The 72089-nt window shown below is 41.9% G+C and overlaps 1 protein-coding gene across 2 annotated transcripts; it reads left to right on the top strand.

Moving 5' to 3' along the window:
* Positions 1-52169: 52169 nt before the first annotated feature.
* On the top strand, positions 52170-57554 carry Penk (proenkephalin). 2 transcript variants are annotated; one of them, XM_021659231.2, is made up of 3 exons: positions 52170-52624; positions 52955-53095; positions 56568-57554. In XM_021659231.2, the coding sequence occupies exons 2-3, from the start codon at positions 52958-52960 to the stop codon at positions 57237-57239; spliced, it is 810 nt and encodes a 269-aa protein (XP_021514906.1). In that variant the 5' UTR covers positions 52170-52624; positions 52955-52957; the 3' UTR covers positions 57240-57554. The 2 variants fall into 2 exon arrangements, with proteins under 2 accessions (XP_021514906.1, XP_021514904.1); XM_021659229.2 differs by having other exon boundaries at positions 52174-52503.
* Positions 57555-72089: the final 14535 nt, after the last annotated feature.

Genomic DNA, 72089 nt, shown 5'->3' with positions numbered 1-72089 from the left:
CTTCGTCATTAGGAAGTGGCAGTATTATAAGGTGTGTCCTTACTGCATAGGTGTGCCCCTGTTAGAAGAAGTATGTCACTGGGGTTGGGCTGCTCAAGCCAGAGCCAGTATCTCTCTTTTCCTGCTGCCTGCAGATCCAGAGGTAAACCTCTCAGCTATCTCTCCTGAACCATGTCTGCCTGCATGTTGCCATGCTTCCGTCCATAACAATAGGCTAAACTTTTGAAGCTGTAAAACAGCCCAAACTTTTCTTTGTAAGAAATGCTTTTCTTTGTAAGAGTTGCCATGGTCATGGTAGCTCTTCAAAGCAATAGAAAACTGACTGAAACATCCGGCCTTGTCTTTGCTGGGTGAGTGTTTCCTTGGTTTTTGTGGTCCCCTATTGTTCTTAGGAGAATGTGGTAGATGTGTATTACCTCATGGAGAATTTTCTTGGGATCCTGCTGGATGTGTCCCATAAGGGTTCCAGGTAAGTTGTTTGTTTTTTTTTTCAGGTATTGGAAGCTGGCAGTTAGGAATGGTGATAGGCAAGGAGCTGCGGTCTGTGGGGGACAGGGGGAAGCAGGGTGTGCTGCTTAGTCCTCCAAGAACGGGGGCAGACAGTGCCGAGAAACCACAACTGTAGTCTGCTGCAAAGCTAGGAATGAGAGTGGGGGTTGGATTTAGAGAAGAAGTGGGGGAGTGAAAATCTGAAGTTTGCCTACGTGCTTTGTTGGCAGGAGTAGCCTATGGGTTCTCAGGGGATGCCTTCTGGGGTTGGGGGTTAGGATAAAGCTAGAAATTGGGGGAAAGAAGATTGAAGGAGAATATCCATGTGTTTCATGGAAGATCTGAGTCACAAGGGAGGAAAGACTGCAGCAGATGGTCTGTTACAGGGCTAGAGGTGAGACTAAGAGATGTGATTTGGAGGAAAAGAGGGAGAGGTGAAGATTTACAGTTAGCCTTCCTGCTTACCTGGCTGGAGTGCCATCCAAAAGTCTTACTGAATTGTCTTCAGAATTTTATTAGGAACATACTAACCAGAGAGTGCTGAGAGCCCAAGAAACAGATACGTAGCAACTCAAAGGTATGCCTTTTAAACAGGGTACATTGCTCATGTGAACAGGGTACATTAGACATACATCCATGGTTAACTTAGCATATCTAGGATATTGCCAGGCTCTCAGTTCCTCCCGCTGTTCTACATAAACACATTTATTATGTGCCTTTTATCTTCATAACTGTAAGCTGACAAATAGCCCCTACATCTTAGCCACAGGACCTGAAGAAGGTAAAGGGACCAGATACATTCTCAACTCAGAGCTTTGACACTTTAGTTGGAGAATAGAATCCTTCCTAAGAATTACTACCCATGAATTAGTGACAAGGACAAGGCCAGTCACTGTTAGCTATGAAAAAAATCAAAGATGGCAAGAGGTAGAATGTTTTGGCTTTCCAGCCTTCACACTAAAGGAAGTACAGCATTCAGGAAGTTGTGTGAATTAACTAAACCAGCCTATAACTTTTGCCACATCCTTACAGTGAGTTTGTAACACATACACTTATCAAAGAATTAGCCTAAATCCACCCTTGGAAAAAATATAGCAATTGAAGATCAAAAGCCTGTAAATGGACACTGGAGGCAATTCTCTCAGAGGAAATGCAAACATAAATCCGGATAATAACAGTGATACTAGACTAATCACATTCCACAAGTAACTCATTAGGCATACAGAACTCAGGTAGATAAATAACTTGGCTTATGTTTGGGATTTAAACTAAGTCGGCAGAATATAGAGAGTGGTGAGCTCCTTCCCCTTCCATAAAGGCACTGAAGGTGAACAGAGCAGAGTGCAGCTTCATAACACACTTCTAAGGATGAGAAATCCATCGCGGAGTGTCTGCATGGCACACCGGAACATTCCGTTATAGTCACACTTAATGCAATATTTATATGTGGCAGCTACTGAATAAATCTTTACTTAATTGTAGTCCATCACAGCTGACTCTGGTCTATAGATGTGAGAAAGCGCTGGGTTAATGTGTGTTAGATGTTTTGGACATCCCACATTTCCTAGCGACTTGGTTCCCAGCTTCTCCACCAAGCAATATATGATAAAAAATTATATATATACATATATACATGAATATGTGTATATATGTGTATGAAGGTATATATACACATATATATGTCTGCACACACACACACACACACACATATATATATGTCAAAATTGAAATGATGTTCCAATGGATTGCTTCCTTAACATTGTGGAGTGTCTCACACCCAGCCACTAGCAAAGTTTACCTAAGGAGCTGGATTTACTGCAAACCAGGTTAAGCCTCTAAAGTATATTTACTCTGCAGAGAAAAGATTACTGAAAGTAATGACTACGGTACACGTAGTGGCTTTCCTATCCACACACACCAGAATTAACAAGGGTACTAACCAATTTTGTAAAAAAAAAAAAAAAAAAAAATCAATGGAAAGGATTATTTGCTCTTGTAAACCAAGCATTACTAAATCTGACATATAAGAAGCCACAAATTAATACCATCAAAGAGACACATTAATTTCAGGCTCATAATCACTCACTAAAGTGCTGTTTAGTAATAATGAATATTTAGAAAAATACAAATGGAAAAATTAAGTAACAAGTCATTGTCACCGTGGTATAGTCTATCACATATCTATTAAGGATTATGTCTTGTACTTCCTGAACAGAACACCAACAGCACAGGCTCTAAGAGCAACAATCAATAAATGGGACCTCATGAAACTGAAAAGCTTCTGTAAAGCAAAGGACACCATCATCAAAACAAAACGACTGCCTACAGATTGGGAAAGAATCTTCACCAACCCTTTATCTGACAGAGGACTCATATCCAGTATATACAAAGAACTAAAGAAGCTGAAAAGCAGCAAACCAAGTAATCCACTTAAAAAATGGGGAACAGAGCTAAACAGAGAATTCTTGACAAAGGAATATCGAATGGCAGAGAAACACTTAAAGAAATGCTCAACCTCATTAGCCATCAGGGAAATGCAAATCAAAACGACCCTGAGATATCACCTTACACCCATTAGAATGGCCAAGATGAAAAACTCAAGTGACAACACATGCTGGAGAGGTTGTGGAGAAAGGGGAACCCTCCTCCACTGCTGGTGGGAATGTAAACTGGTACAACCACTCTGGAAATCTATCTGGCGCTTTCTAAGACAATTAGGAATAGTGCTTCCTCAAGACCCAGCTATACCACTGCTAGGTATATACCCAAAGTTTGCTCAAGTACACAAAAGGGATACTTGCTCAACCATGTTTATAGCAGCTTTATTTGTAATAGCCAGAATCTGGAAACAACCCAGATGTCCATCAACAGAGGAATGGGTACAGAAATTGTGGTATTTTTACACAATGGAATACTACTCAGCAATCAAAAAGGAGGAAATCATGAAATTTGCAGGCAAATTGTGGAATCTAGAAAAGATCATTCTGAGTGAAATATCCCAGAAGGAGAAAGACAAACACGGTATATACTCACTTATATAGACCTATAAGATATGACAAACATAATGAAATCTATACACCTAAAAAAGATAATCAAGAGAGTGGACATGGGGTAAGATGATCAATCCTCGTTTAGAAAGACAGATGGGATGTGCATTGAATGTATGACAGGAGTCTACTGAGCGCATCTGAAAGACTCTAACTAGCAGTGTTGTCAAAGCAAAGATTCATGACCAAACCTTTGGCAGAGTACAGGGAATCATAAGAAAGAAGGGGAGTTAGTCTGATGGGGGAAAGATAGGAGCTCCACAAGGACCAAATATATCTGGGCACAGGGTCTTTTCTGAGACTGACATTCAACCAAGGACCATGTATGGATATAACCTAGAACCTCCGCTCAGATGTAGCCTGTGGTAGCTCAGTAACCAATTGGTTTCCCAAAGTGAGGGGAACAAGGACCAGTTCTAACAGGAAATCAATGGCTGGCTCTTTGGCCTCCCCACCCCCAAGGGAGGAGCAGTCCTGTTAGGCCACAGAGGAGGACTTTGCAGCCAGTCCTGAAGATACCTGATAAAACAGGATCAGATGAATGGGGAGGAGGTTCCCCCCATCATTGGACTTGGAAAGGGGCACAGTGATGTTGAGGGAGGGAGGGGCTGGGAGGGAATGAGGGAGTGGGACACGGCTGGGATACAGAGTTAATAAAATGTAACTGATAAGAAAAAATAAAATTCAAAAAAAAAAGAAAAAAGAAGAAACAAAGTATTTAAAATCACAAGAAAGTACCTGTAAGTTAAACTATATTGTCTGGCATTGAAATATTAACATCCATTAGGAGGGGATGAGGTAGGGGGCTATAGCTAGGATACAAAGTGAATAAATTGTAATTAATAAAAAAGAAATATTAACATCCAAAAAAAAAAAAGAATTATGTCTTCTAAGGGTATCAAACGCTATGGCAAGATATTAAATCCTATGGAATGTGCAACATTATTTTACATTAAAATAATCAAAATAGAAACTTATATTTCCCAATTTTATATGTAACTTATAGGTGTTTATATATGTATGTGAATATATATTACACATAAAGAACTAGTGATTTCTTTCTTATTATATGAATTCTAATTAAATACATGATATCTAATATTAAATGAGATATGCATTTAATATTGCTGTATATTAATAATTTTACAAATTATTACTAATATGTTTCACTTTACCAACTCCCAAAATATTTGATGAGAAACAAGCAAGTTAAAGGAGGAAATATTTACTTGGCTCACAGTTTGAGGACACAATCCATCATGATTGGCAACACACAGAGGTGGTACACATCTGACCAGATCTAACAGCAAGGAAATAGAATGCTGGAACTCAGCTGCTTTTCTCATTCTGCCCTTCAGGTTAGCTCAGGAGGCCAGCCCACAGCATTATAGCATCGACATTTAAGCTGAGTCTTTCTACCTCAGTTAAATCCTTCTGGAAACACTGCCACAGAAACACCCAAATCTGCGGCTCCTTAATGCCTAGGTGTTTCTCAATTGAATAAAGTTGATGTTGATGATCAAAAAATTAAGATCATAGTTGCTGAAGCTATTCAATTAGTTGATTTATAATAAACTTTCATATTGTTTATTATAGTAGTTTAAAATCTCCAATGACTTGATGATATTCAGAGACATTGCACTTAGTCATTTTTCATAATGTCATCTGGTTGTTTCCCCTAGAAACTTACATTCCTCTTAAGACACTTTGGGCATGAAGGTTATGAACTAGCCAGTTCTGCCCACTCAGTCCATCCTAAGAGGTGTAACAGTGGATTTTTCTATGGGATTCTTTATTCTCCTACAAAAGAAAATTATGCTCCTAATAATGCCATCAGAAGTTTTTGATACATAAGTAATTTGTACGCTTAGAATAACCTTTAGATTATGACTCAAAGCTGCCATTTTCTTGCTCAGCATTCCTTGGATGGATGTCTATACAAGATGCTGTTTGCCAAGGTTTTAGCTATGAGTTTTCTCCACATACGTGTCCATACTAAAGGAGGGCTCAAAGGAAAAATTCTGTGGCTGCGGGTATTGCTGTCTATAAGTTCTAGTATCAGAATCATCTGTTGCCCTTTAAAGTCAAGTTTCTGGTCTCCATGTTGGTACTACTGAATCTCAGCCCTGAAACCTGCCTTCCTTTTGCTGCCTATGTGATGTACCCAAGCTTGATTTTTAGGGACTGCCTTACCGCCATAGAGGCTGGCAATGCTCTCTTTTTGAGAATCTCTTTCTCAAGCTATTAGCTTTCCTTTCATTTTCTATTTATTTTTTCTACCCTGTTTATTTTTTATTTTCTCATACAGCAAACTAATCTTAAGGTTGTGGTATAGCTTAGCAATAGAGCACTTATGTAGCAAGTTACAAAGTACTGGGATCAATTCCCACCACCAAAAATGTAGCTCAAGACTTCAGTAACAAATTTCATTTGTCCTGGGAAGTTTTGTGTTACTGACAGTCAAGATAGAACTCTCGGCTCATCGACTCTAAAAACAATAAGCACGACCAGTGTGAATTCATTCTGAGTCAGTCTCTGGGGGGAGGAGTCAAAATGAGGAAGAGGACTGTACACCAAAGAGCAAATGGCCTTCAACTGGGGAAGGGCATGAGTGCACCGTCAGGCAGTCGTCTGTATTTTACAAACCAAATAGGTCCAGGGTTTCTGCTCATCCTCATGACCTTTCTTTCAGACCCAGAAGAATGAGAGGAGCTAGAGGTAGACAAGAGTGAGGCTGCTGAAGATGGCTGTGGCCTCAGAGGTGCCTATAAGCAACCATCAGCTGGGCTAATGAAGGCCAAGCCAGGTCCAACTCCAGCTTCACACTGGCCACAGATGTGAACAGTTTCAGCCCACGAAACATCCACAGAGAATTCCCGTTCATCACTTGTCTTGCTCCCTCTTCTAGAACGCTAATTCTCCTGCTCTAGTGACTCAGTTCAAATTCTTGAGAGAACTCTAGACACCTTTGTCTATTTAATTAGCTAAATTCCTAAAATTAGATTCACAAAATTAAATATTAGATATGAAACATCTAATAAAAGATAGGGCTGTTTCCTAGAAGACTTATGTTCTGTAGCCCTAGATTAATGAGAGAAAATAAGCATGTAGAATGTTTTCTAAATTGTCTTATATCTCTTTTGTTATATATGTTTATTATTATATCTCACTTATTTCATTATTTATTTTAAAACTGTTTACTAAGGATGAGAATTGTGATAACAAGGGTAATATGAATTCTCTGCTGAAGGACCTATGTTCTGAAGGACAAACAGGCAATTATCAGTCATGTGAGAGGTGTGAAACTGTAGCGCTGACGTGTTGAGAAAGGAAGGTTCAAGTCTGGGAGTCAGGACAAGAAGCTGACCAGACAAAGTAGTGGTAATAGCACATAAGAGAGAGAGGTCAGTACGGCTGGAAAAGACACATGAGGTGAAGCAGGGTCTGAGGTGAGTCAGCAAAAGAGGATATACCAGGCCACAGTTGGAGCCAGATGGAAAGACTCATCTTTGTTTAAGGCAGCAGAAGAACACTAAGAGATTGCTGGTGTGATGTGGCAGTGAATGTCTCAGGCCTGGTGAATATGCGCAGAGAGGATTTAACAAACAATGACAACTGGCTGAGGAGGTTGGCTGACATCCCTAAACTCTCACACGTGAATGAGGGTGCTAGAGCCGGAGCCCAATCACCTGAACAAGCTCTGGAAGCTTTGGAGATGAGATGGCCAGGTTAGCAGACAAAATTAGATAGAACACTCATGTATGAGCAATGGCTTTTTCCAAAATAACTCCCCCAGGCACACACCCACACGATGCTTCTGGGCTGTAATCTTAGCCATAGCACCCAAACTGCCACATTCGTATGCAGAACTTAGTGTTTTAGAAATAACTTACTATACATGGTTTCACTTGGTTCCTATGCTTCCCTTGTCTTCCTTAAACAAGAGATTCAAGGAAGAACAAGAGGGGATGCCTTTATAAGTGGGAAACTCAGGCCTGTTCCTGTTCACAGAACCAATCAGAGGAAGAATCTAGATTGTTGTTTTTGGAGTCAATCTTTTCCTGCTAAAACATGCCATTCCTTCCCCACTGCTGAAAGCTTACTGTTCTAAAATGATGCCTCAAATGTTAATAGGATAAAGGGGTTTGCAAAGGAATATGCTGATGGCATCCACACCTTAGCAGCAGGTTTATTTGATTTTCGTTGTAGCCTTTTGAGATAAGTGCTAACATGATTCCAGTTTTACTGATAGAGAAATGAAAAATCAGAAAGATTCACTAGACATAAATTGGACTGAAATCCACCTCCACTCCCAGACTTTAATCCCATGTTCATTTTTCTCCAGTCTTGGGAGTCTGTAGCTCTCAAGTGTCTCTCAGTTGATCTGCTCCATTGGTCTGACATAAGACAAATTTATTGGGCATGAGCAGTTTTTGACTTACCATTTTTTATTTCTTCATTGTTCACACATCTAGAAGCTTAGACTGGGATCATATTTATACACTTTGGTTTTTCAAGACACCCAGAATATAAAGATAATGTACATTCACATCCAAATAAAACACAACAGCAAGATTTTTTTTTTCAAACAGCATCGCCCTCTACACTCAGTTGGGAGTGTCTACTTGAAAGTCTTTATGTAAAACTACATAGGATGGAATACAAGAAAGGCCATCTTAGGACTCAGAGGAAGGTTTTTTTGTTCTCACATGAGATGTGGCAAATATTTTAAGGTTTTGTTAATTTATTAAAAATGTTTAATTAAAACATAATTACATCACTTCCCTATTCCCACTCCTCTCTTCAATCCTTGCCATGTCCTCTGCTAACAACCCCTACCATACTCCTTTCATTCACTCAAACTGACAGCCTCTTTTTCTTCGATTAGTTTTGTTTCATATATATTGTATATATATGTATAATACATATATATCATACATATATAGGTACGCAAATATGTAAAAACAACCAGCTGAGTCCATTTAGTGTGGCTTGGGTATATTTGATTTCAGGGCTGACCACCTTGCATTAAATAACAGTTAGGGGCCTGTCTCTGAGAGAGGCTAATCCTTCCTCTCTCAGCAGTCAGAAGTTTCCTGTCATTCTTTTTCCATTTTCCACTTCGTTAATTAGCATGTCTATTACACATCAGCGTAATGGAACTTCTAGGAAACATGGTCTCACAGCAGACTTCATGGTCATCTGGCTCTTACAATCTTTCTGGCCTCTCTGTGTAATGTTTCTTGAGCCTTAGGTACAGAAGTTGTGCTGCAGAAATATCTGTTGACAGCTTCAGAAAAAAAAAATTCATTGCTCATTTGCTATGAGGACCAACAGACAATAGACTGGCCAGGCTCCAAGCCTTAACTGCCTCTAAATCAGATTAACTGTATTTGAAGCAAGGTGGATAGACAATATGAGGTTAGGAGGGAGAAAACTGTGTCCAGAGATGAGAACATTTCTTATAAGAAAATCAACATAAAAATGGAGCCTTTACAAAATATTAAGTGGATGACAAACCACATTACCTAAATAAGGAAATTTCAGAGTGAATGGCACACTATGAATAGCTATATTAAACAGTATAAACAGACAACACAAATGATGTATAAGGCCACCCGTGCTTGAAGGAAAGAGTGGAACATGGGAAAAGCCACATCAAAATAAGCATGAATGATTAAAGGAAGCATGGGAGGGGAGAGGGATAGCAAGAAGATGAGAGCGTGACCCTCGGGGTCGGAAGGATAGCAACACAGCAAGATGCACAATGGCGAAGAGCTGTCTGCATAGAACAGTAGATTTACCTAGCAGCCAGTGATGTTTAAGCTTAGGGCCTTCCAGGGTCGTAATATATGTCCTATATTTTGTATAATTACAAAAATAAGGATTTTCTATATTTTTACCGACAAAAGTTCTGTCACTGTGCATGAGTGCTGGCCCAAGTCACCTGGATGCCCTCCCGCCTGCACAAACGAGCCAAATGTATGCCTGCCACTTGAATCCTAATGTATCCTGAACCTTAAAGGGAAGGTGGCAAGAGTGGGACAGGAGTGTGAATCACAGCTCAACACACACTCAATACTGTTGGTCTGCCCAGAGGGCAGAACTAGACACCAGCTGTCAGGTTTTTGATCTGTTTTGTGTAGTGCAGATGAATAAACTCAAGACCTTATACATGGGCAAATGTTCTACCACTGAGGTACACCCAGACTTAGCTCAGTTTTGAAAGTGCTCACTTAGTTCAATGCACTAGAACAGGTTTTCACAGCTGTGTGGGTCAACCCACAGGCTTTCTCCTGATTTATCAAAGCAAACCCTTCCTGTGCCTATATCTACAGTCAGGCCCTGACTGCAGAACAAAAGAAGTTGAAGAAGGCAAAGAGTTGGAACTTTCTGGAACAAGTGCTGAGATTCTCCAGAACCAAATGCCAGCCAGCGCTGAGGTGCCTGCAAAGTCCTACCTACCATCTGCCTCTCTTCCTTAAACTGAACTCATGGAGGGGAGATGACAACGCCGTCCTCAGAACAATGCAGCTCTGAGAGCAGAGTGGGAGGAATTAGTGACAATCACATAATGTCTGTCACCTTTTGAAGAATTGGAATGAGGAAATCCAAAAGTCAAGTTGAAAGAAGACAAATTAGGTAAATTAAGATTTGACACATTGCTGAATACCGGCTGATGAAAAAAGACTTTCTTTTAACTTTCTAATTGTCTTTTTGTATAACACATTAAAAAGTCACAAAACATTTTTATAAAAGCACGAAGATTATCTTCTAAAAATCCTTGTTCTTATATAGGTTTGTTCTCTAAAAGTTGCAAAAGCTCAGTCTTGAGACTGTTTTTGTTTTTTTGGTTTTTTTTTTTTAATCTCAGTTTCCTGAAGCTTTAAATAATTCAGATGGAAGCAGAGAGCCAAGCCAGAGCCAGGCCATTGTTGAGACCTGTTGTTATTGTCAGAAGTTTCAAGACATAGTGCAGACAGTTCAGTGATGTAGCAGAGCAGCAAAGGCCCAAGGAGACTCCCCAATTTGAATGTCTTCTCCACAAGACTGAAATACAAATGTTCTCAAGGTAATAGACTGAGTCACAGTCAGCAGTAACCACATAGCCACATAGCTTTGTAAACTTGACCGGCCATTCGATAACCCTTGTGTCAAAACTCACACAAAGATGACTTGTGATGGTCTCAGGAATAGTCACAGAACCTAAGAGCCAGCTCACAGTCACAGACCAGAAGAGTCAGCCCAAGGACACTGCTGAAGCATGTTCACATCCAAGCCAGAGCCACAGGTTCAGGAGTTGCCATGGGAGACAGGCCAGTTTCAATGCAGCCACTTTATCGCTGTGTGTATGTCCCCTGACATCTCTAGTCCTCAGTTTGGGGTGTTTCATTAAAACCAATGAGAAAAAAAAAGAAAAAAAACACACTTCACTTGGATCTGGCATCTAAAATGCCATGTGTAATAGGAGAGTAGTGTTAGGGAGATGGTTTTCTGCCTTTGGTAAGTTTGAAAATAAACCTTTCTTTTGCAAGTTAATTCATTTACTAGATGAAAGCTAAGGTAGTAACATTTGTGTAAAGTTGATTCATTAAGTGCACGATTACCTCAGAAGCTTCTGAAAATGATGCATTGAAACGTTGATAGTTAAATATATTTTTCATATGAACTACAGTAATTTTAAGACCTAAATTTCCAATCTCAAACCATTAGCTTTTGAGATTACCTTTGTCTTTCTCCAGTGTTTAACATGGGGACCTCTTACTGATTATTCTCTCCTTCCAAAAGAGAAGAGAAAGTGAGAGACAGTGACAAGGGCCACTCAACCAACTTTACTCTTTGTAGACAACTTTTAAGAGAACCTACTTTGAAACACGGTTTCTACAGTTTAGGACAATGCAATAAGATGAGAGGGAACAATAGCAGCAGCATTGAATCCTAAAGGAGAGGTTTGCAGAGAACAACAGTATTTGGGTGCAACAACACGCCGCTCGAAAATAAATCAGTGAAAACAATTCCCGGCCTCTCTTCTATAAACAGAAAGAAGAAAGATCAATAACCAGAGAAACGGGCAAAGGCTCCCAATGAAGCAAATTAGAACTTGATATGGCAGAGCTAAACCTATGTTTCTGAGAGTAGTCCTCATAAATAAAACAAAAACATTTTAAGTTGTTATGCGAAGATTCTCTGTATACTTAGGAAGGAAAGTAACGAACATACCTTTAAGACTAAGGTTTATGATATATGTGACGAAAATCATGAAGCACTCCTAAAAATCACACAGCTTACTAAAGGGAGGACAATGACATGTAGCACACATTGGCAGGGAAACCTAGAGCTATAAAATATCAGTTCTCCCTAAACTGATTTTATGCTTGCCTTCTCTCTGTGAAGAATCAATAGATCATCGTACCCAGATCTAGACAGTAAAAACAAACAAGCAAGAATGATTATAAGAACCCAAGAAAGGAGCACATGTGTCTAGTAAGTTGAAGATAATTTACCACATATAAAATAGTCTTACAAGTTCTTTTGTCTATATAAATGAAAATATCAATGTACCTAGAGTGATTTATTTGTGTATAAATACACAGGGAGACAAATGGAGTAAAATAAAAGCTCCAAAAGCTACTGATTGTATATGGGAGCGAGGTATGGGAGACACACAGTCTTGGGTCAGTGGTAAGGGTGCAGATTTGAAATAGCTGAGGTGAAAAACAACTTAGTGGGGCCTATTTGTTATAAAAGACTCTTAGAAAACCCAAAGTAGCTTAGAGATTAAGTTCAAAACATAAAACCACATAAGGAAGAAGAAAGTAAGGATGAACTTCTTCATTCCCTCAGAACAGATAAGTATTCTTAATTGGGAACCAGAAACAAAACAACAAAGTTAAACATTGATAATTCATCAAAATACAAAATAAATGTTATATCAAGGCTGTATGTTGTTATTTATCCTCAACAGACAAAGTGCTGTGTTCTCACATTCAAGGAGCTCCTATAAACAGAGAGAAAAAAAGATAAATGAACAAAAATCACAATAAAAAATTAGAAAAATAAATTAAAATTCAGCCTGGCAGTACCACAAGTAGCGGGGAAGGAAGATCATACGTTCAAGTTCCAAGCTGGATATCAAGTTCCAGGAGCTCCTGGGGCACCCAGTGAGACCCCATCCCACAAAAAGGAGAAAAACATAGTTTTCTTTAAACCAATAAGCACAGGAGACTCATCCTTGCTCATAGACACACGTTAAAATATATTCTTCCACTGGACTGGTCAAAGTGCAAGGACTTGCCAAAATAACCACTGTCCCCTTTTCTCTTCCTTATCCCACCAGTAACCGCAACACGTGCAAACCAAATAAAATAAACAAGTACAAAGGGCTATGGAAATATTTTCAATAACTTTATGAACCACATAAGATTGTCTATTCTCAGCCAAACTGGAAGGAAGAATGCAGACTTGGGAAAATAAACCTTGATTTATTGTATGCTGAATTCTCCCCCAATGTCTGAGCCTTTGCTTAGCTCTCACCTTAATAAGTAGTAAAGTCAACTGAGATGAATTTTGCCTTTCTTTAGTCAACCAATATTGGCTACCTACTGTGTGCGAGGTCTCACCTCCAGACCTTTCCCAAACCACATGCTTGCACAAACATTAAACTACGCGTGAGAAGAGCTATGGAGCTGAGAGTGCTGATTGAACACTCAGACCTTGGCCCATCATGAGGCTAGGTATCTTTGAGTCCTACGAGGCCATAGTCTGTCTGATCAGCAGATATTCCTGAAAACGAGTTAAAGCTTATATATATATATTATCAAGTTCCCACTGTTTGTTTTCTTGCTTTGGCCATCACTGAGATTATGTCTGTACAGGTCTTGTTGCCTCTGTTCCTCCCCTGAATTTCTAGGCTCCTCCTGTTGGCCTTCAGCCCTGTCAACAACCACAGTCGGATTCCATCCGGCTGTGACCACCCTGCCGGGAGCATGGCTGTGTTTGGAACAGAATCAGCCCTGGCATTATTTCTTGCCTCCATAGCAGTGGCACAATAAAATCCTATGCCAACCAACAAGATGACATCCTGACGTTATGACTGCCATGGTTCCGGTTGAAGAAAGTCAAGGTGTTTAAAGGTGTACACCACTCAGGAAGTTGAATGTTGGCAAAGAAATCTGCCTCTTGGTCAGTAAGAACCAGAAACATTGTAAAAATGTTAAGTGTCTGAAACAGGACAGAGTAAAAAGGCAACGTGAAAGGAAACGTCACATATATAAGCATCATACCTCAGCTGCACAGATGTAAGAGCAGGGAGAGCTTCATGAAATTTGCCCTTTATAATTCAATATGGTATGCCTAAATCAGAGCTTTGCAGGATAATTGCCTCTTTTGGACACTTAAAAACAAAGTACCCGGTTCTGTTAATAGAAGATCAGGTGTTGGCCTCTCAAAATATTATTCACAGTCACTAAAACCACTCTGGGAGGAGCACGGCAGACAATGTGGAACCTATTAGACCACACTGTGAGATTGAACTGACAGGCGAGACCTCCAGAGCAACAGCCAGCTGTGTGCGGCAGTGCAGCTTCCAGAGGCTCTGTGAGCCTTCCCAGAATGCCACGCGCGTGCCCAGCCCATTGTCTAAGAGTGAGGGGGAAGGAATGGGACTTCTAGGTGAACTGAGCAAAGCCTGGACACAGATGAAATGCCCAGACAGCTCCCTGCTGTATGCTGATAACGTCAGTATTTCTTGTGTTTTCCGGCTTTCTCGTGTGTTATTGCTTCAGGGTGTTAGGTATACCTAAGTTCACCTCACCATGGCATGAAAGAACAGCCTTGTTGGGCTGCAACAGAATAAAAGCTTTATTTTCTCACCTACTCGTTACCCACTTACCCACGTTTGCACTTGACAGCTCTCCCTCTCCTGGGTTACCATCTCAGCCTATTCTGGGGGAAGGGGGCCATTTCCTTCCAAATATGATCTTGTGCCTTGTACCCACAGCCAACAAGAAAACTGTGGCTGGAAATTGAGGGCAGAATGCAGACTCGGATAGACGGCTAAAAGGAGGGGTGGGAGCAAAACCCTGCTGCTTTTCCACCAGGAGTAAAAATCCCAGACAGTCCTGTGGTGAACTGAACCCAAACAAATCCTTCTTTCAAAACACATTCCATTTTTTAAGGTTGAACTTAGAAAAAAAAAAAAATCCCCGACTTTCTCATGGGGCTCATTCTCAGCCATCAAAAATTCATTTCCAGGGTTTTTGTGCAGCAAGAGGCAAGACGTGCTTACATTAAAAATATTGTCACACTCTGGGGAATGCAGCCAAATAGTTCACAGAGCCGTGTGGCTCCACCCACCTCGTAACTTCTCAGTTTCCCATCACCACCTCCCTCTGATGAAAGACATGGGCCTGTTTCCTCCTTACCTCCTGAACAGGACTTGGGGGAGGCAGGCTTTCTTGTGCTCCACTGTCAGGCTCCTTTCTGAATTCTCTGCAGTCACCTTTCCTGTGAGATGCTAGGCTGATTTCCGCAGAAGCAAAATGGCACTTTCCTCTCCGATACGTTAATGTTTATTCAAAAGTCAAAAGTGCCTATGATTTTTATTGCCTGTTCTTATGCATTTACTACCCCAGGCTTAATTGAATGGGGAGGCTGCTGTGCTTGGTACCATGCTAGTCAGCACCAGGAAAGAAGACAAACGTCTATAGTAATCTGCAGATGTTTAGCTGTGAGGAGGGGCCCTGAGGTGGCTGCAGTACCAAAACAGGAGCTAAGAAGGCACCTAGTGGATGGCAGGTTCATCCCATTCATGAAGGAAGGAACTTGAAGTGAGAGGCAGCCCCAGAGCCCATCTCTTCAGTGTGACCTTGGTCTACCCCCTAAGACATGATAACCGCCCTTCTGAAGACCGTGTTTGTAAAATTCCTTGGGGAGATGTGTTCTGCTAAAAAAAAAAAAAAAAAAAAAAAAAAGCTTATGTTTCACTTTTTAATAAAGTGGTGCTCAGCACGGGATATTCTATTCGGCACTGCCAATAGACAGCTCATGGAGGCCACAACAATCAGGCTGTCTACAAAGGTGAATGCAAACGGAGGTTTCATGGATATCAGACCTTCCCAACATGAGTTTGGGGCTCTCCAGAGAGCACAGCAAACTGAAATTGCAATGCCCATGCGTGTCTAGGAGACAGGCTGTACATTAAGGTTCATTTTTATTGCATTATCTTTTAAGCAAGGGTATTAAAATGACTGTAAGGCATATAAAATATACTCCTGGACATGGGCATTAATTTGCAAATTAAAACTCTCTGGAGAGGACAGGAGGTCCACAAGGAGAGGAACAGAACCAAAAAATTTGAACACAGGGGTCTTTCCTGAGACTCATACTCCAACCAAGTACCATGCATGGAGATAACCTAGAACCCTACACAGATGTAGCCCATGGCAGTTTAGTGTCCAAGTGGGTCCCATAGTAATGGGAACAGGGACTGCTTCTGACATGAACTGATTGGCCTGCTCTTTGATCACCTCCCCCTGAGCGGGGAGCAGCCTTACCAGGCCACAGAGGAAGACAATGCAGCCACTCCTGATGAGACCTAACAGACTAGGATCAGAAGGAAGAAAAAGAAACCCTCCCCTACCAATGGAGTTGGGGAGGGGAGTGTGTGGAGAAGGGGAATGGAGAGAGGAATTGGGAGGGAAGGAGGGAGAGAGAGAACTAGAGGGGGGATACAAAGTCAATAAAGTATAATTAAAAAAAAAACAGAATAGAAAAAAAAACTCTAACTGCCCCTAACAATACACTTACTCTAAATATCTTACGTAACGTAACTATTCAACAGATACTTGTCATTATAGTAAGTTTAGAAGTTCATTGAGATTCCAAAGAATCATGCTTTATATAAAACCAATATTATTCTGCATAGAGCCACTTTGCTTTTAATAAACAAAAGCAAAGAAGTACACAATCTTCTATGATTTTCCTTCCATATTATGCTTTTCAGTCAATGGCAGAAAACAGGTTCCTAGAATACGTAAACTAGGACTTTGGGGCATGCAGAACACGTATCATTAAATCCATGTGAATCTGGGCACATGGCAGTTTGCCACATGATAGTAGGAGAACTCGGGAGGGTACAGCAAGCACCCTTGTTCACCTTCCCTGATCAAACTGGAGCATCCAGTTCTTTAGATGCAGAGAGGTCAAGGTCAAGGTTGTCCCTGTCAAAGTCTCAGCAGCCACCGCTCCCCCTTGACCCCCCCCAGCCCTACCCTCTGAGACGAAAAGGGCTACAACTCATGCTCATGACTAGTGAGCTGCGTCCCCTCTCCTTCTCTCTCCTCTCCACCTCCTATTGGACTCATCACTGTCAGCTCCTAACCAGTCATACGATGTGTCAATCCAGTGCTCCCTGTACTATTAACAACTCCATGGTTCTAAGCAGTCACTTGAAATATAGGTGGCTCTGTGTTTAGTTACGTGTCTTCTTTTCCTTTTAATTAGTCCTTGCCTATTGCTTCAACTCATTGGCCTCTGTCTTCCCAAGGGGACATGAAGAAATTGGGCTACAAAATGGCTAAGATTCCCTCAAGTCAACCCTGCTACTTCCATGTGCCTCCGAAAATACAAGTACTCAAAAACTACCTGAACCTCAATCTAGTGTAGCAAAACGCTGAGTGCCTACTGTGTGCACAGTGTATTATTAGGCATCCGGAAGAGGAGACCAATGGGTCAGCTCTTGGGGAGGCTCATGGAGTCATATCTCCAAGGTGCTCTAATGCACTGTGCAGGCATCGGGTACCAAGATGGCCAATGTAAAAGAGGAAGAGATAAAAATGTGAAGCTCTATACAGTAAGCAAAAATACTCGGTATATAAAAATTAGTTTATGATGTATGCTTACTAAAGCCTGCAGGAGAGAGTGAGTCAACGGACAAAGGAGGGGAATGTTCCTTCAGAATCAGCACTCCTCAACAGAACATGCCATCCCATGCTTGGGACAGGATGTCTCCAGGAATCTGAGGCCTGGGTTGTGCCAGAAGACAAGGAAGTGCTAAGTGACCCAGCTGAACACCTGAAGGAACGCTGCCTGGGCGAGACAATTTGAAAACCCCAAAGGTAACACATCAGGCTGGAGAAGCAGATTAGTGACATGAATTCATGAAGTTCCGATTCATGATTTCATCAACACTACAGGTGCTGTTTTCATTTGTTTTTCTGAAGATTGAAATAAAGCCACCGGTTGCCTTTCCTTGTGTGCTCTATATTTTCAAGTAGATTTAAATGCACGTATATTTAAAAGCTCTTTACACAAGAGTTCCTATTACTAATTGCAGAAAGAAATGACACAATTAGAAATCAGAATTTTACAACTTTTGAGAAGTGGTTGTTCTAGGCAACAGTAGCTAAAAACTTTTCCAGAAGAAAAATGAGAGAACCTTACAATAGACGGATCAGACTCAAAATCCCTAATCTCCACCCCAGTCAATTTTAACAGCTCTAGAAATAGGACTGCTGGGTGCCTCCTGCTCTGACATGATCTGAACATACACATGCCCTCGGCAACATATTCCTGCCAAAACTTCAACTCAGATCAATCAGGTTTCTGGACTAAAAGAATATGTCGAAGCATCTTGAGGGTTTAATCATCCAATATTCAATACAAGAAATTCTAGAGAAAACCACTTCAGTTCTTTTCCTCATGAATATTAGAACAAAAGAAGGATGCAGAACTGTTAAATGCTAGAGAAAAATATTTTTACAAGGCATAGCCCCAGATGCTGTGCAGGCTCTTTATTGCAATTCTAATATATAGGAGCCCTTCTGCCAAATGTAACTTGTTTGAAAAAAATCAAAAACTAAATGCAGACTGAGGATGAGATGATTATAAGAAATTAGTAATGTCAAGTATGATGGTTATAATTTAATAGAAATATTAGCAGGAGAAGTAATGTGTTGGGTTTTAAAATGTTTAGTAATTTTAAAGAGGAGTATTAGAGCAATAAAATATTGATAGTGACAGGAACTGGACGCTCTGCATATGACAGTCGTTTGTTTATCCTATTTTGCACAGGACTGAGCATTCCCACAGTAAGAACAACCTCATAGATAGGCACACATCTGGCAACTGTGTGGGGCAGATTTGTTATTCTACAGTAATTACAATAGCAGCACCTGCACCACTCCAGAAATATTTGGCATCTGAGGCTAGGCAGATACACAGAGGAACAAACTTGGGCTGAGAGCCTAAACCTGGGTTCCATGCTTGTCCTACCTCCAAAACATCTGCATGCATGACCTGGAGGGAACTGTTTCTCTCTCTCTCTCTCTCTCTCTCTCTCTCTCTCTCTCTCTCTCTCTCTCTCTCTCTCTCCCTGAATAATAAAGGTAACAAAGGTGCTTGCCTGAACCTTTCTTTCCTCCATGATGGCCGATGGCCTCAGAGGGTCTTTATATTATAGAATATAACACCTGATATAGCTCTTCAGGGTTACTCTACTCTACTGAATCCCAGCACTCCTGTGGTGGGTATTCCAGATATTTGTGGGAGAATTTCTTTTATCATGTCACCCATGTGATGTCTAGTATATTGTAATCCTGGAAGACCAACAAACAATAGCAGAGTCATTTTAAATGCTAATTCTAGAAATAGAAGTTAATATGACTGTCCTAGCACTGCCCAGATAACACCTAAATCAAGATCATTAACTTGTGTTCTTACATGTTGCTCAGAGAGGTTAGAAGCATCACTTGAAGAATCTAAGATGGTAAGTGTCTTAGATTGCACACAGGCAGAAACCAAACAGTACTAACAAGTAACCTGCAGGTCTCGAAGCATGAGCCAGGAGGCTGCTAAGAGATTTGTGAGATGGAAACCAAACCCAAGAAAGACACCGGGGAAAAAAGAACAGACAGGAAACAAGGTTCGGTTTGGGGGATGCACAATCCCTATAATCCTGGAATCTGAGCTCTGTTTAGCTTTTTACAGGCTGTAACAACAGCCGATCAGCCATTCCAGCCATCCCACTTCAGCCCCCTTGTAGTGATGCCATCTTCACTGACAAAATGCCTGCCATGCAGCATAAGGACTTGAACTTGGCGACTCAGGGACCATGCTATCAAGAAACCACAGCAAAGTTGCCCACCCAGACATACCGATCACTGAAGCCTGAATGTGATCTGAGTTTTACAGAGAAGCACAGTTCCTCACAAATAATACACATCGATAAATGGAGAGCAAGTGAAAAAAATAAAACTAAAAATCGACAATTGATCTTTTCTTATATGAGCCTAAGAACTGGGATGGAATAGGTAGACACAAAAGGAGAACATATTTCTTTTCTCTCTTGCCTTTAGTTGATAATTAGGGTGTCAAGGCGAGGAAGGGGAAATGGCTGTTTCTTTCCAATTAACAGTCCTACACTGCAGTCCAAATGGACCATAGAGGGTCATTTGCTGTATAGACCAGCTTTCTAATACTACCTATGAGCATGAAATAGACTGCTCTAGAGGCATTGATTCACTCTAAATATTGCTTAAGACACTGAAACAGAGTTTTTCAGCTTCTAATATAAAATAGAGATAACATTAGCTATAAATCAATGTAGGTATAATGTAACAGAGTCTGTAGATGAGAAGTAGGAAAGTTCTTGTTTGCCTGCTAAAGAAGATTGCAAGCATTTCCTGTTTTAATGACAACACTGTCAATATCCAACTTCAATGAGACACAATGACTTTAAAAAAATAGGTTATGAGACCCCAGTAAGGCATCAAACCCAACTCTTCCATAGGAGGCCTTGGTGTTCTCAATCTCAGTAACTTTCAGAAATTGGCAGGCCACATCTTCACCTGTTTTTTCTCATTTCTAGCAGTCAATGCAAAAAAAAAACAAAAAACAAAACAAACAAACAAACACACAAACAAACCCAAGCTACCTTCATGTTGAGAAACTCATGGAAAGGCAGGAGGAGAAGCAGTAGCAGGATTAATCCTAACTCTGATCTCTCTGTTCTTTCTGGAGGACGGTAAAGCACAAACCATCCTTCAAACCAGAAGTCTTGAAGGGAGAATGAAGCTGGGAAACCCAGGCAAGTCGTGCAAATGTGAGGTTAGAGAACCACAGGGTATGAAACCATGGGTCTCCTGACTAGCTGGGGAACCAGATACGGAACCATGGGAGATGTGGCTTTGTAAAGGAAAACTTGAGATGTGATAACAGAGCTTTCTGTATGAACAAGAAGGCCACAAGAAAAAAAAAAAAAAAAAAAAAAAAAAAAAAAAAAAAAAAAAACAGGACTCAATTATGAAAAGAAAATTTTATAGCAGGAAAGGCTTTAAGCTTGCCATGCCATTGTTACGTGACAGGCACGGACAATGTGGCTCTCTACACTGGTAATAGAGTTCCTTCAGTCCCCATGAGAAGCATATTGTGTTACTTTGGCTTCTGCCCTGCAGGCACACAGAATTAAACAGAGGAGCCGCATCTTACTGGATTTTCCTATATCCATCAGGTGGCATCTTCTTGGACCTCTGAATGCTGGTGACATCAGCCTGTGGGCTAGCCAAGCCCAGCACATGCTCCAAATAGCAGGCTTCTTTTACTTGGTTCAGCTTCCTATAAACAAAAATTAAAGCAGCATTTGGTTAGCAATGGGAAACATGTATCAGAGGGAGGAAGCTTAACTCGGAACAGATTTCCCTAACCGTCTCCACCGTGCATGTGTGGGAAGAATGTATCTTTTATTTGTAGTAATGCAAATACCGGTGATTATAAACATGTGCCTAACAGATTCCCCAGCCCATTCTTGCCCTTGAAGGATAAGTTTTCTGAAGAATCCAGGAGACATTGTAGAGCTCCCATTAGTTTGGGTGTGTAACACAGAGATATGAATGGTGGTTGTGGGATGAGTACCTCAGAGTCCTACAAGACTTAACCTTCGTGGAGAGCACTGGATCCCCTGTTCTATAGGATGTAGTAAGTGCATATTCTTCTCTAGCCAAGGGTAGGAGTGCCTCAAGACGTAAAACAAAAAGAAAAAAAATAGCTGAGGGGAAGGCTATCATTGCCCCACTGGCAAAATGTCTGACACGCAAGCATGAGGACTTGAACTTGGACACTCAGGGACCATGCAAAAACCAGGAATGGGATCTAAACCCCATGGCAGTCTGGGGAGGTGACATGCAGATCTCCAGAGTTTGCTGACAAGCCAGTCTAGGCAGTCAGTGAGTTCTGGGTTCAGCGAGAGGCGCTGCTTCAAAGTAAGGGTGAAGAAAGAGAGAAGGACACTCAATATGGGTCTCTACACGTACAAGCACACATGCACACGTGCACACTCGCCACACACGCAGAGGCACACAGATAAAATTTCAGAACGGAAAAGGAGCTAAGCGCATTACAGGCAAAATGAAATTCCCAAGCACTGGTACCAGAAAAATCATTCTGAGACGAGACATTCTGAGGGAGGGATGAGCCCGGAGAGACTTCCAAGTTCTGCCATTATGTCCCTTCTTCCCTTTCAGCCATCTAGAAGTATTTCACACTGTGCTTCCCTATATTATGCTTTATACTAGACAACAACAACAAAATGTTTTCCCTTTAAAGGGGGGGGGGGTCACTCCCATCGTTCTGTCTAAAAGTGTGTAAGAAAAACAAAGGGTTATAAAAGTTTTGGCTGGAGGTGTTTCTGACTCTTTATAAGTAAACAGCGTGTCTGCCTTTTGGTTTTTGTTTTCCTGAACAAAAGTGGTTGTGAACTTGCCCATCGGTGAAAGTGTGCCTTGTGGAGGTATCTGCATGAGAAACGTGGAATCACTGTGCCTGTTGAAGCAGCTTCCCTGTGCACTGTTCCTCTTGTGTGGCCGAAGTGGAAAACATTTGGGTTCCTTTCCTGCCCTCATACTCCACACATACACACACACACACGCACACGCACACACTGTATTTTCATGATGTTGCCAGTCTGTCAGAGGCTCCTGTTTCACCATTGTAAGTCTTCTAGTAGCCTCAGAGTCTGACTCAGACTCCCAGAGATCCCTCCCCAGCTTCCTGTTTCCTCCATCGCTGCACCCTTCTCTGTGTACTTACTATGAAAGATTATAGGGTCGTGGTTACATGGTATTTCCTATCACTGCCCAGCTCTTTCTTACAAGAGTCTATGCCTTGCAGTCTGGAAGAAGGCCCTTGTGAGATACAGTCCCACTCCACACCATGTTTCAGATGGTTGCAAACACCTAGGAGATGCCTGCTTATGAAAGAATTAATTTTCTATTCTCTTCAAGTCTCCAAATGCACAATGCAGAAAATGGGAAATTATTCAAACAGTTACTCACTAATTACTTCGTGACAGAAGGAATGAAACACAAGCAGATGAACACCTGGGCTCATTTAATGATGGTAATATTAAAGCAAGAAGGTGAGGTACCCATGTGTACAACTGAATTCTAAAAGCTGCTTACGTGAAAATAGAAATGGAAAACTGAACAGGAGCTTAGGTAGTGGGGATGCAACTGCTCAGGAAGCTTTAAAGGGAATTGTCTTACAATCACAAAAGCTGTACACTTCATGCAGGAGGGTTTGTATTCCAGCCTCTGGAAAAACAATCCAGTGGTCTATGTGAAATCCCTTAAGTGAATATAAATTACAAAAAAAATAGCAAAAAAAAAATGCTTACCCATAGCCCTAGGGATAGGGTATTTGGGGGACTGAACACAGATGATTTTTAAGAATGAAAGCAAAGCTCAAACAGTAGGATGAGGATGGTACTACTAGGACAGTGGACTTAGAGTGGAGTCAGTTTAAGCTATGGGTGTCCTGACACAAGGAAACAGAATATTGCTATCAGTTGATATTGGAAGAAGAGATTTCTGCACCTACACCTACACGAATGCAGGAACACACACACACACACACACACACACACACACACACACACCCATGATAACTTTAGGGGAAGGTCTAAAGCACTAATCTTACCAGTTTATAAAAAGGGCCCCTACTCCCATTAATCCATTTACCCAAGCAGTGTGTGTGGCTTCCAACAAGCACAGCTTTCAAGAAAAAAACACAAACACCATAAAAGTGTTCACTGAAATAGTTCTAAATAATAAATTTCTCTACTGTTAGCCAACCTCTGTGGGACTTGTGCACAGCAGAGTTTTGCTATCATCAAAGTACAGTAGAAAAGACCACAGCACTAAATAAAGTTGGCCAGACTAACCCTTGACACATTTTTTGGTTAGTCCTGACCTGACTTTAAAAAACTGAATACAAAATACTTTCAAGGTGTCTTTGCTACTATTTGTGATTTTTGCACTTTCCCTGCCTCTGTTGTCTAATATCCAGTCAGCCTCTAACTGGGTTATTCTGCAGTCAGGAAAAAAAAAAAAAAAAAAAAAAAGCAAAAACCTGAGTCCAGTGTTCTCCTTTGTGAAGAAACTGAGAATCCTTTGATAATTAAAATAGCACAGACTTTGCATAGCTGAGATGAAACAGGCCAAGATGGGGAGAACAGGGGTGGGAAGCTAAAGGTCTGGGAGGGTGAAGGAAAACTGAGGGGGTGCATCTCTGAGACTAGCTGGAAACCTGCGACAGGGTAAAATCCTGGGGGGATATGGGGGTGGCTCTAGCTGAGACTCCTAGTTGTGAGGGACATGGAGACTAAAGTGGCCACCTCCTAGCCAGGCAGAAGTAGGTGGAGGTAGGGGACACCAACCCACCCACAAAACCTTCAACCCAAAATTTACCCTGCCTACAGGGTAAAGATGCAGGGATAAAGATGAAGCAAAGAGTGAGGGAATAGCCAACCTGAGACCCACCCCATAGAAGAAAGCCAACCCCTGACACTATTTTTTTAATAATTTATTTTATTCACCTTACATCCCAGTCTTAACCCCATCCCTCTTCTCTTTCAGGACCTACCCTTCTTCCCTCTTCCCCCATTCTTCTTTCCCTAGTCCTCAGAAAAGAGGAGGTCCCCTACCCTACCGTCCTAGGTCATCAAGTCACATCAGGACATACCACCTCCTCTTCCCCTGAGACCTGGCAAAACAGCCCTGTTAGGGAGGAGTGATCAAAAAGCAGCAACAGAGTCAGTTCCAACTTCTTTTATTAGGGATCCACATGAACCCTGACTGCCAATCTGCTATATCTGTGTAGGAGGGCTAGGTCCTATCCTGTGGTCTGAACAAGCCCCTCTGTGCCCTGGTTAGTTGGTGCCATTGCTCTTCTTGTGAAGCTCCTGTCACCTCCAGGTCCTTCTAGCCTTCTCCCCACTTTTCCACAACACTCCCTACGATTCACCCAATGTTTGGCTGTGAGTCTCAGCATCTGTTTTATTCTGCTGCTGGGTAGAGCCTCTCAGAAGATAGCTGTGCTAGACTCCTGTCTGTAAGCATCACAGAATATCATTAATAGAACCCTGGATACTATTAATGATACTCTACTATGCTTGCAGACAGAAGCCTAGCATGACTGTCCTCTGAGAGGTTCCACCTAGCAGCATATCGAAACAGATGCTGAGACTCACAGCCAAACATTAAGCAAAGCTCAGGAGTCTTGTGGAGGAGTACATGGAAGGATAGAAGGTCCCTGAGTAGACAACAACTCCTCAAGAAGACAAACAGTGTAAATACGTAGGCCCATAGGGACTTACAGAGACTGAAACATCAACCAAAGAGCATACATGGACTGGACAGAGGCCCAGGACACATATGTAAGTTTGGTTACAGTTTGGTCTTCATGTGGGTCCCCTAGCAAATAGAGCAGGGTCGTATCTGTGACCTGCTTTTGGATTACTTTCTTCTGGCTTGGCTGCCTTGTCTGGCCTCAGTGGAAGAGGATGTACTTAGTCCTAATGCATCTTGATGTGTTGGGGAAGGTTTGTAAGGGAAGGCTCACTTTTCTGAAGAGAAGGGAAGGATGGGGCTTGGAGAAGAGAATGGAGGGGGTTGTGATTGGGGTGTAAAATGAATAAATTTTAAAAAGGGGTGGAGCTAAGAGGATATTACACAGATATTATTCAAAAGGAGCCTGTCAACTACAGCCAACAACTAAACTCACAAAACTTTGGTCTTTCTTTGTTCTAGTCCTGAGCTATTTGGTATTTTTTACTTTCCAAAAATGTAAAAATAAGATTCACTATTTCCCACCTATAATTGTGCTCTCCTTTCGTCCCCCTCCTTCTCTCTCTCTCTTCTCTCTCTCTCTCTCTCTCTCTGTCTCTTTATCTCTGACATCTGGAAACTAAGGTAGGTGTATTTCTTGAGCAATTGGAACACATGAGCAATGAACAAATGCAAGGATGTTCAAGCTCAGTTGTTTGTAATGGAAATAACCTAAATGCTCCCAATAAAAGCTATGGCTTACTCTTTCTAGAATGTAATTTAAATGACTAAGGAAGAAACACTGGTATTAGAATTAATTAGGCTCAAAAACATAACCATTCTTGTCAAAGGATGAACGCTGTATCATATCTTAAAACATATAAGCATGATCTTATATATTTTATGACTCTAAAAAGACATGTTATCAAAGGGTAAGAATACTGACACACCAGAAAAGCATTTAGCTCTGAAGGCAGGGATAGAGAAACAGAAGAGAAGCCACAGGTGAATGCTTTCCCATTGTCATCTGAATCTTTAAAACCTGTAACTATGACAATACTCATTACGGATACTGTACCTCTCTCTTGGATATAAGTATGCTTTATTGCTGTCTGTTTTTATATAACATTACGTGTTTAAGGTAGTCAACTTGAGTCCATAAAAGACATCGAAAGCTGCCACTCTTCCTGGTGTCTGCGAGTCAGAATCTTATTTTCTGTTCATTCAGAGGTCTCAAGGAAAAAGTAAGGTTTGGTTTGGCTTTGAAGGCACCAGTAATAAGCTACACTTTCTCACTTAATGTGTCAGCTGAGTTTAATAAGACATGATCTCCTCCAGATCTACGTGTTACTTTATGATGTGTATGTCATGAGATGATTGTTGGTATATAAAAGAAATCTAGCCTCGAGGACAGCAGTTCCTCATAGCATGGTGTGCACACCAAATCTGCATAACCAGACTACTGGCCAGTCTAGTTATTTAACAAAAGTTTATTTGCGGCCTACCTTCTCTCACTGTCAAAAACAGAGTTTAGTACCTCTTACTACACTGCACACTATGAAGTCTGCTTGAAGTGACAGATACCACTGGGGTTCCGTTGGTGGTTTCTGCTATGCTGCTGAGTCCAAACTTTGCAAGGTATGAATAAGTGTTTGATCCACACAGGTTCAGACATGGAATCAGAGGAAGAGTGAGAGATTCAAAGTGAAGCATTACATTGGAACACTGCCCGTTAACTTGGAGTGTCTCCCATTCGTTTCACAAATTAGCCCACTGAGGTAAAGGTCCTGTTTGGACCCTGAGCCTGGTCATAAAGTACTGTAGATCCAGTGACAGGCTTGAAGGCCCACAGTTAGAGTGTGTACAGGAGGCTAACCAAGCCCGGGGACACTGCAAGCCCTAACATCTCCCAGGGTGGCAAAGGCTCAGATCATACTTGCATGCTCAAGCATGAAGGGAGTCCGGAAAGGAGCCAGATCTGATTTCCAAAGTAAGCTGGAAATCCGAATTTTTATGTAAGATTTCTTATTCTTAAATGTTGGAAACATTCAAAACTTTAAAACACGCCATGTGAGCCAAACAAAACGTATCTGTGGGCCAAAATCCAAGCACCGGTCACAGTTTTGAAACATCTACTATTAAAAAAAAAAGGCAGTCTGAGGTTCCTCTTGGCTGGTCCTATGGCCCCTGCAGGAAAAGCAACCAAGTTACATTCAAAGCTACCCCATGTTTGTGAGATTTCAAATTAAATGTCCGCTTCTTGGATCAATTTAGAGAAACAGCAAAAGATGGAGACCTTTGCTTCTTGCGACTGTGACTATTGAAAGAGAAAGAGACTACAACCAGGCTCACCTTGAAGTCCCTGTTCAAGGATATCCTCCCAATGGCCAGCCTAATAATAGGTCTTTGTCACCATGTTTGGCTAGTTTGCGTCTCTGATGAACGCAAAGGATCAACACTCAAAGTGGCTATCTGGTAGATCAGTCAGGAATCTAGTATGCGGTGAGGAGATGAGGACGCAGGGACAGGCCATGGGGTACGTATTGACACAGTGTGTACTATGGGCCTGCTTATTGCCTCCAGACTTCTTCACTCAATTCTGTATTTTCCTGAAGTTCTAAGGATAGGCCCTGACGGAAGAGGGCAGAGGAGAAAGTGTGGGAGCCTAGGTAGGTCCAGGCACAGGTTTGCTTATTAATAGAAACTAGCATTTTTTTTTACACTTTCTCACTGTGTTGTAAACACGACCGTGTTGTAGCACTAGAGCCATGTTGAATTACATAGTGTAAGAGTGCCTCTCATTCAGGCAAGGCTTGGGACTGTACTGATTACTTTTGTGGTACTGTGATAAAATACCACAATCAAAGTGACCAACAAAAGGAAAGATTTATTGGGGCTTACGGTTCTGTGCCCCTCACAAGGAAGCAATATCCATGGCAGCAGGAGCTGAGAGCTCACATCTCTAGCCATAAACTCCAAGAAAGGGCAAGCTAGCAATAAATGGAGGGCTTTTACTCACAAAGTGGCCTCCCAGTGGCATACTTCCTCCAGCAAGGCTGTACCTCCTAAACCTACTCAAATATCACCAAGTGAGAACCAAGTATTCAAATGCTTGTGACCATGGGGAACATTTATCATTTATTGAAGACCCTACTTCCTGGCCCCCATAGTCTCATGGTCATGGCATAATGAAAAGTACATTTCATCTATAGTCTTTTACAGTCTCAACAAAGTCTCTTCTGAGACTCAAGGAAATTACACAGCTTCAATATATAATGGCACAAATTAGACATTACCATTCCAAAAGGGAATAAAGGGGATGTGGTGAGAAAATATTGGATCAAGGCAAGACCAGAACCCTATAGGACAAATTCCAAATCCTGTAGGTCCATGTCAGGTATTTGGGACTTTAGTTTTGACGGGTTTACATGGCTGTGCCCCTCCAGCTAACTTGCATGCATCACGCATCTCTCTTTGGGCTGGTTCTACTGCCTCATCCCTATTTCATATATCTTACTGCTCTATCATCTCCAACATTTTGGGGTCTTCAATACAAGCCAGACTTTGCTTCCACAAATTCATGCAATGACCTCTCAGGGCCTTTTACTCACTCAGGGTGCTCAGGTAAAGGCTCCCCTGACACATATCTCCTGTCCTCATTATTTCTCTAAGGTCACAGAGGAAGATTTTACAACCTCTACATTTGCATATCATTTATGATTCTAAAGCCAGAATCATGAAGCTAACACTGCCAACTTCAGCTGACACTTTGAGGTGGATCCTTGACCCCTTGAATGACATTTTTGGTTTTTTTAAGAAGTTTTTGTTTGTTACTCTTTCTGTAAATTTTTTTTGTTTTTATTTTTTTGTTTTGTTTTGTTTTTGTTTCTGTTTTTCCTTTCACAAGTTAAAAGCTTATTTGGGCAGGGTCTTGACTCAGAGTACCTTTCCTTACATTTAAGCTCAGATCAGTCCTCCCTTGATCTCCTTATTTCTTTCAATATAAGCCTCAATGCAGCATGAAGTTTCCTAATACTCTCTCACTCTCTCTTCAAACTACATTTGTTACTTCTCTTTGCCCCACTTGCTCTTTTTCTCTGTAGACCAGTATACTGGTCATTAATAATGACCTCACCACAATGCCATGCTGCCTTGAAATTTCCTCCAACAAATAAGTTAGTTCTTTACTTTTCAGCTTAGTGTCGGCAAGTTTTTAGGACAAAGGCAGAAGGCAGCCACATTCTTCATCATAATATCCCAGGAATGGCCTCTCTAGTCCCATTGCTCCCCTCTGAAACCTCTTGAGTTGGACTCATTGCCCTGAGCCTTACTGTCTTCCAGGCTTCTGCTAGGAAAACCCATTGAGTCATACTTACAGCACTCAACAGCTTTTCTAGGGCAAAGTCCCCAAATCGTCCACATTCCTCCAAAGAATATCATAGTCAGGATCTTCCCAGCAGCAGCCTGCTCTGTAGTAGCAACTTCTGTATTAGTTACTTTTCTATTGCTATAATAGCACACCACAACCATGACAGCTTATAGAAGGAGGCTTTATTTGGGCATACAGTTCCAGGGGAAAAGAGTCCATCCCTGTCACAGGGAAGTGGAAGCATGGCAGCTGAGAGCTCACATCTAGAACCACAAAAACAAACAATCAAATGAACAAACAAGAGGAGGAAACAAACTTGCAATGGCTGAGGAATTGTTTTTACTCTCAAAGCCTGCCCCCAGTGACGAACTTCTTCTAAGAAAGCTGTACCTCCTCAGCCTCCCCCAACAGTGTCACCAAGTAAGGACCAAGCTTTCAAATGCCTAAGGCTTTGGGAGATAGTTATCAGCCAAAGCACCGCAGAGGAACATTACAAACAAACTAAGCCAAGCCCAGGAGAGATTGAACCCAAATGAGCCCGAATAATGTCCCAAAGCAGAGTCCTTCCCGTGTCCCACTTAGATTCCACACTGTCTGCTTTTATTTTATAACCACAACATACTGTTCTACCATCCTCACACTTTCAGAAACCAAGAAAACATAAGTGAGCCAGAGGTTTATGTGAGACATTTTTAAAAAAGAAACATTATAGGAATTTAGACTTTGCCTTCTCCTTTGTTATAATGGAATCTGTCTTACCTCAATGAGCAGGTCCCATGACAGATGCACAGGTAAACTCACTCCTGAGACTTGTGCTTTCTTTGTAAGTGCTTCAAGAGACAGTGGGGGGGGGGCACTGTTCCCTAAAATAACACTGCTACATACTTTTTTTCAGTGTTTTAGATGGAAAGAAAAAATGTTCCCATCTATGTATGTGTAAGGAGTGTGTGTGTGTGTGTGTGTGTGTGTGTGTGTGTGTGTGTGTGTAATTGTATGTGCGGGTGTAGGGTAATAGATGAGGATATGGGGTGGGGAGTTGTAGTAAGGGGTTAGAGATGTAATATGTATACATCAAGGTGGCACACAGGGTGACTCGTTCTGCCGTGCTCTGTGGTCCTCAGTTACCCTTAGCCATGTCTATTTTGTGTCCTGCAGAAAGTACTAGAGTAAGTGTGGCCTGATGGTACCACAGCATGACATTCTTCTGGGGACCTTGTCATGCAGACACACTCCTGACAAGGTGGCTGCACTTGGGCTGGAACTCCACTGCCTCTGGACTAGCTTATACATGTACAATATACAAAAAGGAAGCAATACCAAAGTTGATACTAAAGAGCAGGCTGTAGCCATGAAGACTCTAACCGTGTTTTCTTGGAGGAATGTAGGAGATTTGGGGACTTTGGACCAGAAAAGGGCATCCCAACAGCAGAATGTGATGTCAGCCCCACAATGTATTCCTAACCCTGAAATTATGAATCATATAATGTAGGCCTTATTCTTATTCCCACACACCTACAACAATCTTAAATTTAGAAAGTGGGTACAATAAGAGATTAGCAAATACCTGTTTAAAAATAATTACAACATACTATACTAAGTTATATAGTTATGTGAATTCTATCCATCATTTATATACTTGTCTGTCTGTCTGTCTGCCTATCATCTATACATCCATCCATTTATACTATCATACTGTGCTGTTTGTTTTGGGTCCACAGTTAACCTCTGATACTGAAAGTTCATAAAGTGAAACTATAGTAAGAAAGCACAGTTTCCTTCAACTGCATAAACTTAGCATAAGAGGAGGAAGCATCTATGCATAACCAAATTTTCTCTGGCATGAACTTAAGAAAAAAGTGTGATTTTGTAATACCACACACACACACATACACACCCACAGAGAGAGAAAGAGAGAGAGAAAGAGAGAGAGAGAGAAGAAAATGGGCCTCTCTGTTCTCCACTTCTGAATTCCAGGCCCTAAATTTAAATACTATGTAGATCAAATAAAGCATATAATGGGTGAGGACAGTTCTGCATGCAGCATGTCTTTTATTAATAGTTTCATGCCTAAGAAACAGATGGTGGCCCTGCTCACCATACAGTGTAGGCTGGAGTCTGACTCTTCTCCAAATCACATGTTGAAATGTAATCCCCCAACACAACAATACTAAGAATGGGGCTCCAGAAGCAGAAAGACACACTCACTCATAAGTGGATATTAGACATACAATATAGGATAAACCTACTAAAATCTGTACACCTAAAGAAACTAATAAAGAAGGAGGACTCTGGGTAAAATGCTCAATCCTTAATCCGCATTCCGAAAGGCAAAGAGGATGGACATCAGAAGAAGAAAACAGGGAACAGGACAGGAGCCTGCCACAGAGAGCCTCTGAAAGGCTCTACCCTGCAGGGTATCAAAGCATATGTTGAGACTTATGGCCAACCTTTGAGCACAGTGCAGGGAATCTTATGAAAGAAGTAGGAAATAGTAAGACCTGGAGAAGACAGGAGCGCCACAAGGAGAGCAACAGAACCAAAATTTTGAGCACAGGGGTCTTTTCTGAGACTCATACTCCAACCAAGGATCGTTGATGGAGATAACCTAGAACCCCTGCACAGATGTAGCCCATAGCAGTTCAGTGTCCAAGTGGGTTTCATAGTAATGGGAAGAGGGACTGTCCCTGACATAAATTGGTTGGCCTGCTCTTGATCACCTCCCCCTGACGGGGGAGCAGCCTTATCAGGCCATAGAGGAAGACAATGCAGCCACTCCTGATGAGACCTGATAGACTAAGATCAGAAGGAAGAAAAGGAAGACCTCCCCTATCAGTGAACTTGGGGAAGGGTATGGATGGAGAAGGGGGAGAAGGGGGAGAAGGGGGATGGTGAGATTGGGAGGGGAGAAGGGAGGGGGCTACAGGGTACAAAGTGAATAAAGTTTAATTAATAAAAATTAAAATAAAAATATTTTTAAAAAAGAGTGGGGCTCTTTAAGATTTGATTAGATCACAACAGCTTCTCATGAATGATGTTATAGCCCTTAGCAAAGAGCCTTCACTCAGGATCTGCCTCCTTCACTCTTTTCTTTATTTCTGCCACAGGAGAATGCAGTGTTCATCCTTCTGAAGCAATAAGGCAACATGTTGGAAGAGGGCCACACACCAAGCCTGCCAAGAATTTGATCTTGGACTTTAAGCCCCTATAACTATGAGAAAATACCTTTCTAATGACTTCATCAGCCCCGGTATGTTGATAGCAGCACAAATGAACAGGAAAAATTAGGACACTGAATTTCCTCCCTCTCTAAGGTTACTTCTGTAGTGGTAAGTTGATAGCCTCATCTAGCTAGTATGGGAAGAAGTGACTGTAATCTAAGTCAAATATCCTCTGATCCTTTTCTTAGAGTTTTTTTATGCCCTAGTCATACATTACTCGGGGTGCGGCAAAACCTCTAAGGTACACCAGCCTTGACCCACAAGTGCAATGCTATGCCACACATGGAATTAGCAGGCTCTCTTCCCACTTCTCTTTTGTTAGACTTCCCTCCTGAGATAACATAAGTGACGGCGTGATTTGACATTTATCCTGTTAATACTAACAATGGATAATTTGAACGCCAATCAAGTGCAGAAAAATATGCTACACTTTTTAAATCAGTCAAATAACTGTCAAATCATTTCACTGTGCTGTGAAGTCTAATGCAAGGTAAAAGTTTGGAATTCTCAGTGCTTTTTAATGGTCTTTTTAAAACTAAATAAAAATTAATTTGATCTTGACAGTGATACCTTAATCCAAAACAAAAATCTGTTGAGTATCTATTATATATCAATACCTGTGTATGGACCCGGGAAATGAAATAGACTTTCAGAGGTTACTTTCAGGGTAGGAGATGCTAATCAAGTCTAAAGTAAGCTAACAGAATTATTTACAATTGCTCCATTTTAATAGTAAGATAGATTATATAAAATAAACTTCCAATAATATTGTTTGAAAAATAGCAAAATATGTCAAATATTTAAAGAAACCTTTGATAAAGCACAATATCTATGCATCTAAAAATATAAAACTTTGCTAGAGAAATAAAAAGAAGACCTAAGTACTGGAGAGATACACCATGCTTACAGACTAAAGGAAATAGTTATGAAAAACAGCATTGTCCTTAAGTTTTATAAACAGATTTAACACAGGTTATGTAGCCCATGGCAGCTGAGTATCCAAGTGGGTTCCCTAGTAAGGGAAACATGGCTAGCTCTTTGACCACCTCCCCATGATGAGGGCACGGCCTTGCCAGGCCACAGAGGAGGACAATGCAGCCAGTTCTGGTGAGACCTGATAAACTAGGGTCAGATGGAAGGAGAGGAGGACCTCCCCTGTCCGTGGACTTGGATAGGGGCAGGGAAGACATGAGGGAAGGTGAGACTGGGGAGAGGGGAGAGGGATACAGCTGGGATACAAAGTGAATACTGTAATTAATATAAGAAAATAAAAATTTAATTAAAAAAAGCATAGCATGCCTGGATGTTTTTTGTAAGAACTGGTGAATAGCTTTTAGATTCATATGTATATATTAAAAAACTATTATAGATAAAACAGTTGCATATTAATCATAGTGCTTGGTTTAAAGTTTTACTATAAAGTTATGGTAATAACATTATGTTGGCATACAAGAAGTATTGATTAGCAGAGCAAAGAGTTACACAGAATTCAGAAATATGACTATATATACTCTTTCAGTTTTGTTGTGCTTTTTGGATGAATACATGGAAAAATATTCTTTTCAATAATGATGTTATAACATTGATAATTTTATATAAAGATTTTGAGATGGAGAAGATTTAGAATAAGTAATATAATCTTTCCACCTCCTTGTCCTTTCTTTCTTAAGATCCAGAGGCAGTAGGCATCTGCAATGACAAGACAAGGCCGTTGCACACATAAATTTATGTCAGCTGTGACTGCATGCACAAATCCTTCAATAGATCAAGCCAGTAAAAATCCCAGCATGACTCCAGAAGGGCTCAATTAGCATTTGATGACTGCTGTGTAGACAGAATCTCTTGTGTCTGTATGGAAGCATCACCTAACAATAAAAAGCTAATGGCCTATAGCTGAGGTAGGAAATTGGAGGTGAGAAATTAGACAGAAAGGATTCTGAGATAAAGCCAGGTGTGGGAGAGTTGCCTGTGAAGATGTAAGGACAGATGCATGGTACCTGGGCAGAGGTAACCAGCCACATGGCAGAATGTACATTAAAATTAATGGGTTATTTTAAGTTATGAGCTAGTTAGAGAAGATCCTAGCTATATGACCTAGGTATTTATAAATATATTACAAGTCTTATTAGTCATTATTCTGGGAGCAAAGGGCCAGGAGAAAAAAAACAAAAACAAAAACAAAAAAAAAACACAACACTGCTGGACAAGGCCAAGTCATTTTCCTCTAGGATGCAGCCTACGAGTGCAGTGAGTTGTTCTACACCCATGGATACATGCGTAGACCTTAGTGAACTCAATGTATTTGACAACATGCACATAAAATCTGGAGGGGAAAGTTAGGACTTGCAGATAGGAGAGACTTGTGAGGTGAAGGGGTAGATTTGACCAATGTACATTATATGCACATATGAAACTTTCAAACAATAGGAAATAAATAGCTTTAAAAAATGTTAAAGGGGGCTGGAGAAATAGCTCAGAGGCTAAGAGCACTGGCTGCTTGTCCAGAGGTCCTGAGTTCAATTCCCAGCGCCCACACGGTAGCTCACAACCTTCTATAATGAGATCTGGTTCCCTCTTCTGTCATATAGGCTGAACACTGTATACATAATAAATAAATCTTTTAAAAAAAAGCAAAACAAACAAACACAAAAAGATATTTAAAAAAAATGTTAAAGGAAGACATGAATTTGTAAAGGGAAAAAAGGGATTTGAGGTAAATAAAGAACTGGTTTCACTTACTATGAAAATACTCATTTTTCACTATTTGAACACTCTGCAAAAATAACCAAACTACATTTCCAAAAGTAAGAGGACAAGAATATGCAAGTCCAGGAGCCTAGAAAATATCTTGAATCAGAAATTGAAGATCAACACAGCACAGTAAAAAATTAAAAAGTCATTGCTAATGTAGTCCTTATAAACACACATTATAATCAAGTGTCAATCAGTAATTTTGAAAATAGCAAGAGAAAAGAAATTCATCATATGCAATAAAATTCCCTACAAAACTATCAGTGGATTTCCCAGCAAAACCCAAAAATACAAGGGGAAAAAATGAGATTGTATATTCAAAGTGTTAAAAGGTAAAAGACTTTAGTTTTGTGCAGGGTGATAAGTATCGATCTATTTGCATTTTTCTACATGTAGGTATCCAGTTAGACCAGCACCATTTGTTGAAGATGATATCTTTTTTCCATTGTATGGTTTTGCCATCTTTTCAAAAATCAGGTGTCCATAAGTGTGTGGGTTTATTTCCGGATTGTTTTAGCGATTCTGGGTTTCTTGTTATTCTATATGAAGTTGAGAATTTTTTTTCAAGGTCTGTAAAGAATTGTGTTGGTAATTTGATGGGCATCTGTAGATTGCTTTTGGTAAAATGATCATTTTTACTACGTTAATCCTGCCAAGCCATGAGCATGGGAGATCTTTCCTTCTTCTGATATCTTCTTCTATGTCTTTCTTCAGAGCTGGAAGTTTTTTTTCATACCAGTCGTTGACTTGCTTCGTTAGAGTTACACCAAGGTACTTTATGTCCTTTGTGGCTATTGTGAAGGGTGTTGTTTCCCTAATTTCTTTCTCAGTCCATTTATCTTTTGTATACAGAAGGGTTACTGATTTTTTTTTTAGTTAATTTTGTATTTAGCCACTTGGCTGAAGGTTTTTATCAGCTGTAGGACTTCCCTGGTAGAATGTTTGAGGTCACTAGGTATACTATCATATAATCTGCAAATAGTGATACTTTGACTTCTTTCTTTCCGAAGTGAATCCCCTTGATCTCCTTTAATTGTTTTATTGCTCTAGCAAGGACTTCAAGAACTATGTGGAAGAGATGTGGAGAAAGTGGGCAGCCTTGCCTTGCCCCTGATTTCAGTGGGAGGACCTTGGGTAAGATGCTAAGTCTTCATTCAGAAAGTCAAATGGGATGGACGTCTGAAGAGGGAGAAAAGGGAGTACAGAGAGCCTACCACACAGGGTCTCTGAAAGACTCTACCCAGCAGAGTATCAAGGCAGAGGCTGAGACTCATAGCCAAACTTTGGGCAGAGTGGAAGAAATCATAGGAAAGAAGGGGGAGATAGAAAGACCTGGAGAGGACAGGAGAGGTTGAAGTTATTATTAACTTTAAGTAGATTCATGTATCTATGTTTTATGTAACAACAAGCTATGATAACCACAAGAAAACTCTTAGGATATACATGAAAGAAAATAAAAATGAAATAATATACATACAAAATGTCAACAAAAAGCAAAGGAAGACAATAAGAAACAAAACAGCCAAAGACAAATGGAAAATAGCAAAAGGTAGTAAGTCTATCCCTATCAATGACTACTTTAAGTGGAAATGGTCAAACTTCCAAGTCAAAAGAAGTAGACACCTGAATGGATCAACAACAATGAACCAACCTTATGGCATCTATAAATGATTCTACTCAGATCTAAATGGAAAAATAGTAACCAAAACACAGTAGGATAGCATGCTTATATTTAAAGAGTAAAAGAATATATGTGTAAAATATTACATTATTCAAAATGACTAACTCATCAGTAAGGTGAAACAATGATGAATGTGTATATATATATATATATATATATATATATATATATATATCTGAAGGATTTTACCTCAGGTTTATGTGGGTGGAGGCGCGGCAGCTGGGGCTCCATTGCTGAATATGGTGAGAGCTTACAATGTGACATGTTACACCTCCACAGATCAGGAAGTACAGAACAGACAGGAAGTGGAGCTGGGCTACAAAGCTCACTCCCAAGTGAATGGCTTTTGTGAAATTAGGCCCCACCTTCCAAAGGTTTTAAAACCTTCCAAAGCAGTGCCAGCAACTGCAAAGCATGTGTTTGCATTAGCCTGTAGAGGACAATTTATATCCAAGCCAGGATAGTACCCAACATCAGAACACCTGAAAATATGAAACAGACACTAACAGAAACAGCAACTCTATAAATAATATATTTTAATCCCCACTCTCAGTAACAGATAGAAGACACTATATAGCAAAGAAACAGATCAGGGAGCAACACTGTAGATCAGTGAACACACCAGACTCTTGGGATATTCTACCCAATAGCAGTAAAGGGCACATTCTTCTGGGGAACACAAAGGCTCTATCTATCATACATCATAAAAGAGTTAGCTGAGGAAATCTTCACAAGTTAAAGATGATTGAAGTCACACCAAACATCTTTTCAGACCACAATTCTAGGAAAATAAAAATAAGTAACAAAATGAAAGAAGTAAAACTCACAAGCATATGGAAATAAACAGCATACTCATTAACAACTGATGAGTCAAAGAAGAAATTAAAGATACATCAGTAAATATCTTGAGATAAATGAAAACAAGAACACGATATGCCAAATGTATTAAACATAGCCAAAACAGCACTAAAGGGAGTTTTTGTAACAATATTTTTTTTTATGTGGAATAGCTCAAATAGAAAATGTAGCTCTGCAACTCATGGTATTTGAAGAAAAACAAGCCCAAATTTAGAAAAGAAAATGATAGAGATTATAACAGAATTAAGGAATAGACAATATAAAGAAATCAATAAAACTAAATTTGACTTTTAAAAAATCAAAATACACAAGTTTTAAACTAAGAGAGAAATAGGCTAGGTTTGTCCTTCAGAGAGGGGCATCTGTATACCTGAAGCCTACACTCAGGGAGCAGAAAGAGGAGGGCCACTCACAAGCTTGTGGCCAGTGTGGGCTACAGAGTGAGACCCTGTCTCAAATCGCTTTTAAGATTTACTGCAATGGATTACATCATATACATCAACACCTACATCAACATACACATACTCATAAATATATGACCAGAATTTCAAAATAAAACAGAAGCTGCTCTAACCAGTGTACAATTACCATTATCAAAATCGTACCATAAAATCCGTTAATGCAGAAGAAATCCAGTCTTGGAAACATAAGCTACAGATATTCGAACATAAAATAGAAACACTGAACTCAACAAAGAGATGACATCAATAATCAAAACACTCAGTAAATACCAGAGCCAGAGGACTTCACTTGTGAGTTTTGCCAAACACTTACAGAAGAAAATATAATTATTTCTCAAATTGCTGAAAGGAAAATTGAAGAACTCATTTTATGAAACCAGCATCACCCTGATGCCAAAGATAATGAAAAGACATTATGCAAAAATAAATGTAAGACCAACATCTCTTTTACATATACATTCAAAATCCTCAACAAAATACAGAAAAAAAAAAAAAAAAACATGACCAAGTTGGAGTTATCCCAGAAACATAGAAATGGTACAATATATGAAAATCAATCATTGTGGTACGCTACGTTAGTAGAACAAAGAATTAAAATAGCATGACCAGCTCAATAGATGAATAAACTGACAAAATCCAACAGCTGTCATAATAAAAATAAAAAAACCCAGAAACGAACAAGGAAAAGCCAATTATATCGGCATAATAAAGGCTGCACAAGAAAAGTACTCAACAATCAAAAAATTCAAAGTTTTTCTTTTTCTAACAATCAGGGACAAGTAAGGGAAACCCATTCCTATTCGACATAGCATGGAAATACGAACTAGAAAGAGCTAAAACACATTCAAATCTTGAAGGATGAGTAAAACCATTTATTTGTAGATAGCGTGGAATGCATGTTTTTCACACACACAAAGATACTGTTAGAGCTGCTTTCAACGTCTGTACCTTCACTCCTAGAGGTTCTGTCACAAACACTATGACCAAAAAACAAGTTGGGGAGGAAAAGGGTTATTCTGCTTATATTTCCACATTGCTGTTCATCACCAAATGAAGTCAGGACAAAAAGTCAAACAGGGCAGAACCTGCAGAGGCCATGGAGAGGTGCTGCTTACTGGCTCAATTCACATGGGTTGCTCACCCCACTTTCTTTTATTTAATAATTTTTATTTTTTTTCTATTAATCACAGGTTATTTATTTTGTATCCCAGCTTTAGCTCCCTCCCTCCGTCATCTCCTCCCTACCCCTTTCCAAGTCCACTGATAGGAGAGGTCCTCTTCCCCTTCCATCTGACCCTAGCTTATCAGGTATCTTCAGGACCGGCTGCAATGTCCTCCTCTGTGGCCTAGCAAGGCTGTTCCTCCCTTTCAGGGGCGGGGGGGGGGGAGGGAGCCCACGAGCCAGCCATTGAGTTCATGTCAGAAATAATCCCTGTTCCCCTTACTAGGGAAACCCACTTGGATACTGAGAAAACAAGTAACAGGATAGGACCCTACCACGGAGGGCCTCTGAAAGACTCTACCTAGCAGTGTAGCCAAGCAGATGCTGCGACTCATAACCAAACCTTCGGCAGAGTGCAGGGAATCATATGAAAGAAGGGGGAGTTAGTGTGACCTGGAAAGGACAGTAGCTCCACAAGGACCAAATATATCACGGCATAAGGGTCTTTTATGAGACTGTTTCTCCAACCAAGGACCATGTATGGATATAACCTCACCCTGCTTTCTAATAGAACCTAGGACTACCAAGTCAGGAATAGCACCCCTCAGGATAGGCTGGGCCCTCTGCCACTGATCACTAATTGAGAAAATGCCTGACAGTTGGATCTCATATAGGCATTTCCTCAATGGAGGCTCCTCCCTCCCTTGTGACTTCAGCTTGAGTCAAGTTGACAGGCAAAACCAGCCAGTACTTCCATAGGCACCAGGCACACACGCACACACACACACACACACGTGGATGCTCATGCACACACATACACACAAAGGCACACATAGGCAGGCAAAACAGCCATAAACACAAAGTAATAAAATAAGAATTTCCTTTAAAAGTTTCACAGAAGCAAATATTAAGGGAAAAGGTGATCTGGACTCAGTTCCTGAGGACTGCACAGTGGGGGGAGGGGGGCAATTCTATAGTTCTTAGTGCCCAGATGTGCTACCTGAAGGGCACTCTCTTGAGATGATCACACCAGGCTTTTCTTTCATTAAAATATAATTACATCATCTCCCTTTCTCCTTCCCCCCTTCCCTAAAGCTCCTCAACATCCTCCTTACTCCCTCTCAAATCCAGAGCCTCTGTTTCTAATTGTCATTGTTGCATATGCATAAATGTATAAATGACATGCTGAGTATGTTTAGTGTTGCTTGATATGATTTCAGGGCTGAGCACTTGGTATTAGATAATTAATTTGAAATATAAAATCCAGCCCTGCATCTCAACTCAGTGGCACAGTAGGGCTGGCCCTCATGGCCAAGGCTAGGGTGAGCGTGGCTGAGAACTGGCCCTGCCACTTACCTGCTATGGGGTGGAATGGGATGGAGGTGATGGCCTCCACTTCCTCGACACCTTCAGGAGAGCTGTCACCAAGGTCGTGAGAGCACAAGAGCTGGCTCTGCACCTCACCTAGGTAAAACAGTAGAGCTGGCTCTGATGGCCAAGAGGAGGCGAGCAAGCCCTGAGGGTGAGATCCTGAGAGCTGGCCCAGGCCCTCGACGGCTGGAGTATTTGGGAAAGTGGGCCCTGAGCCTCGACTGGGCAGCACAATGGAGCTGGCTCTGGTGGGGTGTGTGAGCTGGCCACAGCATGAGAGCAGGAGAGCTGATTCTGACCACTGTCAGCTGTGGCATTGTGTGGCCCTGGTGGTGCGGGTATAGTAGAGCTGGAAGGCTGACCGACTCAGCTACCACCCAGGTCCAGGTCCATGTCTTTGAGTTAGCCCACCCTAAATTATACCTCATCACATGAACTGCAGGAGCATGTGAAAGGGCCAGTCCTGCTCATACAAAGCTGCAGGATCTCCACGACACAGGGCAACGACAGAATATCCTAGAGGAGTTCTGGTGATGATCTAGTATTGATGGTGCCCCAGAGGCCAGGAGGCCTCGAACCAGACCAATGACTTATTGCAGTGAACATTTACAAGTGGAGATGTGTGGACAGAGGGGTATACTGTATAACACACTGTAACACACTATAGACTCCAGAACTGTTTTCTAAGCTTTTTTTTTTTTTCCCCCTGTGGTTGTTTATTTTCTTTTGTAGGAGAGGTTGCAAGAGCAGAGGGTGGATATGAACAGACAGGGAAATGAGTTGGATGAGGGTGCATGATGGGAAACTCACAAAGAAACAGTAAAAAGTTTTTAAACGAAAGGAAGGAATGATGGAAGGAAGGGAGACAGAGAGAAGGAGGGAGGGAGGGATGGAGAGAGATCCTTGCGTCTTTCTTTCCCTGAGAACTGGAAGCAGACACTTGCATGGTGTCTAGGCCAGTACCCAGCTTGCAGCATGGCATGGCCCAGGCAGAGTGCGGGTAAAACAAGCCTGTTGGAAACCACACGCAGGAGGAGCAACCGCAGACAGGAGGAAAAAATGGAGCTGTCATTCCCTGTAAAACCGAGAAAATGGGAGCAGCTAAGGGGAGTCTGGAGAGCAGACGCTGTATGGCTATTTTGCATGCATACAGCTTCCATTTTTTCATTTTTTTAACATTTTATTTATTTATTTGCTTACTTATTTTGCTTACTTTATTTGCTTACAATTTATTCACTTTGTATCCCCTCTACAGCACCCTCCCTCATCTCCTCCAAGTCTCACCCACCTTCTCTCTTCTCCCGGAATTCCCTTTCCTTAGTCCCCTGATAGCGGAGGGCCTCCTCCCCTTCTATCTGACCCTAGCTTATCAGGTCTCATTAGGGCTGGCTGCATCATCTTCCTCTGTGGCCTGGCAAGGTTGCACCCCCCAGGGGGATGTAATCAAAGAGCAGGCCACTGAGTTATGTCAGAGACAGCCTCTGTACCCCTTACTAGGGACCCCGCTTGGAAACTGAGCAGCCAATGGGCTTCCTCTGAACAGGTGGTCTAGGTCCTCTCTAACATGGCCCTTGGTTGGAGTATCAGTCTCTGCAGCGCCCCCCCCCCCCAGCCCAGGTTTTTTGGCTCTGTTGTTCTCCTTGTGGATTTCCTGTCCCCTCCAGGTCTTTCCATTTCCTTCTTCTTCCATAAATAGAAGAGAAATTAAGAGATGGAGAGAATAAAAGAAATTGACAACTAGTAAAAAAGATAAAGAGTAATGAAAACAAACAAACAAAAGAATTATAGAATCAAAAACAGTAATTTTAAAAGCCAAGTGTATAGGTACATGCCTGGAAATACATGACACTTGTATGACAGATACAGGAAGATCAGGAGTTCAAAGACAGCCTCAGATGCATAATGAGTTGGTGGCTAGCCAGAAGAATAGGAAAACTTATCTCAAACAAATTCCTGAGAGAAAACATGGAAGCTGGAGGAACCGTCCAATGTTTAAGATTACTTGTTACTCTTGCAGAGAACCCAGATTCAGTTCCCAGAACCCACATCATGGCTCATAACCATCCTTAATGCCAGTTCTAGGGGATCTTATGCCCTCTTCTGACCTTCATGGGCATCAGGCATACACAAGACCCATACAACGAGATGAAACAAACCTAAAAAAATATATAGTGTTTACTTCCTCCCTTCTCCTGTGTTTATTTTTCACTTCTTGAATATTCTAAATTATTTCCAAACTCCATTTTCTATCTAGCTTAACTTTTCTTTACTATTTTAAAACATCTTCGTTTTCTTTTATTCCCACCCTCACATTTCTGTTGCTGTTGCTGTTCCTGCTGGATTTGTGGACGTCGATGTTCTCTCTCGGATTCTACTTTACTTCTGTGTCTGCTTCACTACCCCTATTGCTGCCTTTCCGCAGCTTCCCTCTCGTGGTGCTGTGGATCCAACGCATTGTCTTGAGCCTTGACGAGACTGTGCAGGCTCTCTGGAACTGAGCTACACCCCTTCTCACCCAAGAGTGCTCTACACACAGCTCACCTTTACTTGACTATCAGCCAATACTTTAATCCAAACCGTCAAGATGCTAAAAATAATCAAGATAACGGTGGTGGGGACCTGAATGTGGAGTCCATTATCAACCCCAGGATGAAACAAGATTGAGAGTGTGACCATAGGACAAGGCCATAGGACAGATAAGCCCCAAGCTCTCTCACACTTGATACGGCACATGATCCTAGAGGAGTAATCTCAGAGGACTGCAGACCCTCCTACCCACAACAGAGCTGTTTGGTCTGTTGTATTCTGCCCCAAACCTACAGAGAAAAGACCCCAGCCTCCCAAACCACATATAATATATTCAACTGACCAAGTCACCTTTAAAGTAACAGAAACTACACTGCAAGAGCCATATTCAACACTTTACAAAAATCTATTTTTGCCTGTGTGTGGGGTCAGTGGTTGTTGCATCCTTCAATGAAGCAGTCTGTTTCATGCAGATTATCCAATTTGTGGGTTTAGTTTTGTTTGTAATGTTCCTTGTTCGTCCTTTCGGTGTTCTTGAGATCATAGTGATATTCTCTTTTTAATTTATGAAATGAGTCATTTTAATCCCTTCTCTTCTCCTTAGTTACCTCAGATTTTACTGCTATTTCTGAGAAATCAATGACTGGCTTCCTTTATTCTCTCTACTGATATGCCAATTTCAATTTTATTGACTTGTTCTCTACTTTTTTGTTACTAAGTGATTTGACTATAAAATAAAGTGGCCCATTATATGTCAAAAGAAGCTGTAAGGCCAGGCATGGTGGCACTTACCTTTATTCCTAGCTCTCAGGAGGCAGAGGTAGAGACCTCTGTGAGTTTAAAGTCAGCCTAGTCTACAAAAGTGAGTTTAGGATAGCCAGGGCTATTACACAGAGAAACCCTGTTTCAGGAAAAAAAAAAAAAGGGGGGGGGGAGGTTTCACCTTTGACAGTGGCCTCTTGTTGCTTCATTAATTTTGTTCATAATCAGATAGGAAGAAGTAATATGCAAGCATAAAAAGAGGATTGTAAGATAAAGGAAGATAACACCCTGATTTTCTCCAGTTTGTATTACATCCTTTCTCCTGCTTATTTCGGTTGAATTTGATCTTTCTTTTCTGGTTTAATAGCAGAAGCTTGAGAAATTGGCCTTATTTTTTTTTCCCTTGTAAAGGAACACTCAATATTATAAATTGGCCCCCAAATACAGATTTTGCCATATCCCCTAAGTTTTAGTAGCTCTATTTTTATTGTAATTGATTCAAAATAATTTAAAAGTTTAGGATTACTTCTTTGTCTTGTATTTAGAAATTTGCTGTTTCTGTCCATCATTGTGTTAATACTTCCTAGTTAATTCCATGATGATCTGAGAGGAGGTATTTTATAATCTGTGCTATTTTACGTGTTTACAAACTGTTTTATCATCCAGACTGTGTGCTCTGTCCTGGAGAATGGCCCGTGTGTCTGTGAGAAGAAAATGACTCTATCATTGGATGGGTTCAGCTGTAGGTGTCCACTGTATGCAGGTATTTAAGTATGCTGTCAAATATGATTATAGCCTTGCTCGTTTTCTGACTGTTGGATTTGGCTTTTCATAAAGGGGTATTGAGTGTTTAGCTATAGTAGTGGCTTCTGCTACTTCTTGGGGTTACATCAGGTTTTGCCACGTGTGTTTTGAAGGGTCCATAGTTAGATTCATACATATTAGAGATGTTGGTGAAATTTGAAGGGGGGGAGGGATTTCTTTCTTGATCATTTTTAAGTTTTGAAAACAAAATGTCCCCAAAGTCTCAGGGCTGTTTCTAAAGAGATAGGGCTTAGCTGGGAGAGTGGATATTGAGGGCAGGGCCTTGGTGGTCTCTTTATCTGTCTCTTCATGCCACTCAAAAATAAGACACAGCTTTTGCCACAAGTCCTGCCTCAATTATCTCCAAGCACATCGGTCAGGCAACCATAAAGCAAACATTTTCAAAACAGCATGGCCAAAATAATTCTTCCCCTTCAGCCTTCAGTTGTATATCAGGTATTGGGTTACAGGAACTGTAACACTAGCATGATCCTTGTATGGTGCTTCTGTGAATCCTTGATAACTTTCCTGGATCTAAAATAGAGTCTACTCTGCCTAAAATTAACACAGGTACTTCTTTCTTCTTTCACAGTTACTACTTTCTTTGGTCTTACTAGCATGGATTTCCTTTCTCCATCCATTTAATTTAAATATGTATCTGTATTTAAAACCAAAATAGATTTGTCTTTTCATGGCTTCATTTGCCCTGGGGTTCACAGCAGACTTGATAGAGTGGAATTATCACTCATCCCTGTAAGTTTGTACTTTCTGCCATTTTTCTTTGTTCCTGTTCTTTCTGTCTTTTATAGCTATAAGTATTTCATGATTCTTTTTCTCTTCTTTTTGCCAGCATATTAGTTCTTTTTTTTTAAATTATGGTTACCCTAAATTTTGCAATATATATCTCTACCTAATTCAAGCCCCTTCCAAATAACACTCACAACATCACGTTAGTACCTAATAACAAACAAAATTATGCTGATTTCATCCCTCCCCTATCTTGCATAGTTACTGCCATTGTCATTTCACTTACACACGCACACACACAGACACATACACCATGCATAATCAGACACATTGTTGATATTGTTACTGTAAATAAACTGTTACCTGTTATGTCCATCAAGAACAATAGAGCAAGTTTTTGTATTTTTTTTTCACTTGTTTTTTTCTCTCTCTTCCTCCCTTTCTCTCAGGCCCGACTTCTGACTTGCATCACTCTTTTTTTCTTTCTAAAGACTCTCTTTTAACATTTCTCGTGTTTGTTAGAGAAAAATTTCATCATACTTTTGTCATTAAAAAAAGAAACCTACTGCTTACGGATGCTGTCGCAGACTATAAGTGTGAGAGCTTCACAGTACTTCGTATGTGCTGTCGGTGCAGCAGGTCAGGACTCGCTCATCTGTCATTGAGGATGAAAGTCGGGTGTAATCATCCCTGGCTCCGCTAAGCTTCCCTGCCCTCTTTCGGGAACTTTCATTATTCCCTATGACTTGATGATACTGTGCCCGTGTGCAACCTGTTCTCATCCCAGGCTTGGTGCTTTGTGAACTTCCTAGATGCAAGGTGTCCGATAATTTGGGGTCTTATTGTTTGTCTGTCTGTCTGTTTGGAGAGTTCTTTTGAGCCAGGAGATCACTCTGAAATCCTTGCTGGCCTGGAATCCAGTAGGTAGCACAGGCTGTCTTTGAACTTGTGAAAGTCCTCCTGGCTCTGCTTCCAGAGTGCTCGGGTTCCAGGCATTTGTGTTAATGCTTTCTTTTCCTTTTGGGCCTTTTAGCCATACATCACACACACCCCAAAAAAAAGTTCTGTGATATATTCTTTTTCTTTCTGTTTTTTTTTTTTTTTTTTTTTCAGTTTGGGTGGTTTTTGTTGACACATCTTCAGGCTCAGACATTATTGCTTCAGCCATATCCAGTCCAACAGCAAGTTATCAAACATCTTTCACTTCTGTTACCGCATGCTTGATCTCTAGTGTTTTGTTCTGCTTCTGTATGAAATCTGATTTCTCTTCTTCCTTTTTCTGTGTCTTCTCACGTGGTGCTGTTTATTTACCTTTCACAACCCCTTGCATATTTGTCACATGTAAGTCACAGTGTTTTAAATGCCTGGTCTGATGAAGTCAATATTTCTGGTGTAGCTGAGTATGGTTCCAATGCTTTCTTCGTATCTTCAAACTGTTCTTTAACCTTTTAGTCTGCCTTATCTTTTTTATTAATAACTTCATAGAGAGACAAGAGACACTGAGGAAAAGGAGCAATGTCAATAGGCCAGCAGTAATTTTGTATGGAGGAAGGGTGCTCTGTGGGCCTGTGCGTCTGTTATTCAGTAAGCCTGTGTCCTGGACTGTGAGCCTCACGTGTGTTCTTCTTTACAGCCCTTTGTCAGTGGACAGAATAGCTTGAGTCGCCCGGAGTTGGGTGTTTCCTTCCCCTCAGGTCAGCAAGTCTCTGATTATCCTGGCTTCTGCTCCTGTGGTGGGCAGGCGTGAAAGCAGAAGGTTCCATAATTGTTCATCTTCCCTCTTTGCCAAAAACGTAACCCTTTTCTGCAATACCGTCTATGCTAACCAGGTCATGCTCCTAGAGATGAGACCCAGACTAGTGTGAGGATCCCTGTGCCTGGATGCCTGGGTTTTCTGCTGCAGCCTTGGCCATGCGGTGGCTGCAGGAATTGCCACTTGTGCTGCAGATGGCCCCGGTAACTAGTTCTCTGTGAGGTTTGTATCATGGGTTTCTGTTCCAGGGAGTTGTTGTTTTTTTGCTGTTGTTGTTGTTGTTTTGTTTTGTTTTGTTGTTTAGTTTCTGTTGTTGTTTGGTTTGGGTTTGGTTTTGTGATGGTGGTGGTGGTGGTGTTTTATTTTTGGGTTTTTGTTTTGTTTTGTTTTGTTTTTTCTTCTTCTGCATGCACTTCTTGCTCTCTCCAGCTCCATGGAAGGTCAGTGGTTTCTTCTGCAACTCCACCCCCATTGGCAGATTGGAAAAAGAACTGTTGGCTTTTTTGCTTGCTGAGCTCTTGACAAGTCATCTCTGCAGGTACCTGGACACGATCCCTATAAAATTGTATGAAAGCCTTTTGAGAAAAGGACACCCCATGTGACAGAGGCAGGCCTCAAACTCAGGATATCCCTGCCTCTATCTTCCAAGCCCAATAATGGTGATGAGTCCTGGGTTATTACAGCCAAAACATTGTGAGGGCTTGTTTTTCCAGGGTGTGGGGAAGCTATAAAATTTTGGCTATTAATAGAAAGATGTCCTTAAATTAATTGTGTTGTATGATACTATAAGCCAATCGCACATGTAATTACTCCTTTCCTCCCTTTCTTCTTCCTTGTCCCCATCATCTCTTTGTCTCTATCTGTACCCATCCTTTTCCCAGGTTCATGACTCTTGCTTTGGTTTCATGATGTCTTTAGTCTAACCAGTGCCATCAAAAGCAAATTTCGATTTTGTTCAGCCTCTGTGCTGGGGGCCATTTTCAAAGAAACTCATGTAAGAACCTGAACCGGAATGCCTGCATTTATTTCAGTGGATTGACTAGTACTCAAAACCTGATTGTATCTTCCCTTCTGACTCAGTCTCAACCATGGAAACTGCTTCCTTGGCAGAGTCTCATAGGTAGAATTGGATATTTAATTCTGAAAATGACTAAGAACGAACCAAAGTCAAACTGCCAAATAAGGTTATATCCAATGAGGCAATGAAAAATTTTAACACTACTGCTTCTCGGATGTGGCTACCCTTTCCAAAGTTACTATTTAAAGTCCAGCTGCTCCACAAACCCTATACTGATTGCATTCACAGCAATTTCTTCTGTTGACCTAATGAATCATAATGTGATTTATGTTACTCATTCATTGCCTCATTGTATTACTTAATACAAAAAGTGATTTTTTTTCCATGCCTGAGAGATAAAGGTCAAATTTAGAAAAAAAATTCATTCCTTTTAAGTTTATAACCTATTAACACTCTGTTTGATGTTTTCATCTGTTCTCACTCTCTCTTCCTCTTCCCCGCTGCTCTCATTTGAGCTCAGTTCTGGTGGCCACACCCCAGGTTACCTCTTCTTCCAAGAGTTTGATCTGTTTCTGGGATTTTGAAGATGAGAATAAACTAGCACATGAGTGCCAAACATACACATACACATAACATAAACATACACATGAGTGTTTGACAAGGCTTCCTGTTCAGGCTGACTCTGCTTTGTAACCACACTGCAACAGCTTCCTGTTGCCTCAGCCAAAAGAATCCCCTAACAACAGAGATGCTTCATGCTAGCTTGCCCCGCTCACAGAATCCCGTCTTACAAAGCACGCTCCTTAGGCTGGAGATGAAAATAAGCAATCTCTCCCTGGCCCTGGCACAGCTCCAGCCCACTGACATGATAGAGCACAAAGCTTCCACCCTGGAGCTGAGCTGCCTCCTCTCCTCCACTGCTGTCTTAAAGAGAAACCGGGGGAAGCACTCTCTCGTGGCCTCACACACTTGGGTGGCAGGGAGGAGAGGGAGAAGGGCAGGGAGTCATCCTCCGTCCTGGAGTGTTTGTCATCCTTGAATCAGACGAAGGTAAGGTTTTGATCTTGACCTTAGAATCAGAAATGTCTGAATCAAATGCTTTAAGGCTGATCCTCTTCCAAATTTGGGGGTCTGATTTCTGAGACAGCTTCTTCTCAGAAAATAGCTACAAAATCTACCCCATATATGTAAAAGATCACAATGAAGAAATGGATCCCAAATCAGTCATTGCTACTGCTCAAATTTAAATAAAAGAATAGAGAAGCACGTGCCTTCCATTCCCTGGGTAGAAAGGAGGAAGTGATGGGAAGAGAAACTCACTAATTTGATTTATGAACAAGCTTAACCTACCAGAGGCTCGTTCATGCAATCAGCCATTTGGCACTCATTAATTAACCATGGATGTAACCAAACTTTCTGTACTGGACAGACCCCGGGGACTTCTAGGGAGCATCCCCATTTGTTGTCTCTCTTGTGACATTTTTAAAGCCACCGAGAAAATTCAGCCTTTCAAGAAAACATTAATCATGCCAAGAGAAGCAAACTTATCCTTCGAGAGATGCAGGGGGAAACCTGCCTAGAGAGTCTGAGGAACCTGGTCTGCCAATGGTCTGCTGATGGTTCGGGTGTTCTAAGCTTCAGTTTTCCACCTACAGAACAGGAGTCTGGAGCAGCTGGTTTCTGAGGCGCTGACAAGGCTTAAGCGTCTGCCTCTCTGCCGTCCCATAGTGCTCTGCAAAACCCAGGACTGTCTCTGTCTCCCCCTCACTCTCCCCTTCTTCTGTCTTACACAACACAAACACACACACACACACACACACACACGCTTGCCACGGGACATCTATTTAAAGTTTGAAAGCACCTCTCCGAGGTGCAAATGCCCAGCCTTAGAGAGGCGTCTTTATTTTATGTAAGACTACCGTTCAGTGTGTTTCATAGTTCCGCAGTGTAGTCGCCTCTTTTACGATGCCTGGGCTAAGAGAGGAAAAAGTCTTTAAGTGGAGCCATTCTTCTGCATTGGGAAGAAGAAGCAGGAAAAGACAAACGTCATCAAAACCCTGGTGGAAAGGGTCTAAAAAAGTAGAAAAAAAGACAGAACTGTCCTGTACTGCACAAGCTCTCTGCTTTCCTGGTCGAGGTACAAGACTTTTCCTAGCCAGGAGGTGGGAAAACCCGCACTGTGAGTCCTGCAGGAACCGCAGCAGCCTTGGTGTGCTCTACCAACGCAGGAGAGCGCTGCCCTCTGGCGACCAAAATGGGAGACGCAGTTCAGATTGCGCCTCTCCGGATCTGCGTGGAGGCAGGAGCCGGGGAAGCCTTGAGACCCTCTCTTTATGAATCTCGGAACTGTTTGTAATAGACTCCTAGGACGAGGGAGATAGACGCAAGCAAAGGGAAAATTAAGAGAGTGAGAGGCGAGATAGACCCGGTAATGGATCCAAAGAAGAGAGATGATGAATGGTTAAAAACAGCTTCTGAGGCCAGACAGGTTAAGTGATTTTATCCATTATTCCAGATGATTCTGTCCTACGCCGTGCCTCCCCTCTCGACATAACAGCTTCTTACCTCGGCTGCTTTTAAAAAAGAAAAAAAAAAAGTCCGAGGCTCTGACGATAGATGATGTAAGATCTAAGCTTCCTGGCCATCTAAGCTTCCTGACAGACCCGGGAAGTTGGGGACGAGGGGAGGGGGGGTAATGGGGGCGAGGACTACGCAGCAAGTGCCAGCCTCCCCTTCTGCACCCGGGCCTCTCCTACGGTGTCACGGTGGACAAAACGTGCAAGACCCGGGCCACGGTGTCCAGGACAACTTTCCTCATTGTTACCTCCACACCGTGCTCCTGACATACTGACATCACACCTCCCCGACACCCCACCCCTTATTCAACAAACACATCCCCTCATAATAGTCTTGTTCAGCACGCTGGGAACAGAGAGGCTGAAGCCAAAGGCCTCCTAGGTAGCCAGGGAGTGATCTCTCCTGCGGACGTGGAGGACAAGTTTCCCACCACCTGTTTTGTTGTTGTTGTTGTTGTTGTGTTTTTTTGTTTGGTTGATTGGTCGGTTAGTTTTGGTTTGGGGGTTGTTTGTTTGGGGCGGGGGTGTTCGGTTTTCTGCACTGGAGCCACTGCTTCTGTAGCTGGGGATCTCACTGATCCAAAGGAGGACGAGTAAGGTCTCCAGGACGATTCAACTGCTGATTTCCGTAAAACCATTAACTGAGTGCCTACTGTGTGCTATTAGACAGCAAGAGAGTCGGGACAGATGGGTGAAATTTTACGACTTTCAGAGACTTGTGCAGGATGCCTGCAGTCCGCCTGAAGAGGAGGTGAGGGGCCCGGTCAGATTCACCCAATCCGAGGGTGTCCAACTTCTTCCCCAAAACCCAAAGTCCTCCCTCTGCCCTTCCCAACGCGCCCGCCCACGGTGCCACCAAAGTGAATCACGCAGGGAACGCAGTTTGCCCTCCGCGTCCCCCGCCCCTCAGTTCCTCCCCGAGCGGTGGGGAGGAGGGGGGAGCCTCCGGCGCCCACTCGCACCCGCCACCCTCGGGGGGGACCTCGTGCTGCGGGGACGTCCCCTCCCCTCCCGCCGGGCGTCGGCGAGGGCTGGCGTAGGGCCTGCGTCAGCTGCAGCCCGCCGGCGATTGGGGCGCGCGCGCCTCCTTCGGTTCGGGGGCTAATTATAAAGTGCCCGTGGCCGCCACCAGCAGCTCCGGAGAGCGAGGCAGGCGCCCCCCGAGCCCTGCAGCCCAGCGACGGCGAGGTCCCGAGCTGCCCCGGCGCCCTGCCCAGCTCCCCACACTTGCCTTCTCTCTTCTCTCTCTTGCAGAGTGCCAGCCGGAGGACCCGCTCTTCCAGCAGCCTGCTCCATCAGGACAGCGGCCGAGTGAGTGGCTTTGCCCCAAGTCGCCCGTCCCCTCCTTGCACGCCTTCGCCCGGCCTTCTCGACGTTCCCCATTGCCAGGGGCGTCCGGCTCCTACTCCCCAAAGCCCCCCGCTCTCGAGCCGTGAGTTCCAGTGTTCGCTCCAGAATCTTGCCCTATGCAACCGACGCACCGGGGGAGACAGGATGCCCCAGGAAAAGACAGGACGCCCTCCGAAGGATAGGATGCCAGCGGGAGGGCAGGACTCCCCGGGAAAGACGGGGTGCCTCCAGGAGGGCACCGGGGACCCAGCCGTCCCTGAGTCACCCAAGAAAGGTTGGGTTGTGGGTGGGGCTCAGAAAGGAGGGTCCCTGCGGGTCTTGCTCGACGACCTCCCACCCAGCAGGGTTCTCTCTGGGAGAACCCTTTCAGAGGAGGGACGGGTCCCCACACGTGCGTCCTTTTTTCCTACAGCCCATGGCGCGGTTCCTGACACTTTGCACCTGGCTGCTGGCGCTTGGGTCCTGCTTCCTGGCTACCGTGCAGTCGGAATGCAGCCAGGACTGCGCCAAATGCAGCTACCGCCTGGTGCGCCCCGGCGACCTCAACTTCCTGGTGAGTTGAATTCCGTTCGCGGTGAGGGATGGCTTGGTCCCCCGCCGGGGCCAGCCTCTCAGACCCCTAGCCCGCACTTGGCGCTGGAAGATGCGCAGCAGCAGCGTCTGTTGCCTTTAAGCGACCTGACGCTTCCAAAACGTTGACCCCAGGGCACTCTGCCTCCCAGTTTTGGAACCAGCTGATCTGGGACCCTTGAAGGGCTAAGGTTATCTATCTCCACATAAACTAGTTTTGTTTAGTCCCTGAGGGGTGCGGGAACCCCAAGAAGTGTTCTGTTCAGTACCTCGGAGAGCACTTCGTCTACGCTGTTAGTCAACCCAACTTTTAACACCCAAGCCCAGGGCCTTTAAAACAAACATCCTTCCTGCCAAGAATGTAATGTTGTTGTTAATGTGAGTGCCGCACTTCCGCCTTCCCCTGAAACCCACTCTCCACTTCCCCCCACCCCCATTGCTCTTCTTGGGCTCCCTTAGCTTGAGTCCCTCCTCTCTGGATAGGAAAAAGATAAGGGGAGAAGAGGTAGAGAATTGCCAGAAGAGGCCAGAAAGAACTCATTAATAGCCCCAGGAGCAAGGGAAAACAGAATTCCCCTCTGCCTTGTTTTGACTGCACTTTTGTAATGATGGCTAAAATGACACTTTGATTCGGCTGTGAGAAGGGCACAGGAGAGATGGCCACCGAAGTGATCGTGCAGGGAAAAATCTGGTGTCAATCCAAAGATAGCCTGACCCACACAGGAGCTAGGGGAGACAAAATGGCTGTTCTCTTCATCATAGTCCACAGGCTTTACCAGCCACCAGTGGTGTTCCCCTAGGTCTGAACCTGAACAACTGAAACCCCAAGGGCTTCATTTTTACTCTCTGAACGGTTGCTTGCCCTGTCTTTGAAATTCATTGATAGTTTAAGAGACTCAGCTTACACTTGGGCCTTGGAGAAAGCTTCACGTTTCTGAGATTCTTGAAATAGAGAAGAAACAAGGGCCCCCCAAGTCCAAGCCGATATTTCCAGTTAGAGGTTCGCTTCCTTTGAATGTTTGAACACATGATGTATTCCAGATGAGGCAGACTAACTTGAGCGCTGTGTATTCAAACTGTGGGGCGGTGGGAGGTGGGGGGCATATTAAGCAGGAGCAGTGATCTCAGCTTTCTTCTGTCTCCTGTAGCGACGAGCATGTCAGGATTCCCTAAAAACTGAGTGAGTGAAAATAAGAATCAACCTTGTCAATAATGGTCTTCATTCTCAGGAAGATCACCATCTAGCCCCTGAATTCTGGGGCACAGGCACAGGCATATTTTTTTGAGTCATCATAGGCATTGCAGCTATACCCCTACCCTGTGTTTGATGAGCACAGAACCCAACATGAAGCATAAGGTTCTCTGTCATTTATGTGACGGTGATTGAATTCTAGGAGTTATAATCTGACCTCAAATAATAGTAGATTTAAGAAATCATATGGTCTGGGGACTCATGTAACTGGCATTTAACAATACCTAATCAAGAGAACGTCACCCACCTGTGCAGTCCACCAAGCTCAGTCATGACGCTCATCTTCCTTTCCCATTGCTGATGAGCAGGAGTGGAGGTCCTTATATGGCAACTAGCCCACTAACCACAGATAAACTTGTTTTGTTTTTTTCTCATGCGAATCATCATTCAACAGGATTGCGGTAGCTTGGGGGGGGTGTCACCCCCTCCCCTGCTTTCCCTTAACAAAGTTACATCCTTGTTATTGTACCTCTCAGCTCTCATCTTTGGTGCAGATGACGGAAAGCACAAATAGTACGGACAGGTTAGGGGAAAGCCACTTCAATTCAAAACACCTTTTCGGGAGAATTTGGTATGAGTAGTTTGGCTTTGTTTGCAGCACACAATTTCTCACAGACAGAGATGTAAGTTAATACTCAAATATTGTTAAAATGATGGCAGTTCTGAAATTTTCAGCTAGATTATGGGCAAAATGAGGTTCCCCAGCCAAAGGTAGGTAGTAAGTTAGTAAGTGTTTACCATACTCTACCATGAGGCAGTGTAATGGGTACCAAGAGGAGAGGGCGCGCCTTGACAGCTGTCTAGAAGACACCATTCAGGGTGCTCTAGAACACAGAACTTGGTGTGTGCAAGGGCCTCTAAAGCTATGTGAAGAACCTCGATTTTTGGCAAAGAGGTCATGGAAATATATTTTTAAAGTGAAAATCTATTGCCACTTGAACAAATTAAGCCTTTACTCATATATTTTTTCAAGAATAAAATGAAATTATTTTAATTAGTTTCTCTCTAGTCTTTACATACTCGTGTATATTTAATTATTTTCATATACAAAAAGCTAAAATAACCTTGAGAGTTGGCTAACTATGTTTGCAGAAGATTTTATTGCATGAATAAAAGACTTCTGTTGTGAAAATAATGTGTGTATTTAATATAGACAAATGAAATTTTAAGTGGCAAGAAAGATCGCGGACTTTCTGTCTAAATCAAGGGACAGTACACTGGAGTCTGTAAGGAGATTTCAGAAAGCTGTGATGCCCCTGAAATGCTTAGAAATGTCACAGGATTTTGTACTGTTATCTAATTTTCATTAGTTAGTTTTCATTATCTAAGTTTCAATAGTTAGTTTTATTGTAGGCAAGCATTTAAATAAAAAAATAGTCTGAACATGGTCATTTAAGATATATAGCTTAAAGTTTACCATGGCTTGAGTTTAATTATTCTATAATAAGAAAGTAGTGATTACATAATGCTAATTCCTCCTTTATTAAAGAATATAACTATATTGGAAAAGGTGCTTCATGCACTTTAATCTGAAGAAAATAATATGAATAATCTGTGCATTTGCCTCTAAGGAATATGCAGCCTCTGGTTTAATCAGCCAAGAAAAAAGCAGAGGATCAAAACATCTTAATTTTTAACCAGTCATTACATCAGGATTTAAATAATTCATAACACATAAGTGTGTTGTAGTGTTTTCAATGGCTTTCTCTTTAAACTTCTGTTAAAATTGTAGAGTTTTTTTTCTCCCGAAAGTATTTTCAGGGAGAGTGAGTCTGACCATGACACGGAGCACTCATTAGTAAATCTCATATATCTCATTAATAAAGGTTGTCTCTCTGAGACAAAGGTACGGAGGGAAATTTTAGGAAATATCCCTAATCATATATACAAACATTTCTCCCTTGGGGATGAAAAAGTCTCAAACAAGGTAGCATCTTCGGAAGGAGACAGTGTGGTGGGATTGGCTTCTGCAGGCAGCCACGGGAATGAGACTCAAGGATGTATCCCTTGAAACACTGGGATGGCAGCACGTAGCATAAGCTCTCTAACAAGACTCGGTTGGCCTCTCCCTCCTTTTTGCCAGTGCTCCTGGTTGGTTCATTGCTAGTTCAGTTAGAGAGAACGCTATGAGAGAGTGGAGGGGGTCTTTCTCTGTGGCAGATAACAGGGTCTCTCTTAATCATCCATCACCTTGTCTTCACAGGCGTGCACCCTGGAATGTGAAGGGCAACTGCCCTCCATCAAAATCTGGGAGACCTGCAAGGATCTCCTGCAGGTGTCCAGGCCTGAGTTCCCTTGGGATAACATCGAAATGTTCAAGGACAGCAGCAAACAGGATGACGGCCCCTTGCTGGCCAAGAAGTACGGAGGTTTCATGAAAAGATATGGCGGCTTCATGAAGAAGATGGACGAGCTTTATCCCGTGGAGCCGGAAGAAGAAGCGAACGGAGGTGAGAATCTTGCCAAGAGGTATGGTGGATTCATGAAGAAGGATGCAGATGAGGGAGACTCGCTGGCCAACTCCTCCAACCTGCTGAAAGAGCTGCTGGGAACAGGAGACAGCCGTGCCAAAGAGAACCACCACCAGGAGAGCACCGACAGCGATGATGACGGCGTGAGCAAGAGGTACGGCGGCTTCATGAGAGGCCTCAAGAGAAGCCCCCAGCTGGAAGATGAAGCGAAAGAGCTGCAGAAGCGCTACGGGGGCTTCATGAGAAGGGTGGGCCGTCCAGAGTGGTGGATGGACTACCAGAAGAGGTATGGAGGTTTCCTGAAACGCTTCGCTGAGTCTCTGCCATCCGATGAAGAAGGAGAAAGTTACTCTAAGGAAGTTCCTGAGATAGAAAAGAGATATGGGGGATTTATGCGATTTTGAAGCTCTTTCCCAGCAGTGACCCCAGGCCCCCCCGGCAGCCTGCTCCAGCCCCAGTGAACAACTGCTTCATCATTGGTGTCTGTTGTCACGTGCTGCTTGTGCTGTGTAGTTGCCCTCATGATCTGGAGAACTACGCTTCCTGAAAGCTGTGGTTTCAGGGGTCTGTGTTCTTTTGAGTCTTGAAGCTTGGTCTGTTGCAGCTATCTTGTCATCATGCTGAAATCATTCTGTTGCCTCATTCCTTACTCTTGACAAAACGTCAATAAATGCTTGTCTGTATATAAACATAATAAACCCATTACCCCAACTGCACAATGTTCTTGCAAGAACTGACTGTCATTTGTCTGTGGGTGGTCACAGTAAGTGCTAGATTTACAGTGTTATCAACTGCTATGACAGGACGGTCACTGGCCTCTTTCTCTCTCCTGACCCAAGGTACAGAACATTCTTTTTAATTTAACTCTTTATTTGTATGTGAGCTCAAAATAAGTAAATGCAACTGGAACAGAATTAGATGCAAAGACAATTTAACCCTGTTTTATACATACAGAAAGTGAAGGCCAGAATGGTTAAGTGCTTGGTCAAATTTTGGTCAGGGGTTGAAACAGGCTTGAGATTAAAGCCCTAAACTTTTTGTCCCCAGCCAATACCTGTCACACCCCAGATCCTCATCCGGGGCTCCAGGAAGAACAGGAATAACTTGGGGCTACAGTTTGTCCATCGCTGCACAACCTTCACCACAGCCATAGTAGATTCTCCAGTAGCTAATAAATGAGTGAATGAAGTGGATAAATAAGTTCATTGACAACCAGACAGTCCAAAAGGGTACTGCGGCTCTTCTGTGAAACAAAACCTCAAGACACAAGGGGCTGGTGGATATTTCACATTAACAAAGGTGTTTAAGGCAGCATTCTGATTCCAAAAAACAAAACCAAAAACATTATTTTCACTGAAACTACAGGCAGTACCACCCATCCACTCACTTTCCCAGAATCTCCATCAACCTTTTATCTTGTGCCCCTCAGAAAAGGTCCCATTTCAAGACAGCAGAGGCTGAGCAGAACACCGGGGTTCCCACCCAGCATTCCCAGTTCCAGCCTGTGTGGTTCCCCTGACAAGCAACCGCCCTCCTGACCCCAGGAGCCCATCCCAAAAGCCTAGCCAGAGTGAGACTTCTCCTGATCAGCTCAGGGTGTCACAGGTCCCCAGCCTTAAGAATCACTGCCGCCACAGAACCTAACTTTTTTCTCTCTCAGGAAGAGCCCAGAGAACTCTGCATTTCCAGTGAGATGCCAGTAATAGAAATGACATACAGAAGGAAGTGAGTGAGAAACAGCTGCCGGCCCTGGGGATCCGCACCAGAAACAAAGGCTGGGCTGGGTTATGTCACAGGTGTCCGGCACCATTTCAGCTAGGGACTATTGCCTCATTTGGAAAAGCCAGCTCCGTGTCGGCAGGTGTTTGCGACAAGATGTTAAGCTCAGATTTAAAAAAAAAAAAAAAAAATACCCTATGTCTTTATCGCTGCCAATTGGTTCCACTTAAGACAGAGTGAGTATCGCATGTGTTCTCATACACCCGCAATTCTAGCCCTCGGGAGGGAGACCAGAGCGGCACAAGTTTATTCGCAAGTTGGGCCACCTGGCAAAATGCAGGTCAGTCTGAGATTACTGCTATTATCAAGACTAGGTGTGAAGCAAAACAAAAATATGGAGTCAAACAAAACTAGCTTTAGATTCAAAAGACGGGACGCTGGTATTTTGAAAGAAAAAAAAAATGCCATCTAATTCTCTCCCCTGGAGGAAAGCGTTTGAACCCAACCTTGGAAGCAAGAATCCAACCTACATCATCCGAAAGTGAGGTAACACTGCTTTTGCCTTCCTCACAATACATTACCCTAGGAGAATACAATGTGTATGTATGTTTGCATTCTGATCGGTCTGAGAAAATGGCACAGAGCATGGGTGGACAGATTATTTTGCAAACCAAGCACATCCAAGAAGCCTTTCTTTCCTACTTGGGGCTACTATATAAACATGCCATTGATAGTAACAGCTGCCTACCATGCCATTTCATCGCTTGCCTCCTGTGTCAGAGACCACACGACATCTCCAGGGGGACAACCTCACAGACTAGTACAGAGCCATACAGGGGAGGAATTAACAAAGCAGAGGCACTGGGTAGTAGGAAGCCAGAAAAGATTGATGAGAGGATTTTTTTTTCTTCTTTTTACATCTAGATTACACTGCCCGGAGGCCAGGTGAAATATCCCATGGTACACCATCCCAGGCCTAGGTCTGATGACTCCAGGTTGCTTTGTAGACCCTTCTCAGTGTCCAAATGTTCCTTTTGTTGCCCAGCCTCCAACTTACAGTTTCATCGCTAGAATGTTGCTTTAACTCTTAAAGGCCTGGATATTTTCAAGAATTTTTTTTTTTATTTAAATAATGAAGGGCTGCTGTGTAAGGCTACCTTAGACACTCCTGAAGGGGCAGAAACCTGGGCTTTGAATGCAGCCCTCAATGTGTGTTGAGCAATAAGCTAGAGTTAGGACTCCTGAAACAGCTGTCTGAGAGGAGCTGAGAGAAGAGTAGAAGAGGAGTGAAGATTACATCGCCTGCAGAGGGCGCTGCTGCTCCATTCTGATCCTGCCTATTCATAGCCCCACCAGACAGCTTGAGATTCTTAGGGTTCCTTGTGAGAGTTAATAACACGCGAGCCCTGAGACCAGCTGGCTGCATGGAAATTCCTGGCAGCTACAGAACTGAAGCTAGTTCTCCCTGCCTTTCTCCCTTGCTCTTCATTAGGTTGTAACTAGCACACAGGTCAAACAAAACAAAATCCTTAAGGCAGAGCCCGCATGCTGTCACACTGAGACTGGCACGCCTATTTCTCGACCTTCCATGTCTTCAGGTGGATGGTGGACATGCCAGCGCCTGCCTATGTCAGCTTGGTTCTTCGGGGAGGTAATGGTGTCTGAGCTCACCTTTGGACTCTTTTCTGGGGGTTATGTCCTCCATGACAGCAGGTGCTTGCAGATCCCTCTTAATCCTTGTTCATTTTCTCCTTGGTCACCACACTGAATGGCTAGCCCATGTAATCAGTTACTCACACGCCACCATACATCTGTCTGGCTAAACCACCGAAGGAATAACACTGAGAGTGAACCTCAGTCTAAACTGGATTCTGCGTGACTATGTGCTGCCGTCGGGTTCTTGACTTTGAAAGAAAAGAAGGTCATGTGGATGAAGTGTGTAGACAGAAAGAGAGGTGGGCAGACGTAGGTAATACAAGAGAAATGTCTGTATTTGTCACTATATTTGCTATGAACCTGAAACTGCTCTTTTTAAAAGATCATTGGTTTGATCCCAAAACAAATAGCATAAAGAGCCTGAGCCTTGTTGTTATATGGGCTTGAAGAAGATGGGAGGTATGCACTGTTCTTGCAATATTTGCATTTGCCATTTTTTTTTCTGAAATTTATAGAGCACCCATATAAAGCAATTTATTAATTCGCTGACCAAATGAATGAGTCCCACTGCACAGTTATCTGGTGAGAGAGAGTTCCAGGACAAAAAGAAGAAGATGTGTAACCTGATGTGACAAACAAATACGGAAAAGCTTGGCTTTTGTTCATACTTTGGCCCCATCTCTTGCAGCCTCTAGAGAGGAAAGCCATCATGGTGGGAGTGTGTAGGGAGAAAACCTTATCAGTCAGGAAGCAGGAGAAAAACACTGGAGTCCTCCAATCCATATTGGTGACTTGACTCCAACATGGAAGGCCCTCCTAAGGATTCTTCTACCTACCAGTACAACCCAAGGCCAAGCCCTTAACACACAAACCATCAAGGGATGCTCAGCATCCAAATTAAGTCACACACCCACGAGCCACCACCCAAGCAGCAAGCTAAACAATAACTACTACTCCACACTCTTCTTGAGGACCCTTATGAGGACTAGATCCTCATTTCTCACCCACACTTCCAAATAAAGACTAATTCATCAGTGTTAAACGTCACATGGATTGAATTTATCAGTGACCCCAATTGTAGTAATGAGTTCTTTTTTCATGAACTTGCAAAAACTGTGGTTTATTATCTTTATTGTTAGTGTCATTTTGTATGACACTTATTAAGTCTGCTTCCTTGACCAGAGACCAGCATCTATCAGGGAGCAACAGGTGAGGACCCTCCCCCAGTCCCTAGCCTGCCAGAGCCTAGCAACAGCAGGGGCATGGTCTGCCCAGGGCCCTCTGAACTCCACTTCCCTGGGGGGCCCCTTACCCAGGTTCACCAGCTAGCACCATCTCCTGGGACCTACCCTGACCTGTGGCCCCAAAGACCAACACTGATCATGGAACAGCAGGTAAGAAGCCACTCCCCAGCTCCTAGCCTCTCAAAGGCTGCCATCAGCAACGGCAAGAACTGCCCAGGGCCCTATGTGCTCCACTTCCCCAGTGCACCTCACACCCCAGTTCCCAGGCTGAAGCCATTTCCTGCTACCTACCCCAAACCCTGAGACCAGCACCCATCAGGGAGCAGCAGTTCCCTAGCTAGCACAATTTCCCAAGCCCCACCTGCAACCTGTTAGGAAGCAGCAGGAGCCATCAGGGAGCAACAGAGAAAGATACTCATCAGGAACCATGAGAATCAGGGACCATCAAGGTATCCCAGGCCCCTCTCCACCTGCAATCGCAGAGAGCAATAGCCACCAGAGCCTACCAGTTCTCCCTGTGTACCTGAAGGCCTACTACCACACAGGCCAGAGGACTGCTGCAATCTGGGACCACAAGCTTTACTTACAACCCCAGAGATCTACTACCAATAGAAACCACCAGTCCTGCTAACACCAGAGACATGGCTAGAGGTCAGTATAAGAACACAAGCAACAAATCCCAGGGCCATATGACACCACTGGAACCCAACTATTCTACCACAGAAAGCCCTGGAAATACTATCACACCTGAAGCACAAAAAAATGATCTTAAAACTGAGGTTATGAAAATTATGGAGGACTTAAAAGAGGAAAATAAACCCATCCAAGAAATGCAGGAAAATAGAATCAAACAATTGAAGGAATTTAATAAATCCCTTAAAAAAATACAGGAAAATGCAAATGGGAGAAGGAAATGAATAAAACTCTCCAAAACCTAAAAATGGAAATAGAAGCAACAAAGAAAACACAACCTGAGGCAATCCTGGAGATGGAAAACCTAGGGAAGAGAACAGAAAATACAGACACAAGCATCACCAACAGAAGAGAATCTCAGGTGTGCAAGACACAATTGAAAAAATAGATACATCAGTCAAAGAAAACATTAAATCTAACTGGATGTCTACATGTATATAATATATATATATTATAAAAGCTTCAAGGGAAGAAGGCCAAGTCACATATAAAGGCAGACCTATCAGAATTACATTTGACTTCTCACCAGAAACCCTAAAATTAAGAAAGGCTTGGGCAGATGCCATACAGACATTAGGAGACCAAAGATGTCAGCCTTGACTACTACACGCAGCAAAACTTTTAATCATGGGAGATGGAGAAAACAAGATAGTCCACAGCAAAAACAAATTTAAACAATATTTATCCACATACCCAACCCTACAGAAGATACTAGAGGAAACACTCCAACCCAAAAAGGCTAACTCCCAGGAAAACACAGGAAATAAATAACCCCACAAGAGCAAAACCAAAAGGGGAAGCATACAACATACACACACACACACACACACACACACACACACACACGCATACACACACCACACACACTACCACCACCAACATCAAAATAACAGGAAAAAACAACCACTGGTCATTAATATCACTCAACATCAATGGCCTCAATTCACCAATAAAAAGATACAAGCTAACAAAATGGATGCATCAATGGGACCTATCATTCTGCTCTATACAAGAAACACATCTCAGCAATATAGATATTACTTTAGAATAAAGGGCTAGAGAAACAAACAAGCAAAACAGACTAAGCAAGCAGACACAAGAAGTAAGCTGGAGTAGCCATCCTAGTATCTAATAAAATAGACTTTCACCCAAAATTAATCAAAAGAGATGGAGAAGGACACTTCATATTCATCAAAAGAAAAATCCACCAAGATAACATCTCAATTCTTAACATATATGCCCCAAATGCAAGGGTATACACATTTTAAAAAAACATTACTACAGCTTAAATCACACATCAAACCCCAACCATTAATAGTAGGAGACTTCTATTCTATAAATTTAAAGCACATATAGATCCCCACACATTAATAGTGGGAGACTTCAACACCCACTCTCAACAAAGGACAGGTCAACAAAACAGAAATTAAACAAAGAAACAATGTCTCTGAAAGAGGTCATGAATCAAATGGACCTAACAGACATTTACAGAACTTTACACCCAAACACAAAAGAATTTACCTTCTTCTCAGCACCTCATGGAACCTTCTCCAAAATAGACCATATAGTGGGTCACAAAGCAAGCCTCAACAGATACAAGAAGATTGAAATAATCCCATGTATCTTGTCTGATCATGGAATAAAGCCGGACCTCAACAATAACAGAAATACAAAAAGCCTACACACACATGGAAACTGAACAACTTGTTACTAAATGACAGCTGGGTCAGGGAAGAAATAAAGAAAGAAATTAAAGTCTTTCTAGAAATCAATGAAAATTAAGACACAACATACCCGAACTTGTGGGACACAATGAAAGCAGTGCTAAGAGGAAAGTTCATAGCACTAAGTGCCTTCAAGAAGAAATTCGAGACAGCTCATTCAAGCACCCTAATGGCTCACTTAAAAACCCTAGAAAAAGAAGAAGCAGACACACCAAGAAGGAGTAGACGGCTGGAAATAATCAAACTCAGGGCTGAAATCAATCAAATGGAAATAAATAAAACAATTCAAAGAATCAATGAAACCAAGAGCTGGTTCTTTGAGAAAATCAACAAGATCGACAAACCCTTAGCCAGGCTAACTAAAAGGCAGAGAGACACCACCCAAATCAACAAAATCAGAAATGAAAAGGGGGATATAATTACAGACACTGAGGAAATCCAAACAATCATTAGGACTTACTTCAAAAGTCTATATGAAAAAAAAAAAGTCTATATGCCACAAAATTTGAAAATCTAAATGAAATGGACAATTTTCTTGATCGATTTGACTTACCAAAGCTGAATCAGGACCAGGTAAATCAACTAAATAGTCCTATATCCCCCAAAGAAATAGAAGCAGTCATCAAAAGTCTCCCATCCAAAAAAAGCCCAGGACCAGATGGCTTCAGCGCAGAATTCTACCAGACCTTCAAAGAAGAGCTAACACCAATTCTCTTCAAACTATTCCACAAAATAGAAACAGAAGGAATATTACCAAATTCATTCTATGAAGCCACAGTCACCTTGGTACCTAAACCTCACAAAGACTCAACAAAGAAAGAGAATTTCCGGCCAATCTCCCTTATGAACATTGATGCAAAAATACTTAACAAAATACTTGCAAACCGAATCCAAGAACACATCAAAGATATTATCCACTATGACCAAGTAGGCTTCATCCCAGGTATGCAGGGGTGGTTCAATATACGGAAATCCATCAATGTGATCCACCATATTAACAAACTGAAAGAAAAAAACCACATGATAATCTCCCTAGATGCTGAAAAAGCATTTGACAAAATCCAACATCCATTCATGTTCAAAGTATTGGAGAGATCAGGGATACAAGGCACATATCTAAACATAGTAAAGGCGATATACAGCAAGCCTATAGCCAACATCAAACTGAATGGAGAGAAACTTAAAGCAATCCCACTGAAATCAGGGACAAAACAAGGCTGCCCACTCTCTCCATATCTCCTCAACATAGTGCTGGAAGTCCTTGCTAGAGCAATAAGACAGTTGAAAGAGATCAAGGGGATACAAATTGGAAAGGCAGAAGTCAAATTATCACTATTTGCAGATGATATGATAGTATACGTGAGTGACCCCAAAAACTCTACCAGGGAACTCCTACAGCTGATAAACACCTTCAGCAAAGTGGCTGGATACAAAATTAACTCAAAAAAATCAGTAGCCCTCCTGTATACAAAAGACAAAAGGGCTGAGAAAGAAATTAGGGAAACAACATCCTTCACAATAGCCACAAATGACATAAGGTACCTCGGAGTAACCCTAACCAAGGAAGTCAAAGACTTGTATGAAAAAAAAATTCAAATCTCTGAAGAAAGAATTAGAAGAAGATATGAGAAGATGGAAAGATCTCCCATGCTCATGGCTTGGCAAGATTAACATAGTAAAAATGGCCATCTTACCAAAAACAATCTACAGATTCAATGCAATGCCCATCAAATTACCAACACAATTCTTTACAGACCTGGAAAGAAAAATTCTCAACTTCATCTGGAATAACAAGAAACCCAGAATTGCTAAAACAATCCTCTACAATAAAAGATCTTCCGGAGGTATCTCCATCCCTGATCTTAAGTTGTACTATAGAGCAACAGTTTTAAAAACTGCATGGTACTGGCATAGAAACAGAATGGTGGATCAATGGAACCGAACAGAGGACCCAGAAATAAACCCACACACCTATGGACACCTGATCTTTGACAAAGACGCCAAAACCATACAATGGAAAAAAGATAGCATCTTCAACAAATGGTGCTGGTCTAACTGGATGTCTACATGTAGAAAAATGAAAATAGATCCATACTTGTCACCCTGCACAAAACTGAAGTCCAAGTGGATCAAAGACCTCAACATAAAACCAGACACATTAAATCAGCTTGAAAAAAAAGTGGGAAATACCCTAGAACTCATTGGTACAGGAGAAAACTTCCTGAACAGAACACCAACAGCACAGGCTCTAAGAGCAACAATCAATAAATGGGACCTCATGAAACTGAAAAGCTTCTGTAAAGCAAAGGACACCGTCATCAAAACAAAGCGACCGCCTACAGATTGGGAAAGAATCTTCACCAACCCTTTATCTGACAGAGGACTCATATCCAGTATATATAAAGAACTAAAGAAGCTGAAAAGCAGCAAACCAAGTAATCCACTTAAAAAATGGGGAACAGAGCTAAACAGAGAATTCTCTGTAGAGGAATATCGAATGTCAGAGAAGCACTTAAAGAAATGCTCAACTTCTCTAGCCACTAGGGAAATGCAAATCAAAACAACCCTGAGATTTCACCTTACACCCATCAGAATGGCCAAGATCAAAAACTCAAGTGACAACACATGCTGGAGAGGTTGTGGAGAAAGGGGAACACTTCTCCACTGCTGGTGGGAATGTAAACTTGTACAACCACTCTGGAAATCAATCTGGCGCTTTCTCAGACAACTAGGAATAGCGCTTCCTCAAGATCCAGCCATACCACTACTGGGCATATATCCAAAAGAGGCTCAAGTACACAAAAAGGACATTTGCTCAACCATGTTTGTAACAGCTTTATTTGTAATAGCCAGAAGCTGGAAACAACCCAGATGCCCCTCAACTGAAGAATGGATGCAGAAATTGTGGTACATCTACACAATGTAATATTAATCAGCAATGAAAAATAAGGAAATCATGAAATTTGCAGGTAAATGGTGGGACCTGGAAAGGATCATCCTGAGTGAGTTGTCCCAGAAGCAAAAAGACACACATGGTATATACTCACTCATATAGACATACAACATAGGACAAACCCACTAAAACCTGTACATCTAAAGAAACTAGGCAAGAGAGAGGACACTAACAAAAATGTCCAATCCCCATCCGGAAAGGCAAAGAGGAGGGACATCAGAAGAAGAAGAAAACAGGAAACAACCTAGGAACCTACCACAGAGGGCCTCTGAAAGCCTCTGCCCTACAGACTATCAAAGCAGATGCTGAGCCTGATGGGCAACTGTTGGGCAGAGTGAATGGAATTTTAGGTAAGAACTGGGAAATAGTAAGAGCTGAAGAGGACAGGGTCTCCACAAGGAGAGCAATAGAACAAGAAAATTTGAACACAGGGAACTTCCCAGAGACTCCTACTCCAACCAAGGTCTATTCTTGGAGATAACCCAGAACCCCTGCACAGATGTAGCCCAGGGCAGTTCAGAGTCCAATTGGGTTACATAGTAATGTGAAGAGGGACTGCCTCTGACATAATCTGATTGGCCTGCTCTTTGATCACCTCCCCCTTGGGGGGAGCAGCCTTACCAGGCCATAGTAGAGGACAATGCAGCCACTTTTGATGTGAACTGATAGACTAAGATCAGAAAGGAGAGGAGAACCTCCCCTATCAGTGGACTTGGGGAATGGCATGCAAGCAGAGGGAGGAGGGAGGGTGGGACTGGGAGGGGAGGAGGGAGGGGCTTATGGGGGGATGCAGAATGAATAAAGTGTAATTGATGAAAAATTAAAAAAAATAGTAGGAGACTTCAACACTCGCCTCTCACCAATGGACAGATCATCAAGACAGAAACTAAACAGACAAATTACAAAACTAACCGACATTAAGAGTCAATTGGACATAACAGATATCTACAGAACATTTCATTCAAACATAAAGAATATACTTTCTTCTCAGCACCTCATGGAACATTCTCCAAAAGTGACCACATGCTTGGCCACAAAGCAACCTTCAACAAATTCAAGAACATTGAAATAGCACCTTATATTCTACCAGACCACCATGGATTAAAGTTGGACTTCAACAACGGAATCATCAAAATACCTACAAACTCATGGAAACTGAACAATTCTCTAATCAATGACCATTGAGTCAGAAAGGAAAAAAAGAAAAAAATTAAAGACTTTCTAGGATTCAATGAAAATGAAGGCACAACATACCCAAACTTATGGGACACAATAAGAGCAGTGCTGAGGGAAGTTCATAGCAGTAAGTGCCTTCATAAAGAAGCTGAGAGCTCATACTAGCAACTTAATAGCTCACTTTGAAAGCTCTAGAAAAAAAGGAAACAAACATATCCAAGAGGAGTAGATGGCAGGAAATAATCAAACTCAGCGCTGAAATCAATAACCTAAAAACAACAAGAATACAAAGAATGAAACCAAGAGCTGGTTCTTTGAAAAAATTCCATGAGATAGACAAACCCCTTGGCCAAACTAATCAAAAGACAGAGGGAGAGCATCCAAATTAAAAAAAAAAATCCTAAGTGAAAAGGAGGATATCACAACAGACACTGAGGAAATTCAAAGAATCATTAGATCTTACTTCAAAAACCTCTATGCTGCAAAATTTGAAAATCTAAATGAAATGGATGATTTTCTTGATAGATTCCACTTACTAATGTTAAATCAAGATCAGATAAACAATTTAAATAGATCTATTACCCCTAAGGAAATAAAAGCAGTCGTCAAAAACCTCCCAACCAAAAAGAGCCTAGATGGTTTTAGCACAGAATTCTACCCAACTTTCAAAGAAGAACTAATACCAATACTCTTCAAACTATTCCACAAAATAAGAACAGAAAAATATTGCAAAACTCATTCTATGAGACCACAGTTACCCTGATACCTAAACCACACAAAGACCCAACAAAGAAAGAGAATTTCAGACCACTCTCCCTTATGAACATAGCTGCAAAATTACACTATAAAAAACTCACAAACCAAATCCAAGAATACATCAAAAATATCATCCACCATGATCAAGTAGGCTTCATACCAGAAATTTAGGGATGATTCACCATACAAAAATCCATCAACGTAATTCACCATATAAACAAACTGAAAGAAAGAAAAAAAACATGATCATCTCATTAGATACTGAAAAGGCCTTTGACAAAATCCAACACCCCTCCACGTTCGTTTAAAGTCTTCAAGAGAGCAGGGATACAAGGCCCATACCTAAACACAATAAAGTCAATATAAAGCAAACCAATAGCCAACATCAAGTAAAAAGGAGAGAAACTTAAAGCAGTCCCAATAAAATCAAGGACAAGACAAGGTTGCCCACTCTCACCATATATTTTCAATATAGTACTTGAAGAGCAATAAGACAAGTAAGGAATTTCAATGAAATACAAATTGGAAGAAATCAAATTATCACTATGAGCAGATAATATGATAGTATACAAAAGTGACCCCCAAGATTCTACCAGAGAGTTCCTATGGCTGATAAACACCTTCAGCAAAGTGACTGGATGCAATATTAAATAAAATAAGTCAGTAGCCCTCATTTTTACAAGCAACAAAAGGGCTGGGAAAGAACTTAGGGAAACAACCTTCACAATAGCCACAAATAACATAAAATATCTTGGCATAACTCTAACCAAGCAAGAGAAAGACCTGTCTGACATGAACTTCAAGTCTTTGAAGAAAAAAAAATAAAAATAGAATTTAGAAGATGGAAAGACCTTCCATGCTTGTGGATCAGTATGATTAACATAGTAAAAATGGTTATCCTACCAACAACCATCTACAGATTCAATATAATTCCCATCAAAATTCCAACACAGTTCTTTACAGACCTGGAAAGAGCAGCCATTAACTTCAGATAGAAAAACTAAAGACCCAGGATACCAAACAACAATTCTGTACAATAAAAGAACTTCTGGTGGTATCAACATCCCTGATTTCAAGCTATACTACAGAGCAATAATAATAAAAACTGCATGGTTTTAGCATAGAAACAGACAGGTTGGTCAATGGAACTGAATTGAAGACCCAGAAATAAACTCACACTCCTAAGGGAACTTGTTTTTTTACAAAGAAGTCAAATTCATACAATGCAAAAAAGAAAGCATCTTCAATAAATGATTCTCGTGTAGAAAAATGCAAATGGACAGGTATTTATCACCCTGAACAAAACTCAAGTCCAAGTGAATCAAAGATCTTGACATAAAACCAGATACTCTAAATCTATTAGAAGACAAAGTGGGGGGGAATCTGAAACTCATTGGCATAGGAGACAATTTATGTGAACAATACAGATTCTGAGACCAACTATTAATAAGTGGGACCTCATGAAACTGAAAAGCTTCTGTAAAGCAAAGGACACTGTCAATAGAACAAAATGGCATCCTACAGATTGGAAAAAGATCTTCACCAACCCTACGTCAGACGGAGGGCTGATATCCAAAATATACAAAGAATTTAAGAAATTAAATGCCAACAAATCAAATAATCCAATTAAAGAATGGGATACATAGCTAAACAGAGAATTCACAACAGTGGAATTGTTAATGACTGAGAAGTATTTAAAGAAATGCTCAAAGTCCTTGGTCATTAAAGAAATGCAAATCAAAAAGGCCCTGAATTTCCATCTAAAACCAGCCAGAATGGCTAAGATCAAAATCTCAAGTAACAGCACATGCTGAGGAGGATGTGGAGAAAGGGGAACACTCCTCCATTGCTGGTGGGAGTGCAAACTTGTACAACCAGTCTGGGTGTTCTGACATGGACTCTAATGCTTGCTTTTGGATCACTTCCCCCTAACTAGAGGTGGGGGGAGGTGGAAGTGTGGGGGTGATTCTAACATAGACTCTATTTTCTGCTTTTGGATCACTTCCCCCGTCTGGCCTCAGTGGATGAGGATATGCTCAGTCCTGATGTGACTTGATGTGTTGGGGAGGGTTGATATGGGGGAGGGGGCTTCTCTTTTCTGGGGAGAAAAAAAAGACAGGAAGTGGGGTGGAGAAAAAGGGGGGAAACGAAGGAGAGGAGGGAGGGGGCTGTGCTCAGGATGTATAGTGGATAAATAAATAAACTTAATTTAAAAAAATAGGTCCACTCTCTTGCCCAGTTGATACTTAACTATCTCAAAGTCTGACCACTGTAAATAGCACTTCCATAAATACCCTTGCCCATGTCTCTTATCATACAATTCTTTTCAGTATATAAAACACTGGGGTTCCCTGATCATAAACTATGAAAATATTCAAATGCTGTTTACAGTGTCAAAGATTTTTTTAATATAGATTTCTGCCTGTACTGGTATAGCACATTGATTTTTTTTCTTTTTGAAATAACTTTATTCTGATTCTAAACGAAAAGAATGGGGATGGCAGAAAAATAAATAAATAAATATGTAGATAAGATTTCACCACTGAGTATTGTGACTGCAGCAGTCTTAATTTTGAAATTCAGGAAGGCAACTACTCTGTTCCAAACAGCTAAATATGCAAATCTCCCCCCCCCCCAAAAAAAAGTGTGAGTATGTTTTAACTGGCACATTCACTCCAAAGGCCTTTCGTCTCCTTCAGCATCTCAGGGAAGCACACGATCTGTTAGCTAAACAAAGTGGCACACACTCGCTGCACAGCTAACATCACAGGAGTGTCACCTATAAAACTAGACGTCTGGCGCAGGCCTCCAGCCTCACTCTCTCATAGCTCATCATCCTCATCCGGGAGGGCAGTCCTCTGAGCAACCCTTAAATCATGCTCATACTGTGCTGCCAAAGCTAGGCCAGTGGCCACCTCTGGTGGGACAAGAGCAGGCATGGCAACAAATTCCAAGTTAGCATCTCCAAGGAACTTCCTGGCAAGCCAAAAGAAAGGCCTTTCAAAGTTGTAGTTACTGTTGGCATCAGTGTCCTAGTACTGATGATTCTTCACTGATATTCTTCTGGAAGGATCTCAGTGACGGTCACCCAGGGAGAGCACATTGATATTTTTGTTGTTATTCTTTCATCATTTCAGCCATTCTGCCTTAATTTATACTTTCCCAACTACAAATATGATAAAGTCATTTTATTACCAACCATTTGGATATTCAGTTACTCTGATACTCAAATATATTTCTCTGGATACACATCTGAACTATTATCTGATTTTTGGCAGACTGGAACTTCTCTGTAGACCAGGCAGGCCTCAAACTCACAGGTCTCCACCTGCT

Source organism: Meriones unguiculatus, chromosome 6 (genome assembly GCF_030254825.1).
Source record: "Meriones unguiculatus strain TT.TT164.6M chromosome 6, Bangor_MerUng_6.1, whole genome shotgun sequence".
NCBI classification, from domain to species: Eukaryota; Metazoa; Chordata; class Mammalia; order Rodentia; family Muridae; genus Meriones; species Meriones unguiculatus.
The sequence above is the reverse complement of the archived record's forward strand: the minus strand, read 5'-3'. Positions and strand labels throughout refer to the sequence as shown.

Bases quoted from the DNA above. Each gene is read 5' to 3' on its own strand.
- Penk (XM_021659231.2), top strand. From the start codon at position 52,958: ATGGCGCGGTTCCTGACACTTTGCACCTGGCTGCTGGCGCTTGGGTCC. The intron at 53,096-56,567 runs GTGAGTTGAATT...TTGTCTTCACAG, and splicing joins CCGGCGACCTCAACTTCCTG to GCGTGCACCCTGGAATGTGA.